Source organism: Sesamum indicum, linkage group LG7, assembly GCF_026168435.1.
Source record: "Sesamum indicum cultivar Baizhima isolate 11 linkage group LG7, ASM2616843v1, whole genome shotgun sequence".
Taxonomy (NCBI): domain Eukaryota; kingdom Viridiplantae; phylum Streptophyta; class Magnoliopsida; order Lamiales; family Pedaliaceae; genus Sesamum; species Sesamum indicum.
Window position 1 is genome coordinate 9472938 of NC_142663.1, and position 71172 is coordinate 9544109.

Below are 71172 nucleotides of genomic sequence, written 5' to 3' on the forward strand. Positions count from 1 at the left end.
ATTGAAATATCACGAGCAGGATCATGGTGTTTCTGCCCCTGCCTGCCATTTTGCTGAAAATTACTGGAGCTTTTATCTGATTCACCCCTCTCTTGACCAGCAATAGAGGGAGATCCAACAGCTGCAGTAGAAGGAACATTTGCAACAGAAACAGCCATAGGTAGCTCCAACGAAGAAAGGGTCCGCTGTACCAAGTAAAGAATAAGAGTTACTGAAGGTAGATTACCTGTTCATAGCAATCGTTAACGGGCAGAAAGTCAAAAGAAACAGTTTCATAATCCAACTTAAGTCACACTGAATTATTAATTTTCATTATATGCCAAGCGACTAGATCTTCTACGCACCTGGAGAGGATTTTCAAAATCATTCACAAGAAATACATTGGCATCTTCCACTGACCTGAAATATGAAAATCAGTAAAAACTATAAAGAAAATTATATCAACTGAAATAAAGTCTGAAATTTGCAAGAAAATTACTTCTCTTAAGAAAAGCTTGTCCACTTTTTGTATATACAATTTCAAGGTGGAAATAGCATTAAACTCTAATTGTCCATGCAAGATACCATGGAGTCCTTTAAACACCAAAATCCCAAAAGAAGATAGTTTTATGTTCAACACTAGTTCCCTCCTCATTTGTTCCTAAGTGACCCCAAAGAAATTAATATTAAACTTAATCATATGATTCAACAACACAATTTGTGGGCATCATTTCTAAATCACATGGAATTTTGGAAACAGTACATAGAAGAAAAATATGCAGGTTAATTGTGCTGATTTCTCAGGCGAGTACCAAAAAAACAAATTACATTTTTTACATAATACTTCCTAATTCATGCTTTCTTCCATTTCAGATAATAAACTACTTCACTAATAAATATACTTGATACAACTATCTGTATTTCATATTATTTTTCTTCATCTTGCAAAGAAATTCGTAACTTAACATATTTCATATAACAAAATATCATTGACACCATCAGCTAAGAATTGAAGATCTTAGATCATCATGCTGTTAAACTACAAATTTATATACAAAATGTGTTAAGATAGTGCATATTTCATTTTTGCTTCAATAATAATTATCTAGAGCGCATTACATAGATCAGTATTCAACACTATCAACTTTGTTATTCTGAATGTCCAGTTAACCAAAATCATCTGGGACTACAAGGAAAAACTTCCTGTAATAGCTCAATGCAAGAATGAAGGCATGCAGCAACGTGGGCATTACAAGACATGCAATTGCAAGAAATGAAAGGAGCATAGAAAAAGTTAATTTCGTTGAAACACTTGCTAGAAGAAGCAGCTGTTGTTCACATGATGTGCACAGTCGGCACATCCTTAAAAATGCAAACCAAGACTCTTGAAATTATTTCTTAAACAAGAGGGAGCACAATAACTAACATATTTAATTTCAATCCAACACTTAAAATTGTTCAATAACATAAAGGTCGTTCATTCTTTCATTATGTATCAATGTAGGGTGCCAGATAGCTCTTTCAAAGATGAAGAATGTACAAAAGAGAACAGATTAATAAACAAACAGCCCTGTGGTTTAGGGCCCCATTAAGTCGAATTTATATATTTTGGAAAGGCTACTCAACACTGACAAAAAGATTTGTAGCAATAAAACCTGAACCAATTCTCATCACCCCCATTTCAAGGGAGTATCGGTAACACTGTGTGTCTTTGGCATGTAGGTCAGCTGATAGCAGCTTTATTGCTTTATTATAGAAAAAGAAGCAATTCTTCCAGTTTATTATGTAACAGAAGTTATACAAGTAAGGAAGACTTGCACTTGGCAAATACATACCTGACAAGAAGAACGTGCTGCTTAACGGTAGCAAGAAATTCTCGGACTCCTCCATTGTAGAAATAAAGTGGAGGAAAAGCTAGTCCTGGAAATGGTACAGGGTGTGAATAAAAGTTGGTGAAATATTTCACCGACATGGGAAAAGAAATTAAATGCACAGAGAACCATGAGAGACACCTGCACCAGACACTTTTAGCTCATTGACAATATAACTTCTAGTTCAAAATTTATTGATTCACTCATGAAATATGGCGTGGAACTCTCCATGCCAGAGTCTACATTGAATTATACGGAAATATAGGTTAGCTGCTTTAGGATATCATTTAGAAATTCAGACTGTTCCCAATCACTTGCAACAATCAATCCTTTTATTCAGTAGATCTGTTTAACAATTAGTATTTTTTTGTTTCTATACTATATGCGTCTCAGTTTCAATGTAGCCAAGAAGATAATCGCTATTGTTAGGCCATGTGCAGTGACCTACAAAATTCATTTGATCTGCTTTACAGTAGATTTTTAAGGCCCATTCGAAGCTGCTCAAGTTTCCATAGACCAAATTCTATTGCTTCAGAACTGAGTGAGATCCGAATTAGGACCATTTATAACAACAGAATTGGAATATAAAATAGAAAGAATCTGCTCCTTACAACGTCTGTTATAACACCTGATGATACTTATAATTCTTCCTCTTTAATTACAAGTCGTAAAATCTCACCTACTTTTTCAGTTAGAAGTATTCAGTGTCCACAGAAACCAACAACTTACCTTCAAGTGAATGAGGTGTATATGGTTAACAATCAACATGGAATAGATAAGTCAATGATATTTAGTTCCAGGAGGTTATTAAAATTAAGAATTAGATAAATCACTAGCTCACCTGAAGACATAACTACAATTATATATTGCCAACCGAGTGTTGGGGTGTGTCTACGTATTGACCGAATATCTGAAAATGGCACAGCCCTAATCGTATAAAGATTCTTATCTGCACCAAATAGTGGAAAAATAGGCAATCAATTTACGCATTTAGGAAATTAATTTTTCATCAAATAAGAGAAAATCATAATAATTGCAACCTAACCTTTTTCAGATAACCTCGCATTCGAGCTTTGCCCTTTGTAAGGAATCCATGTCTACATTGAAGAAATACATGCAACTTAAAGTCATAATTTAGAATACAGGAGTTATCAATAAAAGCCTGTTTCACTTTGTCTGTAACTCGATTAGAATATACTAGTTATTTTCACTTTGTCTTATAGTAGCTTCCCATGTAACTCTGTCTTTTTCTAGTAGCTTCCCGTATTACACTGTTGTAGGATCTCCTATAGCTACCTTTTACCACATAAGTAACAACATCTTATAAGATCCATAACTCTTATTTATTCCAACACTTCATCAAAAACATTTTATGAATATCGGAACTTAGCCAATCTTTTAAATAAAATTAACCAAACGCTAGAAAATGAATTTTCCATCACTGGCTGATGGTGTCCATCAAACTTCTTTCAGCACTCTTTTGCTTTCAATCTCACACCGAAATTAAGCAGTAAAGACAGTGAACTTATGACATTTATACTACATTAAGCCAGCAACTCTTCCATAAGAATGTGGAAACAAGATGTCTATATTTCTAAACCAACAAAGCAAGTTTATCATACAATGGTGACACCAGAGGTTCAAGAACTTAAGATCAAGAACCGGAACATTTTCTTGTTTTCTCCACATAAATAAAGATATAAAACAGTACCATGAAGAGAGAATTCCCTTGCTTAATCAACTTCAATCGACCGCTAATTCTCTCAGATGCATACTGAGTTGGATGAATTGCCACGTTTTCCTTGGAGTACACGACCTCCGCTCCCTCCGGCTCGCTCGTTGAGCTCAGCCTACGGCTGTCACTCCGAGTCATACTTGCGGAGCCCTAACAATAACCCACACATTTGAACTGAATATAAGGGAATAAAGGCTAGTGCGATTCCAACATAAATTACATAAATCCACATACTGTAAAACAATATTTCAATCCAACTCCTGCATTAATGGTCAAATGACCGACTATTTAGGCAAGAACGCTTGAATTAAGCAAAGATCAAGTGAGCAACATGTGATCCTGAAATATATTACCTGCTGAATCGACGCTGCATAATCAGCATCATCCGATAGATCATGGAGCTCGGGTTCGTGCATCGGTACGGCCTGCGTGCGCTTGTGTGCGTTAGAGAGAGACACAGATAGTGGTTGTCTATTGTTTCCTTAGAGACGAAGCTGAAGGAAAAAGGGATTTATTTCATTCTATTCTATTTAACCCCCCAAATTAAAACAATCCAGAAAAAGAAAAGAAAATAGAAAATGAGAGAAGAAAATTCTGTCTGGTGATGATGTGAGGGGTTTTGTGTTGGACGAGTCGTTCTCCTTATTATATTATGGAGGTTGTTGTCTTTGTTATTTTATTAAATAATGTATTAGTGCAAGTCAAATTAATCCCACAATCTATATTTGATGAGGGTAATTTTCAAAAAATTAAACTATCCCTGTTATTTAAAGGAATTTGCAATAAAGTATAAGATCCGCGCATGAAGGCACGGGTCGGTCGCCCGACCCGACCTGCCTAATCCAGTCCAATGGACCCGCCCGTTTTGATAGCCGTGGGATCACTTGCCACCCGGACGCCCAGATGATGTCACGTGACATCTTATTATGCGGTACCGTACACTATAAATACATGCATTTATGAATATTACGCAAGTGCATTTATCACATTTCTTGATCTCGTTAGCTCTCCACTGATCGCTTTCAACCTCACTTTTCAAACTTAAGCATTAGAGGCTCTTAGTTGAGGGCTACCCAACAAGTTTAATGTATGTTTTGTTCTCATAATCCACTTGTAGGAAACTCGAAAAGGGATTCAGCTGCCCGATTTCAGGGTACCAAATTCAATGATCCGACTTAAATTATGCGACTTGCATCAATACTTTTTATTATTATTATTATTAGTAGTAGTAGTAGTTAAATTACCTAAACAATATTAATCGAAAACTTCAAGGCCCAAAGAATTTGGGTTCCTTATACTTGTGCAGTATTATACTTTCTTGTTTTAATAGCATTTTCCATTTATAGCTACCACTTTCTATTAGTGCAAAATTTAGTCTTTCGATTCATTACTTTTTGAAAGATCATTTGTATTATAAAGATGAACAAGAAGGAATTTATTAAATTTATATGTGAATGATCAAATAAGTGGAGTTAAGGTAAAAGTGACAACTAACTATTGATAAGAATGGGCTAAGCAAAATAACGCCATTCCCCGGCAATATCCCCTCTCTTGTCTTCTCCACTATACAGGTTTCACAAGGTGCATTAAAGATAGGGCACAAGTACTCTCCCTGTTGCCCATAATTTACCTTTCTTGAGTGGTTGGTATTCGTCAAAGATGAATGAATTGGTAATTTGAGGTGTTGACTTTAACATGTGGACATCCTTTACTTTGTTTTCGAGCAGAAATTCCCCTTTGCCTAGTCTATTGTTTAATTGCGAAATACTTCATGGAAAAATTGGGAGTTTAATTGAGTTTTTATGCTCATAACCTTCATCGAAACGGTATACTTTTAGCCAGTTAGCATTCCTTCAATTGTTTTCATAGAAATGGTAAGTCATTCCACCATGACTAGTAGAGGTATGTTCAACACATGATCATTTTTTATTTTCCCCTACTCTTAGATTTTTTCCTTCGTCAAAATTCTAATTAGCATCGTGCATGAATGATCGTGGCCCTAAGTCTAGCGAGAACAAGGCAGTATGGGTGGATAAATATTCAATATCCCCATTGAGTGAATTGAAAAGAGGAAAATAAATATAGCAAGAGTTTTGTTTCAGAAGGAAGTAATTACAACAAAGGAGACGAGCATGAGCTCGAGCCCCGTGGTTGAGTTGGGAGGCGAGGTAGGGGAATTGAGTTGCACACCTCGCCCTCATATGGAGGGACCATGACTTACTCAAGGTACTGCATCTTAACTAGGCAGGCCTAAGCTAGTAAGTCATTGTTTAAGGGTTTGAGAGAAAAGAGAAACTCGGAGGAGGAGGGAAATGAAAGAGGAAGGGAGAACGGACAGAATAATAGTTTTTTTTTTTTAAGTTGTTTGGTATAATTGAGAAAAAAATTATATTTTTTAAAAGTTTACTAATTTGTCATTTCTCTTCATTTTGTACTAAAAAATAAACAAGTTAATATTATATTAAAATAACTTTAACTTTGTAGCACCCCCTTCGCTACAAGGGCTATATCTACCCTAAACATCATACTTATAGCAATCCCTGTGTTTATAAATATAAATGCACATAATAATTTAATCCATATGAATACGTAACCCCAACGTCATAACAACATAATCAACCCACAACATCATATATACAAATCAAACACCTCGAGTAGTCCACCACAGTTAATCTCCATTCCTACGTTCTCTTTATACAAACAAAATAAGATTCATACTCTAGCTGACAAAAAGGAGAAACAGCATACTGGCCCGACCTGACTGAGTATAGTGCGTAGACCTATTCTTCAACAGTCAGATACCTCAAAGTCTACTCCTGAAAGAAAATGTCAACAGAGGGATGAGCCTGCCACTCAGTAAGTAAATAATCAGCCCTATCTATATATGTACATCAAACACAGCCCAAACATGACAAGTAGGCAACATGCATGGATTACAGTCAATTTAACTCCAACATAATCAACTGTAGTACACCACATAGCTATCTCACAATAAAATAATCAATTAAACTTCTTTTTTCCTAGTTTGCTTACCAGAAGGTGATATCGTGTTTTTCCCGTCAACTCAATCTCACCGTCATATAAATTTAAGTGAATCCCCTTGACAGCCGGCTCATCAATCTCATTTCGCATCATAGCTCTTTTCAATTCGCATCATAGCTCTTTCAATTCGCATCATAGCTCTTTTATTTCGCATCATAGCTCTTTTCACATCACATCTTTTTTTTTCATATCGCATCAAAGCTCTTTTCATTTCATTTCTTTCTCATATCGCATCAAAGCTCTTTTCAACACGTCAAGGGGTATTCACGCCACAATTATATTCAATTTCCACCACTCCCTCATTTCCACATATCACCATTCTTGTAAGCAACTAGTAACGTAAAACAATATATCATTACATTCTCATTTTCAGACACCCACAACACATCAAACAACAAACATAATATTTCAACGTATTTCCTCATTCCACGTACACAATATCGACAATCAAATCAAATCATTCATCACTTATATACTTTCAGACAAATCAATGTCAGCATGAACCACAAAGTCATATAATAGTAATACCACAAATAAAAAGAACATATATAGATAATACTAATTATTTACTTACCTCAACCTCACAACGTTTCTTTCTACTCAATCGCTAATTGTCAGTCCTTTCACCTCACCCCCGTATCCTATAATGAGTTATACCATACACAATTAATATATCGAGAACATCGTAATTTCTGTTAAATATAATACTAAATATTATTCGTATAATTTCTTATAATTCTTTAATATTCCACTTCTATCGAAGTACACATCTTCGTTTTTCCTCTTTATTAACATACCATTTATTAAATATAATTTTCAGAATATTTCTACGGATTTCTTATCACTTTCTCGCTATTATATAATTTAATTAAATAACAATACGTAAAATTGCGTATTTGGTAAACAATTCCGATGGAATTATATAAATTGGCTATAGCAACATTCAAATCTAATAAATTTAATAATCTAATTAACCAACGATATCATTTTTTATATCCAATTTAATAGTTAATTCGACACTATTTTAAATAGCCAAACTCATAAAATACTCTGATTAAATAGTGCATCACTTAGTATAAACAACATTTAATAAATGGACTAATTAGATAATATAATTATATAAATTAATCAAAATTAAAATTATAATTATCGTACCTCGGTTTCTTTTCCTTTCTCGGCTGAGAGGAAATTGCAATTTCTCAATTCTCAATTGTGTGTGTTATGCTTGTGTGTATATATAAAACAAAACAAAGAGAAAGAGTAAAAAAATGAAAAAGAGAGAGTGAGGCGGTGGAGGGGTGATGGCCCCACCTCCCACTCTCAATTCTCTCTCTCTCCAATTACATGTATATGTATATATTATTCATTAATATATATTATTCATTAATATATATATACTAATATATATGTATTATTTACTAATACATATATATAAATAATAATAGTAATACTATTATTATTTATTTAATTAGACTTTTCTTAAAATACCCATCACGTCCCTCCTAAATTTCTTTAATTAATATAAATTGTCTCAAAATATTATAACGAACTCCAATTTAATTCATTCAAGTGTTATTATATTTCAATTATAACCCATAATTTATTTACTAATTAACTAAATTTTATAAAAAAAATTATCAATTAATCCCCCAATTATATATTATTATTTTTGGAGCGTCACAAACTTACTAGAAACTTAAGAAATAAATTGAAAAACTTATTAATAAAAAAATTCATCAATACGAACAAGAATATTTTTTATAAGGTCAACTTTTCTCAAAGATTATGTACAAGCGGAAAAGAAAAAAAGAAACGGGGAGAAATTATATGTATTTAATAGAGCAAATAAAAATAAAATATGTACTTTTTTTATCTTTTCAGCCTTAGCTTTCATTTTTTCATCCAAGTTTTCTACGAAAATAAAATTAGACTCCGGCGGGTATTCATATACATCCAGCTTTACTTCGCCTCCATCTATTCTCCCTAACCAAACAATTTTCTTTTATACATTCCTTTTTATTTTCACAAACTCCAAAATTCTACTTTGGTATGGACCCATCGTCGCATCGATCAATGGGTAGTCCTCTTTCTAGAACCTATTAGCCCTGATTTATATTAGGTCATAGGCAGTAGCTTTCAGTTCACACTTATGCCCTAATGCAATAGCCATCTTGTCCTTAGAGGGAGTTATTGTAGTTTCTTTTCTTTAAGGATAAACTACTTTAACCCACACAATATCTTCTACAACCTCCCTCTAAGGTCTCTCTGGTTACATATAGAAAAACGAAAATGGGAGTTAGGCAGGGGACCTAAGGCTGTCATTTGAGGATCCCATTGAAGGTCAACCAAACAGTGAATATCTAGGTCCTATAAGAGGACTCTGAGTGTTAGGACTAACTATGGTGTGGTTTTGCTTGAATCTGTTGCTAACAATATTTGCTCATTTGCTATATAATTAATTAGCTAAAGTAAGCCTACTTGATTGTTTGGTGGTTCTATTCTATGATACTTGTTAATTCAATTTTCTTGTTTGTAGATCACAATCATACCAGAGCTGATTGATCAGCATAATAAGGACATATGGTGTTTGAATGCTACTCTTGAGGACTCGAACAAAGGTTCAACTTATTGCTAGGATGATTTGAAGAGTGTGACAACTAGTCAGAACAAGTGGAAAGAAAGCTATAATCGAGAGATCTCTTCGGGTCTGGTGTTTCTGATGCTACTATAAAATTTATTTGGAATGTGTGTAATGACTTGAAGGAGAAGTATGAAGGTCCATACACATTTGACCTAGTATGCTTAGTAAGATGAATGACATCAATGAGCATACCATCAGGGGTTGTCATACCAAGCTAAGGGATTGCAATTGTTTTAAGGGGGATGACTCATTCTTAAACCTAGAGTTCTAGAAATTATTGGAAAAAAAGTGGTAGCTAGTCGGCCATGAGGGCTGACCAACTCACTAGTTTGAATATATTTATGAGGGAGTTAATAAAGAAAATCACCCTCCAACTCCCTCTAACTTCTCCGTACATACATGCACATTTCTCCTGCAAAACAAAAAAGAAAAACATACCAAAAAAGTATGAGAAATGAGGTTGGGAAAGTACAATGGATCTCAAGTATTGAAAATTGACACCATTATTTGGAGCAACGGCGTAATCATAGAATAATTCCAACCCTAATCGCCCCCACCCCTTTAGACCCAATCGTTGCCCCTGCCCTTCCTCCAATGTCGTCCCCACCACCATCTCCACCATTGATCTATTAGTTAAATATGGACCTTAGATTCAAGTCAAATCTAACGATTTTTAAATAAGGATATAAACAAAATTTTAGACTTAAAATTTTTTAAAAAAAATAAAAAAATAGTGTGTGAAATACACGAAATTGTTGGGGGGGGGAGTGGGTTGCTTCATTTCGAGAAATACAGGGGCCTAAATTGCTATTTTTTTCATAGGGGCTAAATTGCTCTTTTGCAATATCACAAGGAGGATAAATAGCATTTAAATATAGATATTCTTGAAGATGCTAGTATTTTCAGTCAATCGATTTCAGTACCTACTGTGTTTTTCCACTTATACTTGGTTTTCTTGTCTCAAGTCCACAATAACTAAGGTTAGAGATATATTATATTCTACAAATATTTGTCGATACTCAACATCTGCCCTTTCCTAACTACTGTCTCCTAAGATTGACAAATGGCAGGTTTGGATGTCCGCTTTGCTTAATTTTAGTTGGACTTGATTCCTGCATTTTCGATTGATTTTTACTTTTAGAAATACTAAGATTTTGTTTATAAATATTTAACTTATCATTATATTAAAAATATTTTATATTTTATGTATAAATAAAAATAATTATGTTTAAATAAATTAATATATTTATAGATATTATTGGCATTAATGGGTGCACAAAGCGCACGGGTAGAATAGTTCGTGGACTTAAGCTTCTTTGTGCATCAAATCCTTTGCGAGTCTAAAGATGGAACCTGCAAAAAAAAGATTAGCACCCCGACGCCCAAGTGAATATGTAAGTTTGAAATGATAGCATTAAAAAGAAAAGATATGAAAACAAAATAGTAAGCTATGTCAAAAAAGAATGAGCGAAATAAGTGTATATGACAGAGATTGGTCATGTATGCTTCATAAAAAAACCGTCTTCCTCACTTGACGGGGCCAAACCTATTTTTATACTAGCAGTCCCCCAGCTAGGTGTGTGTGTGTGCTCCTAGGGAGTCAGGGAGGTAGTGCCAATGGATAGGTCTTCTCAAAGTCCTAGTGTTGGTTGGAGAGGTTCAAGGGAGTCCACCTTGGCGAAGGGATCCCAGCTAAATAGAAGTCCCGCTCTTTCAAGGGTCTGGCTACATGGACATCCATATCACTCCATGATCGAAGTATTTAGCCATCTAAACAAGTGTCTCCTGGCGGACAAGGTGGCGTTAGGCCCCTTGAACTCTCGGGTTAAGAGTTTTCCTCTTGGGCCCTACCTGGGGAAAAGTTCCTAAGGATCCTCCTAAGGCTTCTTGCTCAATTGGGTTTCCTTAGCCTGGTGTTGGGCTAGTATGTGGACAACAAATTGGGTTGCTTATTTATAGTAGTTCCCCCACCCCCATTCTGAAGAGGATGGGCCCTACCCTCTTATAATAGAGATTTTTTGGGGAAAGAGAGGCCTCCTCCTCCCCTAGGGAAAATCTTTCTCTTAGGAACATCCTTACTCTTGAAGGAGTTAAAGGACATCCTTCTCAGATTTTGGGATCTATCTTGAGAGACACAATTTGATGGTTAGGGCTTAGCCTGCCTTGGGAAGTGCGTGCATGTCTGCCGGTGCGTGAAGCTAATGGGGGATGGTAACCGTCCCCGTGCATGACCACATCCTGGGTATGGGGCGGTTACTTGGCCTGAACGTGGTTAATCGCCCCGCATACTCTTCACTCCTTCCTTTAGCATCATCCATCCCATTCCTACCCCATAACTTGGAGAGAGATTTTTGGCTCTGGAGGTCCTGCATTTGCCTACTTCTTCTTATTTCTTAAGTTCATTCTCTTGCTTAGCTCTTTCATCTTTTTTCTTGGTTTTCTTCTTCTTTTCACATTTTGTGTATATTTATGATTTCCTTGGATAATTGTGTGATTGTGGGCAAAAGAGCAATCCATGATGATCTCTCTAAGGCCACTTCTGGGAGGATCGGCCCTAATCCATCCACCTTCTGTAGGGCTCGGAGACGGGGTCTGAGGCGGGCGGCCACTACTCAGCGCCATCTATTGGATGAGTTCTCAGATGAGGGGTGGAGGAAGAAGATATTGGGGAGAACAAGGAGAATGAAGGTTTCTCCTCAGGAGAGAAGGAAAATTAGGAGCCTGGCACGACAAATGACGAGGGAGAAAGGGCGACTGACCTTATTGTGGGGGGTTAGGCTCCCTCTTCTCTCAAGCTTGCTGACGTCCGTCGTTTAGTGAAGGAATATGGATCCCTTCGGACTACACTATTATGTCCCTTCCCCTGATATTCAGTTGGATTCCTCTCCCCCAACCATTCGTGTTTTTTTCACCACCTAACTACAGGCGGCCCTTAGTTTCCCTACCGTCGCTTTTACGAAGGGGTTGCTCATCTTTTTCAAGTCCTTTTCGACCAGCTTGACCCCAACTCTTTTCTTCTGTTAGCTAATTGCGTCGTGGTGCTTTGGTTTACTAGTTCCCTTGTGTTGGAAAAAGTTTTTTTCAATGTTTTCAATTATAAAGATCTAAGCATGGTGTAACTTCACCTCCTGCGTTTGTTTTTTGACTAATTCATTCAAGCCATACTAAAAAAAATCACCGATTGAGGAAAGATCAAGCACGCGTTCGCACTGTGATTGATGACATACCCTAAATTATGAATGTTGTTTTTGGCTAACATGTAGCCCAAGGCCACTTCCTCGCTAGTAACCCGGTTATTTCCTTCTATCCACTCCTCTATATTGTTTCAAATCTTGAATAAATTGAGGACAATGTATATCTCAAAGTTTTGGAGCAAAACAAAAAATTTCAGTGGCTGAAAACTAGGTTGTCTATTCGCTCAATTGATTAGGTTAATTTCATGTTGTTAGTTGGAGACTAGGATTCTTTTTGTCTTGATTGATTTATTTTTGTTGGACTTTTGTGACAATGATCTAAAGCTATAGGAATATGACTCTGATGCGTTCAGAAAATGCACGAGTCCAATTAATATGGATTATGCTCAAAATTTGGGCCGAAACAACTGCAAATCTTGAAGGAGAAGCCTGCAAAAAAGGTATTAGCACTCCGACGCCCAAGTTGGTATTGGATTTAAGATGGATAAAGCTAAAAAGTAAATAAATGTAATGGAAATTGAGATATGGTGAATAAAGTCGGTAAGAAGTACAAGAACACATGATGATATACTTGTAGAGTGCTTAGAGAATGTTTAAAGAGTGAAAGAGATTATTTAGAGAGTAAGACAAGTGTGAGGGATGTGAGTGAGACGTCCAAAGAGTGAGAAAGGAGTTAGGAAGGTCTCAAGAAGTGCCTTGAGTATGGAAGAGTAAACCTATATTTATAGGGGGATGAAAGCCATTTAGATAAGACATAATTTGATCTTATCATCTGTTAGAAGTGCTTTTGAATCCTTGTCTCCGAGTTTGGGGTGACTCTTCATCAGCAAGGACTCCCAACCGCTAGGGAGTCCAAGCTGCTAAGGAGTTTAGGGCTTTGTGGGTCTTCTCTCGTCTGTGATGAGTCCTAGCCGTCAGGGAGTCTTTTCTTACTTTGTCTTGAAAGACCCCTCACCTGTGAGGGTCTCAATCGCCAAGAGGGGTCCTCCTACGGTTGATGTGGCTCAATGTGACTGTTGACGAGATTCCACGTAGGAGAGTGAGCCGCCACGTTTGTGGGCCTTTTGGGCCAAATATTTATCGAAGGCTTTGATTATGTTTGAGTAGGGAGATGCCTTCAACCTCCTTCTTTTTTCAATATGTTTTCTAGGGGACAATCCCCAAGACTGCCTATCAAGTGTTCTTTTGGTCCTCTAAAAATGTTAAGGACATTTCATTTTTTCTTCTTTTTGGATTGCATAGCCTCTTTTGGCCAGCCTATTTTTTATGCACATCAGTCTCTATTTTCTTTATTAACTATCTACATCCTTATTCCCCATTTTTGGATTTTTGACTCTATTTTTGTGTTGGGTATCCTCGTTCCTTGAGAAATTTAGGTGGTAGGGTTACATGCATACTAGTAAAGGAATTAATGTTGTTGACATTTTAGACGAAATAGTGATATTTGTATAGACTCCTCAGGATTTGGAGGGAATAGATCGCAACATTATCACACACCACTTCAACATAGATCCTACTATGAAGTGAGTAAAACAAAAAAAAGATGCATTTCGGGCCTGAGAAAGAAAAATCATTAGGCTGAAGTCGACAAACTTTGCTAGCTAGAAAACCAAAGAAATCCAATTTTTGTAGTGGCTTTCCAACATGGTGTTAGTCCCTAAACTCGGGGGCAAATGCAGGATGTGCGTAAACTTCTGAGATCTTAACAAAGCTTGCCCAAAGAATATTTACCCACTCCCGAGGATCGATTAGCTAGTGGATTCCACTTCCAGAAGTGAAATATTAAGCATGATGAATGTCTCCAGAAGGTACCATCAGATTATGATAGGGTTTGAGGACAATAAGAGAATTAGTTTCATTACTTTCGTAGGCATCTTCCATTATGTAATTATGCCGTTCAAACTTAAAGATATAGGTATTATATAGCAATGCTTGGTGGACAAAAGATTTCACCCCCAATTGGGAAGGAACGTAGAGGTTTACGTAGATGACATGCTAGTAAAAAGTAAAAAAGCGAACGCTCATGTGATGGACATGGAAAAGACATTCGAGGTCCTTCGGAAATACATATTAAAGCTTAATCCGACTAAATGCACATTTAGAGTCCAAGGGGGATGGTTCTCAAGTTTCATGGTGACCGAGAGAAGCATCGAGGCAAACTCCCTTAAAATCAAGGCAGTGTTGGACATGAAGGCTCCTACGAACATCCATGAAGTACAACGGTTGACAGGAAGAATGACATCTCTTAACCACTTTATCTCCAGATTCACCAAAAAAAAAAAGTTACCCTTCTTTAAGATATTAAGGAAACCAAAACTTTAAGCGGGGTCCAGACCGTCAAGAAGCATTTTGAAGAACGAAAAAAGTACCTGGCAGGTCTTTCGTTACTGGTCAAACCTTCTCCAGAAGACCCAATGTACCTCTACATATCAACGACCCCCCAGGCAATTAGTTATGTCTTTCTTAGGGAAGAGGTAGGGAAATAAATCTCTATATACTTGTGAGTAAAGTACTCAACGGATCGAAGGGGACTGTTGGGGTCAAGTATGTATTTAGTGAAGATAAGGATATTGTCTTCTCGAATTTTAAGGAAGGTGGTTGAGGAGACATTTCCATCTCGAGTGCAATCTTTTTAGGGTTTATAAGTACTTCTCTCTAGAGTGCCATGTGTCTCTAAGGGGGGCTGATGATCCTTATCTAATTTTATGAGGATGACTTCCAAAGGTCCTGCATAGCAGCCACTTAAGTCCCTTGTGGGCACCATGTGGAGGACCTTTGAGTTTGGCTGAGGGACTTCAAGTCCCCAAGCCTCTCTGTAGGTTTGTGAAGCCTTCTTAGATTAGGATCCTCATGGACTTTAGTCAACTAGACTTCTATATTTTAGGGACGCCTGTCCCCTTAGGTTTCCTAGGTCTTCTCCCGAACTGAGCCCCTGGGGGTACCATGAATCTTGCATTTTTTCTTTTTCTTTGAGTTGTTTGGGCCTCTTTGGGCCAATTTATTTTTATGCACATCACATCAAATTAAATTATTATACATATAAAAATATTTTAGAATTATTTTAATATTATTATATTTTTATTAAAATCAAAATACATAATTTTATTTCTAAATATTATTAGTTAATTAGTAATTATAATTTTATTTAGAATAAATTGTATTATTTTATATAAATTATATTAAATAAATTTAAATTTCTAATATAATTATATTTAAATATAAAAATAAATAATTAAACCAATTCCTCGTCCTCCCCAACCAATCCAAGCCCCCACCTTCCCCCCGTCTGCCTTCTCCCTTTCCCCTGCATTTGCCGCTGATTCCCATTCAGGTAACCCCCTGCTCCACCTCCTGCACGTCACTCTCCTGCCCATCACCTTCTCCAACGTTGTTTACCTTCGCCCTTGACACTGAAAAGGGGAAGTGCCATCAAAATTTTCACGGGCAACAATGTCTGGACGACAAAGGTTGCCCATTCTTTTTCTCTGAGCAACAATGATCCAGGGCAATTGCCTCACCTTGAATTTGGACAACAACGAGGTTGCCCCAATCGGGGTGTGATGGCAACAACGAGTTCACCGTCACCCACCACTGTTCGCATACATATATAATGTGATACTAATTATGTGTATAATATTTTATGTATATTATAATATTTTCTATTTTATATATATAAATAAAAAATATATTTTTAAAATTAATAAAGATCTAGATCGTTCATTTTTAATTAGTTAAAATCAATGGCTACTAAATTAAGAGCATAATGATAAAATCATCAAAAAAATTTCTTAAGATAGACTAACAACAAGAGAGCGTGTGCACTATTTTGATTAGAGAATTTTTTGCATATACTTTTAATATGGGGTTTTTCAATCGACTTTTTAAAATATAGGGGTATTTATGCAATTTTCCCTTTTTTTTCTTTTAGGTTGACATTAAAAAACGCTACAAATGCCTCATTTCTCTCTCTAGATTTTCTCACTCGATCCCCTCTCTTATCCCCCAATTTGCAAAATCTCTCTCTACTCTCTACTGTCTACTCTCTACTCTCTAGACATTCGTCTGAATCGACTCATCCCCAATTGATAGACACTCACATATACACACATATACATGCAATATATATGTGTATTTACTTGTATACATATCTCCGCTCTCTGTCATAACCTCCTGAGCCTGCATTCATACCGCTAGGGTTTAGGGCATTCAAGTCTTAACGCACTCCCGGATTAAAATCGGATTCGCATGTGAATTTTGTAGGGGCTGTCACTGAAGGTTTTTGCTAGGCTAGGGTTTTACTTCATCGATCTGTGCGTCAATGGATTCAGCGTCGTCGTCATTGCCATTTGTTACTAGAGATGGGCCGCCGTCGGTCGTGGCGGGGGAGGACGACAGTGCTCTTTTGGTTGCTGCGGGGCTTGCTAAGGAGGCTGCTTTGCTCTTTCAGGCTGGGAAGTTCGTGGACTGTTTGAGAATTTTGAATCAGTTATTGGAGAAGAAAGAGGGTGATCCAAAGGTTAATTACGCATTTATGATTTTTTAAATATTCTAGTTTTATGGTTGTTCTTGTTTAACTGCTTGTGTTTGAGTTAAATTTCTAATTTCATTAGTTTTGTATGCTTTTCATTAGGATTGGAGTGACTAAGTGTTACTTGATTGGATAATGCAAACGCTTGGGTAAATTGAACTGGATTTAAGGATAAAAAGGAACTTTTTTCTTTAATTTTATTTCGTTGTTGCTTCTGAATTTTCAAGAAGTTCCAAAGGACTGTCCTCATAATTCCTTTTTGTTCACTTTTTAAGTTCTGGAGGTCTGTAGTTGTCTTCTTGATATATGGATCTGTAAACTTTGTGGGAGTTCCCAAAATCTGGTGATTCATGTCATCTTGACTGTGGATATGATTTATATTTGCAGGGAATCATCTGATTAGTTCTCCTGCTGTTACTGCCCTTTCTTTTGTTGGAAATAGTCACACTTCAATGGATGGAAATATTTTTAGAAAATACAAAAGGCTTTTACTTATATCAGTCATCCGTTTAAATAAGTTGGATGCAATCAGGTCCTTCATTTTGATAAATCATACATTTGCAAGTTGTTGCATGATGGTCATTCGTAACTTGTTTTATACATTATCACTTATACTGGGGCTGGAAGTAGGTAGGAGTATACCAGGGAGAGAAAGATATGAAATATAAGTTAAAGACTAAGAGGATGGTAACTTATTCTTTCAAAATCAGGGTGATTTTGTGCCATGCTATTTTATGAAGGAACTCTCATTATATGATCTGTGGATTATTTTTTAGTAATTTTTTGTGGTAAGAATACTGACTTTGGTCTCTATACAATTGTTATGTCCTTCCACAGCCAGGATATTAACACGCTTCCTTTTTTTGTTCTATCTTTTCCCGAGTTGGATTCCTATTTTGTGTTTTTTGGTTATCATTTAAAATACTCTTCCCTTGTTTCTGTTGCTAGACATTGTTAAATAGCTATAGAGTGATCATGAAGTTTCTTAGAGAGTTTCCTTGCTTGATTGTTATTAGGTTGCTCTCCTTAAGGATTATTTTTACCTTATGATCTTTTTTGTGCTTTCTTCACCTGATATTTCCTTGTGTCATGTCATTACTATTTATTCTTTCCCTTATAACTTCTTACTTCTAATATGATTGTGACTGCTGGCTTGGCTGTTTCTCCATTTGAATTTAACACAAGCCTCTAGGACAAGGCATAGTCCCTACTTAACTTGACTAGATAAACCCTTCAATTACTAAGGAAAAAGAAGTAAAAAATGGATGTGCATGAAATTGATGTGAACTAGTATCCATGTTCTTAATCCAACATGTAAAAGTGATTGAACAAGCTGAGTGAATTTAGTTTCTTAACATGTGTGGCCAAAAATGGAATTCCATGAAATGGATGCTAGGTTTAAGGGTCATATTTTTCAGTTTGGTCCTTACTTATATACATCATTTTTTTTTGTTTTTTCTTTACATTTTAGATTCGCCATAATATAGCCATTGTGGAGAGCTGCCAAGATGGATGCTCAGATCCTAGGAGGCTTATTGAAGCACTGGAAAACATCAAGGTTTGTATCTAGATGGTACTTTTCCTTCTCTCTGTCTGTCTGTCATTGGGCATGATTTCACTTGTAATTCATCTAGTTATGCTCACTTGTGCTTACCTCAACCTGAGTGCTGTCCATTTTCTGCAATGGTGTGTATCTGAGATGTATAATATCTTCTTTTACATTCTAGGATGAAGATGGATAGAAGTGGATGCTTAGTAGCTTAAAACCAGGACTTATCTCTTCTCTGTATCAATTTTGTTAATAGTCATAGAAAACAATAGGCGGAATTTTCTCCAGTATAAAATGGCAACCATCCCAGTTTTGAAATCATTGTGAGGACAGAAGCGACCTTTTCTTGTTCCTGATGATTATGTCACATAATTCTTAATTATGGTCCAGGCAAGTGAATTGGTCGGTAATGCTTGTAATAGTCATAAATCGCTTTAAAGGAAGCCACTGGGCATGGGCTTCAAAGATGCATGTTTTTCTGAATTTTGCCCCCTGGAGTTTCTTGAAGGATTTAGAGCAAGTTGGAAGACTGGGTTGTATGTTGTATACAATTTAAGCTTCTTAGTTTCAACTGCATAACATGTAGTGCTTTTACTTGATATCCATGTGATGCACTTCGTTTATTTCTTATGCCTGCATTAGTTTCCATTGGTTGTTTTGAAGTGCAAAAAGCGACTTTGTTTTCAGAAGCTGACTCTCTTTACTCAAGTTTCTTTTTTATTTGACTTTTATGATGTGGATTGTGATGTTGGATAATAAGTTAAAATTTTGGTTCACTGCACAGGAAATCTGAGCAGGTTATTTGTGAAACTTATGATGGAAAATTATGGGTTGTCGTCGCTGTGATATGTTAACTTTTTGAGTTTCAGTTGTAGCTGGACATTTGAAATCAGTTTGCATATATAGTCCAACCTCTGATAGGATTTGCAACTATGCTAAGGGCTGCGCACACGTTGTGCTTAACTTGGATAGCCGCAATTAATCCTAATAAAGATAACTAGAGCTGCTTGTGTGCGTGTGGATCCATCAATTGGTCTAACCTTTAACCCATTCGTTTATCTATACACATATGGTAGTTTACATCAATTGGTAGTTTATCACGTCACATGATCCCGCCTCATGTAGTTTCAAAACTCACATGTGTTTCTTTCCATTCACAGACATTAAGATTGTAGAAAGATAGGAAATTGTGGTGTGTATTATTGATTCTTCCACCTCTAATCTAGAGAGATAATATTAACTATTAAGTGATAAATACTGAAAAGTGACACTGATAACGTACCAAAGATAACTATCCAAATAATTGAGGAAAGATATATACAAATTCAAACAAGCATTCTAATACTCCCCCAAGTTGAGCAAATATATTAATCGTGCCCACCATATTACACAAAATCTTAAATTGCTTTGCTCCGGAAGCTGTGGTGAAAGTATCCTCTCTTCATTCTGAAGGAGTAAAAGGAGTGTAAATTTTCTTCTGCTTGGCAATGTAAATTTGCTTACTCGTGACAGCCGACAAAAACGAAATGACAATTCATCTCAATATGCTTTGTCCTCTCATGAAAATAGATTACTAGCAATATGAATAGCTTACTAATTGTCACAGTACATAGGTACAAGGTCATTGTATGCGAAACCAAGTTCTCTTCGCAAATTCTTTAACCACAAAACTTCACTAGCAGTGTGAGCCATAGCCCGGTATGGAACCACTGCATCAAGCAGCTGTTGTCTGTTTCTTGTTTCGCCAAGTCGCAAGATTCCCTGTAACATGGGTGCAATAGCTAGAAGTTTGACTTATTGTCTTTGCATCCAACATAGTCTGCACTAGAAGTTTCTATCTTGACATGTCCATGTTTGAATAGTAACCTTTTACCAGGGATGACTTGAGGTATTTCAAAATCCTAAGAGCAACATCTAAAAGGATAGATCGTGATTTGTCCATAAACTAATTGATTGGGTCAACGACAAAAGTTATATCCGCCTAGTCACAGCGAAATAGATCAGCTTGCCAACAACTCCTGTATTTTGTCAAGTCTTTTAGATAAGTACCATCGTCATTCCAGAAATCAGGATCAGAACCCATAGGTTTTGCGCAAAGCAAACCTTTTTCCTGAAGGAGATCAGTGATCACTGGCATATTTTCCTTGAGATAGAGTATTCCATGCTTGTTATGAGCAATTTCAATGCCTAGGAAATACCTTGGCCTTCCCAAACCCTTGGTGACAATGTGCCTTCGTAAGTATACCTTGGTGTTTTCCATGCCAGAAATGTCACTACTAGACATCAAGATATTATCAGCATACACTGTCAGGATAACCTTTACCTGCCTAATTCCTCATTTTGTACAGAAATTGAATGATCTGCTTGGCCCCAAAAAAAGCCTAAGTCACTGATAAGGCGAGTGATTTTATGAAACCATGGTCTAGGATATTGATTGAGACCGCAAATTGCTTTCTTCACTCTGTGCGATCTACTGATTCTCCTTCTGAGATATCCTGGAGGTTGCTCTATGATAGCAGTTTCATGCATATCACCATATAAGAAAGCATTTTTTAATGTCCATTTGATACATAGGTAAGTTCTGATGAATTGCCAAGGAGAACAATGCTCTAAAAGAGTTAAGGTGGGCAACTGGAGAATGTTTCAACGTAATCCACATTATGTTTGAGTAAAGCCCAGACGGGCTTGGTATAGATTAATTGTCCCATTAGTTGGATATTTAAGAGTAAACACCTTTTCGACAGGCAACCACATCTACATTAGGGGGATTTCTGACAAGCTCCGAAACATAGTTATTAATGGCGTGCACCGTATGGTGCAATAGGCGAGAGTCCAACGCCATTTTCCGACAATGCCACTGGGCGCCAGGATCAAGCCAACCTTTTAAGACTGGGTTGAACTTTTTATTTCTATGCACTACTCTCGCTCCCCTTGATTGATTGGGTGTCTTGTTGTAGATATAAAAGCTCTCAATGTGTTTTTGAATTTTCATTTCTCTATTCTTATTTTTCCTTGATCTTATTTTTTCCCCCAATTTAGAAACAAAGTGAAGAGCTTGCTCATACATCTGGGGAACAGTTAGAGGTTGCAAGCAACAATGGAAGCAAACATACAGCCAGCATGAGGGGAAGCAATGCTGTGGGACATCCTAGTTCTTCTGTTGTTTACACTGACGAGTTTGACACTTCGGTGGCAATGTTCAACATAGTACGTTTGACTTCACGCTTTGTTAAGGTTGAGAAGCTTTTGTCTTTGTTCTTATGCATATAAGCATGGATCTCACCTGCAGGCTGTCATCTGGTATCATCTTCATGAATATGCAAAATCATTCTCATATTTGGACATGTTGTATCAGAGCATTGAACCTATTGGCGAGGTAACACTATTGACTTAATCACATATCACATTTGATGCATGATGGAGCTTAATTTTGATACTGTTATATGCAGGGAACAGCCCTTCGTATATGCCTTTTGTTGCTGGATGTTGCTTTACTTTCCGATAACGCATCAAGATTTTCTGTAAGTGTATCTGTGTTTAATTGAGTCTGTACTCCTTCCAGATTTTTATCTCATCTAGTTGGGATTTGTGGTTCCAAGTTTCACAAAGAATGAACAGTTGTTGTGTTCTATGCCTCGTGAATATTTGGCATAGGAAAAGGTAAAAACCAAAGAAGAATGCCAACTAGAGAATAGTGTCTTTTAATTCATTTTGTTTGGTCTAGATTTGATTGTTTTATTAGTAATCATACTAAGCAATCTCTTGGATTACAAAGAAAATTTGGTCTTTTTTCCTTCCGGCCGGGGGACCCTTTTTTAGTTTTGGAATTATTAAGTATGAAAATTTCTGTTTCTCTTTAGAAGTTGTCCAGGAAGTTTTTATTTGTTAGTTGTCTGATTACAAAGTTCTGTCAAATTGTATCAACCTATGTTGCATCATGCATGTATAAATATCGTGCAAGTAGGGGCATGGTACAATATGGATAGGCAATATGGTAAATATGGAAAAACGTAGGATCACCATGTTTGACACCTTAAGTAAAACTATGTTATGTTCTTTACTTTAAGAAAAAGTTCTTTTAAATATATATTTAGTAATTTGGGTAAAATAAAAGTATGTTGTAGTAAGAAGAAAATTAAATTACAGACTGTACGTGCAACAAATTTGTTGAAGAAAATCTATTTTTGAGCTTAACAATTGATTTTTCAGCAATTACTACTGCAAGCTTTTTGTTCTTTTCTACATGCTTGACAGGATTTTTGTGGTCTGTTAATAGAAAGTTTATGTTACCTTCCCTGGTTGGTTGCTTTGCAGAAAGTTCATTATCTTCATGACAAGCTTCAGTTATGTTCGAATTTTTGAGGACTAATAACTCATTTGAAGTTGTCATATGCATCTGGCTGTGATATACTTAACTGATCCGGAAAATTTCCTAGCCAATTTTGTTTTCTTGTATGCTTTTTAGTTTCATGGGTCGTGAGGAGATCCTTGCGAATGTCTACTGCATGGTGATTAAAACCAGAAATCAATATCTTCAATCATTTTGTCTGATGTGTGGTCTTTTAACTGTATAAAATCTTTCTGACATGGAAAGAGGCTTTCTTCAATAACTATTCTTACAAAACCTGGCACCTTGCAAAGAGCCCTCTTTAATTTGTATTCTTATATCCCTAAAAGTTATCTTCGTTAATCCTGTATATCTCCCACTAGTATATCATATTTTTAAATGGATTAGATGGTCCTACTAATGCTTCAATGGTGTTGACACTTTTAAATGAATCTTGAAGTGGAAGGATGGAACTTACATGGGAACAAAGAAACATATTTCCAGACTTATCAACTATCTTGGAGCAGCATTTTGAATACTAGTTTGCTATTAGTGGTAGATATAGGGGGCAACTCCAAACAATTCACACTTTCTCATGACTAGTTTCTTTTCTCTATCTGTTTTTAAGGATCAGAACATTATGATCAAATAGTGCTTTATGTAATAGGTACCATATGTGAACCAAGTTTTGCTAGTTGGAGAATCTTGTTCTGCAATATATGTAATGTTGAAGTAATATCTACGCCCTTTTTTTGAGGCAAAGATGTGTACTTAATCATCGCACTACCGTTTGACTGCTGAGTCACTTGGAATTTATTGTTTCAGGATGTAATAAGCTACATGGAGAAGGTTTTTTGTGTCAATAGCTTGACCAATCAAGTAGATAATGGAACCTCAACACAGCAGCAATCTTTATTAGCTTCAAAATCTGCGTCATTTCCTAGCAATTCAACCGTCCCTGATTCTTCTTACTCTGATTCAGTTGTTACTGGAAATTCTTCTGATAATTCTTTAACCAGATCTTTGTCGGAGGAAGCACTTGAAGATGAATCAATGCAGTTACTTTCGTCTCTTGATATCAGTGGACAGAACCTTCAAAGACCTGTCATTGCACCTAATGATCTTCCCAGGACCCAAGCAGAGGAGTCCCTGTCAGCTGCTGATTTGAGGCTTAAGCTACATCTTTACAAGGTTCGTTTTCTGCTCCTCACCAGGAACCTTAAAGCAGCCAAGCGCGAAGTTAAGATGGCTATGAACATAGCTCGTGGAAAAGATTATCCCATGGCTCTTTATTTGAAGTCACAGCTTGAATATGCTCGTGGGAACCATCGCAAAGCAATCAAGCTTTTGATGGCATCAAGTATTAGCACAGAGTTGGGGATCTCTAGCATGTACTATAACAATCTTGGGTGCATCTACTACCAACTTGGGAAGCATCACACTTCAGGTGTATTTTTCTCTAAAGCCCTAAGAAATAGCTCGTTTGTGCGGAAGGAGAAACCTCGGAAACTCCTAAATTTGTCGCAGGATAAATCCCTTCTAATATCATATAACTGTGGTATACATTCATTGGCCTGTGGGAGACCTTTTCATGCTGCTCGCTGTTTTCAGACGGCAAGCCTTATCTTTTACAACCAACCTATTCTGTGGCTGCGAATTGCTGAGTGCTGTCTAATGGCCTTGGAAAAAGGGCTGATAAAGTCTATTTCATCTACATCTGACAAGCTTGATATCAAAGTCAATGTTATTGGAAAAGGAAAGTGGAGGCAGCTTGGTCTGAGATATGGGGGTTCACCCACTGGTCAGGGGGAATATGTTGGAAAAGACAGTTCATTTACAGCTGATGACAAACAGCCTGATCTCTCAATGTCTCTAGCCCGGCAGTGTCTTGTCAATGCTCTGTATTTGTTGGACTCTGTGGAGGCAAATTATATGAGATCTGGCTTACATCCTAGTTCTGAAGAAAGAGAGTCACGAGAAACACCACCATCTCAGAGTACAAACCACAAGAATATGGCTGTTGGGGATCCCAAGGCATCTAATGTAGTTTCTTCTGTTCCCAGTCAAGTTAATTCAAACGGTGAAGTGAAAGAACAGAAGGGTGGAAACAATCAGAGTGGGTCGTTACAAAACTCTATCACTGAGTACGAACATATTCGTATGAAGGAGAACCAGATGATGAAGCAAACCGCACTTGCTGATTTGGCGTATGTTGAGTTGGCACTTGGAAATCCCTTGAAAGCCCTATCAGCAGCAAAGTCTTTAATCAAACTTCCGGATTGCTCTAAGATATATATATTTTTGGGAACAATGTATGCGGCAGAAGCCTTATGCCTGCTGAATAAGCCAAACGAAGCTGGTGAATATTTGATGATGTACGTTTCTGGTGGTAACAATATTGAGCTTCCGTATAGCCAAGAGGACTGTGAAAAGTGGAGAGTCGAAAAAGTGGTAGATGGTGATGAGTTAAATGGTGGGACAACAGTTCCCAGTGCTGTCTCATTGGCCGATGAATCCCAAGGATCTATGTTTCTGAGTCCTGTAGAGGCTCGTGGAATGTTTTGTGCGAACTATGCTGCTAACTTTGCATTGCTAGGAGACCTTGAGCGGGCTCACCACTTTGTGATCAAAGCATTATCCGATATACCTAATAGCTCCCAAGCCATTCTTACTGCAATTTATGTGGATCTAAAGCGTGGTAAGACACAAGATGCTCTTTCTAAGCTGAAACAACATACTGGCATTAGATTTCTCCCTGGCAGTTTAACAGTGAATGGATCTTCTTGATGGCTGTATTTGTTGTTTTTGTTGGTCGTTCGAGCCCACACCTCACTCTGAGTTAGCAGGTAGGTTGACAATCCTTTGAAAAGGGATTTGTAACATATATATAGTTTAATTCAGGGAATAAGTATTTGTTTTCTATTTTTTTAGCTTTCCCCCCGTTCCCCCCCCCCCCCCCCATTTTTACTTGTAGCTTTTAGTGTTTGGTGGTGTGGCTTCATTTTGGTTATTACAGATTCCCACCTCTAGAATTTGAGATGTAGTTTTGATTCATACTGGTTTTTGGAGGTAGGTTTTGGTTCATCCAATGCCCGTATAGCGGACTTGAGATCTTGGTCTTGAGATGCAAAAAAACAAATATAGATTTTCTTGATGCTGCTGCTATTTTCAGTCAGTTTCTTTAGTACCTACCTTGTTTTTCCATTTATAGATGATTCTATCATCTAAACGATTGATGAAGGCGGAGAACTGAAAATATTTGTAGATTAATTCAATTGGAGGAAAATTGTGTTTTTGGTACTACAGTGTAGGGGTCTTACAACTTTTGTACAATGCTATTTCAGTTGACTAAAAGTTACTCATTGCATCCTGGAAATCACTCATAGGCACTTTCTACTCTGAAAAAAAAATTACAAGAGATTCTACCATGGAAACATATTTTACTTCGCATATTGCATTTAAAGCACTTTATTTGCCAGAGTACTTGTTGGAGGTAGGGCAAAATGGCCCAAAACAGTTTCCAGCAATGCACATGAATGGCGTTTAGTTTTAGGGCAAAATTTGTAATTAGACATCAAGCCATGTAGAATAGGGCTAGAGGCAACAAAAAGTTTGCTAATCCGCATGATACAAAATCAGTGTTTCTTCGCCTGCAGAATTTTTGCCCTTTAGCTCTATCCCCACCATCAAATATGCTCTTTACAACAACTTTAGCCGGAAATATCAAGGATATGAGTTACACTCTAAAATCGTGTAAAATTTGGGATGGAATAAATAGCTAAATATATATGTATATATATATATATACATGTTGATATTTGAACCTGTTGCGTGTAGAACAGATATCTTGATGTTTGGCTTGGATCCTAAAATATGTTGTTTGTTCAATTTGTTGTTTTATTCCGTGGTGCTTTTATGATTTTTCTGAATTTGGGTTTTTCAATTTTTAAAAAGACTTATTGTAGAAATTGTAGCATTTCTTTTTAGAATTTTCTTTTTCTTTTTCTTTAACAAACTTGTAAAAAGGTTTCTTGCTCCTTTGCAACCTCTCGTTTATGTATTTTTCATCTTTTGTAGAATAAGGTTTTGCCTTATTTTTGTCCAACCGTATTGTTCTTTTCTTCTACTTTATGTCTGTTTTTTTTGCTGTAGTGCATATTTCTAGTTGTTTAGTAGCTAAAGCAATAGCATGCACACTTAACCTTGCGGCAAAATATTATTTTCGACGCTTTTGCCCTCCCTTAGATGAGTACTTTGGTCTGAAAAGTGCCTTTTCGTGTTGCATGCCAAGTTAAATATATTTTCAGAATGATACTGCATTTTTTCCCTGAGGGTGGATGTGCCCATTTGAATTATTAGGGTGCAATGCTTCTTTATGAAGCTTCACCAACGTTCATGGATGTGTTGGCTCTTGCTCAGTTTTAGGATCTCCCCAGGTAAAATTTAAAGGAATCGAATTAGAATATTATTTAAGATTAAATACAAAAGAATCTCAAAAAATTAACTTACATCTTCATTGCAATATTGGGCAATAGATTTTGTTACACAAGTATGAGACATCTTCAACTTCTTGCGATTCTCTTTTATTTCGATCACTAATTTTCTGCATTTAGATATTATTTGTAGTAAGATTCAATATGATAATAAGAAAATAAAATATTAGAATGCACTTCAAAGCAGAAGTTGAAAATGTCGGATGACATATAGAAAGACTTGGGATGCAATTTAGCGAATTAAAGAGACGAGGATAGATAGTGGCTCAAAATAGGAACTCACCTTTTTCGAACAAAATATTGACTAAAATAGTGGACACAAACTTCAAGATGCTGGATCTACCTAGTACAATAGAATAAAGGATCCCCAGGAGCACGTTGCGGCTTTTGATCTGGTATTAAATTTGTATGGATAATCCGATTCCATTAATGCAAGTTTTTTTGTCACCACCTCGCCAGAAAATTCCAGTCTGATCAAAGAAGGTGACCCCAGATCACACTCACATGGAGGTTTTTCGATAATAATTTTTTTTACAGGTAGGATTTTACGCATTTCCAAATCATAGGGAGGGCTGTTGAAAAATTGGCCTATGACCAAATTTGGTAGGCCCAAGCTCACAGTCCCAACCCACCACCTGGAAGGCCTGACCCGTTCGATCCACCCATTACTCGACCCGATCCTCATTTTTAAATGACTGAAACCCTTCGCGTTCTTATTTTTTTCCCTTGGCCGAATTTATTAACCCTCTTCATATTCTTCCCTCTTTCTCGATTTTTTACGCTATCATCAATGACTTCTCCCTATTTATATTCTACCTTCGAAAAGAAAAACAAGTGAGGAAAAAATAAAAGAGATAGGTGAACCTGAATGGTTCAATGGTGCCTTGGTAGCCGTGTGTGTGCCTTGGTGGTTGTTCTCTCTTGGCGGGTTTGAGCAATCGGTGGTTGGGTTGCCGGCCTTAGTGGTTGTGGGTCCCCATCGGATCCGGCTTCCTTAGTCGAAATTATTTACTATTGCTATTTTTTCTCACTGTTCCTATTAATCTGTAATCGTTGTTATATTGTTTTGTATTCCACTGTAATAATTATTGTATTTTTTTGTGAGCTCACTGTGGGGATGAACTCCCAACAAGGGCACTTGTAATACGAATTACCTGAAAATTGTAAAAATACTTAAACACCTACTCTTTCTTGACAAAAAACAGAAAAAAATATTAAATAAAATTAGACAAAAGAATCACAATGCCCAATAGATAATAACAATTGGAACTTATTTTGTTTCTCTCTCGTTCAGTTCGAAAATGATCAAATTAGGACAAAATTTTATAAGTATAAAGCTGTATTTTTAAAGTATTATACGTAAAATTAGCTTGAACTTTCTCGAATGAAGTTTCAGGTAAAAACATAACAATTTTTTTAATGATAGATTTGTAATTCTTCAAATATATTTATAATATGTTTAATGCAATTTACTTTTTATAATATTGTAAATACTCCTCTATAAAAGAAATAATGATTTATCTCTATATTTTTTAAAATGAGCAGTTTAGCACCTGTTTAAAGTGATAAATTGCTTTATTTGAAAACATAGAAAGATAAATTGCTGCATTTTAAAAATCAACAGAAAATAAATTGCTAATTTTTACATCAGAATAATTTATACCTTTACAACATGAGAAAATTGCATTTTTGCCTATTTATAATTAGACTAAGTTTTCGGGATATGCATATATATGTATGTATATATATATATTCATATTTAAAATAAAACTAATTAATTAACACATATCGATCCTATCAGTCAGAGAACAATAGGTACCTTTCCACTTGACACGTTGAAGCTTCAAACAAGGCCAGATGGCTTGACAATAACAGAAACCCTCCACCGATAGCCACCTCTCTTCTTCCTCAAGTTCTTGCCTGCCTCTCCTATAACATTCTAAACACCCTCAACAAAGAAAGTAGGTACCTATACAGAGCCAGAAACTTGTATTAATCGTCACAAAGGAAAGAAGTAATCGAGGAAAAGCACAAGTGAAAATCATGTCGGGATCAATAGTGGAGCCTCATGACAAGATGAGGGGTCGAGATGTAAGCAAAGTAGCTAGAGGAGAGCAAGCCCCTCGTCCTCCTCAGCAATCGCCGCAGGTCTCCCGCGCCCCACCTCCCTCCTCCACCACTCCTAAGGTACCTTAAATGTTAGCTACTCATTTTTCATATATATATAGTTGTGTGTATGAATGTTCATTGTAAGAATTTAGGTTGTGTAGTAAACTTTTAATTCGTAGTATGTTTTCAGTTCAAATAGTAGCTGTGTTTAGCTCATTTTCCTATCTTCATGTGAGTTTCTAATTTTCCTTCTTGATTCAGTAGCTAGATTACTGCAGTTTTTTGCATGAAGATTACTGCAGTTTTTCATATATATTGTTGAAAATTATATGTAAGTTGGGTGCAAGAACTCTGTCCCCTCATCTGTGCAATTCTTGACATTTGTGACTTGTGATCCAACCTAGTGAGAGGCTCGGGCACTAGCTGTCAAATGTGCAATGCAGAGATAGCCACTGCCATTTACGGGTTAAGGTTTAGCCTGGTGTTAGAGACAATGTTTACTTAGTTTGATCGAGCTTTGGACGAGGGTTTGTTTAGGATTCGGTGAAGGGGGTCGTTTTGAACCTCATGGAATGAATTAAAGTGTTTGAGTTTATGATAAGTAATAGAAATTTGAATATATAATAACTAAACAACAAAAGAAAAGAAAAATAATACTAACTTTCGAATTTGGTATTTCACTTCCATCATCTTCTTATTACTTTTTAGACATTTAAGGTTTGAGAGAAAGAAGAGAGTTTTATTGTGGGGGTTGGGAGTCTTGGGACTTAGTAGGTGGGAGGGAAGAAGAAGAATTGAAGATTGAAAAGAGAATACTGCAATATATGTAACCTTAGGCTTTTGGGTTTCTTTTTTCTTTTTTTAAAGATTCGGGAACCCAATTGGGTAGTTTGGCTAGGGTAATTCTACCCGGACACTGACCTGTCTTTTTAATTTTACTTGATACTTGACTTTTTAGAGGAAAAAAAAAATCCGAATCTGATCGGGTTGGGTCGGGATTCGAACTACCCGACCCCTGAACGCTCACCCCTAGTTACATGAAAGGAAGCATTCATAGTGGCTACAACGCTTCGCAATATTTTGTTGTTTCTCATAAGATTGGAGCTTCTGGATGTAATAAAAAAGTTATGGATGAAATACAACTAGACTGATAAATAATAATAGAATCATATTTTACTAAGTTGTCCTAATTATATTTGAAGGAATTATTAATTTATAATATTGAAGGGATCATAACTTTAAATGAGGAGTCTTCCGAAAAATTATTATCTTATAAATTTATCGAAATTATTAGCTTAGCCCAAGGACCAAGTTGGTCCAAGAATATTATTACTTTAGAGAAGTTATCAATTTGTCGAGCATTTATAGAGGTTTTGCTATAGTTCTTTAAGTTTGATGAGTAGAGATTCCTGTCTTCACTTTTAAAAAGCATGTGAGCGTTAGGCAAAATGGCAGATCCCCAATTTCTAGTTACATGAGCTTCATGTGATCGATGCCCGACGAAATTAAAATTTTTTGGTCGCATAAAATTGAAAACACAAAGGAATAGAAATATGTCACTTTGATGTCTGGATGTTGAGAACGCCTTGGTAAGAATTTAATGTGCTGGGAAATCTTAGCATCTTAGCTCGGATCAAGTTCGGTCGAACCTGACTCAACTATATGGCAAGTGCATTATACTTGTCCTGATGTTGTTATATAATTCAGAGAAACTGATCATTCACATACCAAAAGTTGTACACTTACTCTGTGATTAGTTTAGTTCGGTCAAACCTTATTCGCGTAAGAATTTAATGTGCGCTCATTGAGATGTCTAATGCCACAATACCACAAAACTTTGCCTGGGGCAAACGTTAATGTTAATGGCTTAGACATGCATGCTGGAGTCAGCCGTGAGACTCGATTTGGATTTATGCAACAATGATTAATTAATAGGAAAGTAGACAATTATGATGTTTGTGAACGCATTATAATGCCTTATCAGAGGTTTAAGGTCTTGTAGTTAAATTGATTTGTCTTCTATCATTCGCTTTCTTTTTTTTGCCTGTGATGGTCACTGGTGAAATACGTAGGTCGCCTCGTTAATAACTTATATGCTTAATGTAGGTGGAGACTGAAACAACCAGATCGTTGCAACTCAAGAAAGAGAATTTGTCTAATCAGATGCGTCGTTGTTACGACAGCTACTATGACTACCACAAGTGCGTACAACATTTTGCACCAAATATGTTGTGCTCTTGTTTGTGTTCTTTCGGCATAACTCCATTCTAAAAATCATATAAAAATCAAGCATATAATTACAACGTCTTTTCCTGAGATTTTATATAATTATAGATAGATTCCTTGTGGTCTAGAAAGTTACATTTAATGTCCCTGATGTTTGTTTTATAGGTCATTCTATTAGTAAAAATTCATAGAATTCGCTAATATTAAGAAAAAAATGGAATGAAAATTTTTATTTATTCGTATTTAATTTATTACTGATTTATGTAAGTTAAACAATCTTTTACGGATAAAAAATTCCATGTAAGGGTGAACATATATCTCATCACAGCATTAGGTATGAAGATGTATAAGGCATGTAAAGGCAATTTGATCATTAAAAATTTATTAGAGCTGCAATAGATCAATAATAAGTTAATTGGGTGATAAATATAGATTCTCATTCAATTTTTTTACTGATATCGGCAAATTAAAAAATTTATATTTATTAGATAAAACAAATCTCGGGGATATTAGATGTAATTTTCAAACTACAGAAGGATCTGCATATAATTACACTAAATTTTAGGAGAGAGAAGGGTAATTATTCCTAAAAGTTGCATGACGTCGCTATCAAAACCTACTGAAATCTGTAATACCAATGAAACTATGTGTGTAGAAATTTTCCTTAGGCGTCCATAAATGGATGGATTCCGCATCTTCATTTTATCGTGTAGTTTGTTTGACAAGTTAGATGCTAAACTAGAAATGAAATTCATAGACGTGTGATGTTTTGGATTACATTCATGGTCGTGTTGCTGATTAGGTGCATCCAGGAAAAGGGAACAGAGGCACAAGAATGCAAGAAGGTCGCCGAGTACTACAAATCAATGTGTCCAGAATGGGTAAATTAACAATGAACTTCTCTTAGAACTATGGTTTTATTTTCGGAGCTCTGTGGTTTCCAATTTCTATTGGGTTGTGGTTCCGGTAACTTGTACTCCGCTACGTCATTATGTTTATTCACTTTTGGTGCCGTCCATCATCTTAAGCGTATTTTGGAACTTAATTAAATTTAGTTTTTTCTTTAGGGAAATTGTGTTTTTCATCTCATAATTTGGACATAATACACTTCTAGTATCACTGCGTATGGGGTTTTTGAAATTAGTCCTACAGTTTACAATACGGCAAATTACTTTTTTAATTCTATAAAATAAGGGCTGATGTTTTTTGGTAGTACAACTATGGTAGGTGCACTTCTAGTCCTATAAAGCTCATAATCACATTTTTTTAGTTCAAAAATGTGATTTAAGGTTATTTTAATCTCAAAATTATAACACTTTTTTAGTCTCAAAATCACAACGCACGTGACTTTCTTTTGGACTAAAAATACATGATTATGAGATTAAAAACGACACTTATCATAGTTGTGGTATCAAAACGAATTCTGCTTTGTTCTGTGGGATTGAAAAAGCATTTTGCCCGTTGCTTCAATTATTGTTTAATTGTTTGCATGTTAGGATTATAATGGTTAATATGGTGCAGATTGAAAAGTGGAGAATTGAGTAAGAGGAGGACTCCGCAAGACAAGGCATGAGACAGCACAGTATCCAAGTTCCGTTTCGTGCTGCTAGCTTACTACTTTTATTTATTTACTTGTTTTTCCCTTCATATACTTTGAAATTCACATTAAATTTGATTTAGGGATAATTATTATTATTATTATTTTGAATGGAATCATGCATATCAATTAGATAACTCACCAAAAAAACATTACCCAGACCAGGTTGGTTCGAGGCACACTTAACTAAGAAGTGTACATGTGAATTACTTTTTCTCAGCACCAAAGAGAAAACAACAGAATCGAACGAGGAACAGAAATAGCAAATACCCACAACCACAGGGCTGGATACTAAAGAATTTGGAAGAGCAGAAGAGAGCTCTTGCAAGAGCGTGGTGCAATCTCCCTCAAGAACCACTCGACGCCAAGCCAATGTTAGCATCGAGCAAGACGAATTGCTTCCCTTGTTGCAAACGCTTCAATCACATCAGCAGTCCCACCTCTATTCAATCGAACAGATAGCAAGTTAAACATGAACCCACAGTGTCCGAGCAATGACACCAGACCCAACTCCCTTTCTCGGTCAAGAACACCGCCATCAATTAACTTTAATCCAACTTAGCCAAGAAGACTAAGCACTGCTTTGGTGTTCAAAACCTTTGGACTTTGTGATCCAAGTGCTAGGAGATAATTGCGAACCTGTAAGGGAAGGAGGAAATCCTTGTGCGTTAGTTTAAGATTCTTAGACCACCAAATTGTCCACAGATCATCACCACGAAATGGAGGACAGGAAGGGCGAGTTTAGAAAACAAGCTAGAAAACTACTATTCCATGGACATAGTATGAATCAATGTAATACCAGAGAGGTCCGGATAGCGCCCAAAACTGATGAGCGAACGAACAACAAAGGAGGGAATGGATGGGGTTTTCATGAACTAGAGCACAGAACGGACAACAATGCTGCAATCTTTTAACCAAATTACTAGCCGTCAAGAAAGTATTGTGACATAAAAACTTTGGCTTTGTTTGGTATATATATGCCTGCCATACCACACGCCACAGTCTAGAAATCCCAAAGACCCACTCTAAAACCCACGTGAGCGCCCAAGGACAACGCTAAATAATAACCACTGCGTAGCAAGAAGATACCATTGGACGAGTAATGCCAGATTAACAAGTCCGACACCCCCCCTAGACTGAGCAGAATTTGCACAATGAGGTCCCTATCCTCTGGCCAGAATAGAGAAGAGATCACTCCTTCATTCCACTCCCTTGTAAACTCCAGAGTAAGATCACTAGCTTGCAGCATGGGACAATAAGGAGGTTTTGGGGTGATCACCCAAAACGAGGGAGTACGGGGAATCCAGGGGTCCTGCCAAATGCTCACTGAATGATCTGTACTAATGCGCCATAGATAAAAGAGTTGTATTGCTGTTATGGTACTCCTTCAAGTACAAAAATGGGCGAACACCGACAAGAAGTTCAAAGCAAGGGAAATATCTCGCCCTTCAATACCGTACTAACCAGACTATCCGGTTGGGACAATAGATGCCACAACTATCTAGCAAGAAAGGCTAGGTTAAAAGCCTCAAGATCATGAAGCCAAGACCACCATCAAGTTTGCTTTTGCACATGTGAGTCCAAGCTAGCCAGTGAATAAGTCATCGATCACCATCATGCCAGAAGAAGCTAGTTGCCAAAGATGGCCATTCGCCAAGTAACTGAAAACACGACATAGCATACAAAGGGATCTTGGATTAGGAGTGGCTTCCCCGCCTTGGATGGATCCTCTTCTTCATAGTCATTTAAAGTAGAAGTTTTCAGTATCTTTGTATTGGTGTCTCACCCTTCCGTTTAGAAGTGGGAATCTCCCTAAAATGCAATGTACACTCTATATATTCTGTATTCTAATTGCTCTTAATTATATTTAGATTATCTTTAAATATATATAATTATTCTTTTTCCCAAAAAGAAAAAGTTTAAAATTGTACTAATTACGCCACATTTGAGAAGCTTCCGTTTACAACTTTACTCCTCTTGTTAGAATTTTGAAAGAAAATTGCTGACTACAATACAAAAGAATACATAGGTTTTTAATATTATGCCTCATTCTCCATTTTATATAAGTTACTAGCAAAACTGGTAGAAATTTTGTAAAAAATTATTCACTTAATTCATGAAAAAATAGGTAAAATTATAACCCATAATTCATAAAGGTATTTTGGTCAATTAACTTTAAAAAATGGAAGGAAGCCTAATAGAAATTAATAGATTGGGTTATTTTAGACGATCATTAAAATCAGGGGGATTGACAATTTTTCAAATAATAAAGAGGTATTTGTAATTATATCAAACAACTCTTTAAAATTTACTCTATAATATTTGGACAAAATATATCCAATTTAATATTCTGAAATAATATTTCCCAATTAGTACTTTAATTTTTTACATCGACAAAACCCTTAAGTTGGGTCTAATTACACAAATACCCTACAACTTCACAAAGGGCAGGAGGTGTTTGTGTAATTAGGCATAACCTTATTGAATGTCGTAAATATAACGTGCTCATCTAAGATTTATCATAATTATTTTTTTTATTATTTAAAAAATATAAATACCCCATAAAATTAACAATCCTTAAACAAATACCCCTACAATATACTATCACGATAAGATATTTATTAAATCAATGTTAATACCAGAGAGTTATTTATAATTTTTAAAATAAAAAAAAATTAAATAGTTATGAAAAAAAAGAAATATGTTGTAATTTACCCTTAGTATCATTTTTCTTTATAAAATACGTATAAAAAAGAATTAAAGAATGGATTTGTTTCTTATTTTGGTATATGTATTTAACGCCATTCCTTTCTTATCTTCACTATGTTTCTAAATTTACACACTTGAAATTCATTTATGCATTTGTCAACTTCCAACTAATTTCTTTCATGTAAAAGCAATGAGATGGGAAAACGTGCGTCGCACGTGCTTGTGCTGTTCCTGAAAAAGGTTCCGGGTTTTCTTCATTATTTGGAAAAGGCGCTGCTTTGATTTTCTCATCCCACATTCCCCTCATCAATTTCATTGCAAGGATCTCGAAGCACAGCTGCGCAATTCAAAACCCACATCTCAGTTCGGTTTCTGTACCACCTCACCGACGCGGACCTGTTATTAATCCGTTCCCCTTTACAGGTCGCGAATACTGTGAAGGTAAAGAGTTTGCAACGGTTTGCCATATTTAGGGTTTGCCCTTTTTCGTGTATCGGTGGCCGATCGCAGATTTGTGTTTGTGTTCTTTGGATCGGTTGGAGTATATGATGATGTAATTTTGGCTTGTTTCGGTCTGTGGGAACTTGGTAATGTTTTCAGAATGTATTCAATTTATATGTGTAGTGATCTGGGTTTATGCGTGTTTGTATGTGTCTATCTGGGAGATGTCTAGGGCTGTCTGATTTGTAGGAATGGCGGATGAATTCGATTGTCTGTTGGATGCTTTTGGTATTTGTTTCAATAGGTTTGCATTTTGTGCTTGTAGGTTTGGGAATTGGGGTTTTCCTTTTTACATTTGTTGGTTTTTCTAATTGCATCTTTTAGCGATGATTTCTTTCCCAAGGATCTTCAGCAACTGTTTCCTATCAATTTTTGTTGTTTCTCACTTTGTTGGTGTTTGCTGAGTACCACATGGCAAGTATTTCTGTTAGTAATGTCCGTAAGTTAGCTGATATTTTAATTATAGACAATTGTTTTTGACTGTGTTGCAAGAGTTGGCTCGTTCATTTGTTTCCTCCTATTACATTTTATTTCAGCAACTTAAGTTGGTGCTCTTGTTCGCAGGATAATATTTTTGGTTAAATTTAAATAGGTTTAGTTTAAAATTTTTTGAACTAATCACTACATTCAAACTTTCAAAGATCTCCTGCTGGAATTGTGGATTTTGCTCTGTTTTCTGTATTCTATCTGATCTCCAATTTTCAGAAGCCATTTGAGTAGTGTTCTGTAAATATCCATTCAGTAATTTGTGACTTTTTTTGTCTAGTGTGCTAAGATTAGGACCCACAATCGAGAATTAATAGATCACCGCTGCTTGATCTTTTGTTCTTACTTGGTCTAGAAAACCTTATACTGAAGTCGTTAACAATTGATGTTTTGATCTATTGTACGCTACTGGTATAACAACTTCCTGCTAAATTCGAGTTGAATAACTTATTTTAGAACACTGTTTTGGATAGCCATAAAAGAAGGCTAGCCAAAAGTTCTCCTTGATTCAGCTTCTGGAAGAATTTTTTCCTGATATTCGTGCAAGGCTCTAGTTAACTTTTCTTTTTCTCATTTTCTCTTAACTGAAAAAATCATCTTATTCGAGGGAGGTGGAATTTTTTTCTGATATTCTGTGATTACCAAATGTTTGTTCCATTTCTGCGTTCTTCCCTATAGCAATTGAGTGAATTCTTGAAACAACATGTTTAATTTGTGTGCTATGATCACCTTCCAGTACAAGCTTGTTTCTGTGTTTCTGTTATTATACGTGAAATACTCTTTTAGCTATATTTGAGATGTTTTATGTGTTCCAAAATATTTTAAACATTGTTTCAGTATTTTAGCTTGATAGTTATTCCATATTTCTTGTCAGGAAGTCACCGTTGAGTTATGAGCTGCTAAAATCTCTGTTTCTAGTTGGTGCTTTGTGCATGGTTACCAGAATTGTGAGAAGAGAGGCATGAACTGAGAAATAACAGATATTTCTGAAAAGGTACTAAGTTCTTTCTATTCTCTGTCTCTCTTGCTCCAAGTAATTCTGATTAGATAATGCATCTGCTAAATTACATATAATTTGGATGTGATATTTTGCAGATATCTATAGGATGGAGGTGACATAGGAATGTATGTTCTTAGGTCTTGAATTGCTCTATTACATTTTTATACTCAATGAATTATTCACCTAATTAGTTACGTCTTTTTTCCCAATTTTGTGCTATATATTTTATTGTGCAATGTTATGTGAGAAAGTATGAATAAATGTCAAATCATACACTATGGGCAGGCTTTTGAAACAAAATGTCCAGAAGAATTTTGTTAATGTTAACATAACAAATTGCTATTCAAGATACCTTCACCTAAAATGTTAAAATTCACTTGTTATAGTGTCATTTGATCATTACTTTTGAGATTAAGATATGCATAAATCATCGCCTTCTCATTTTACGAGCAGAAACCTACTAGAAAACATATCTTTCTGTCCTGAAGCTAAACAAAAAGGTTTTGTTTATATTTTACTATTATTGACAGGAACTATTCTTATAATTAAAGAAGTGTTATTGTAGCTCGGTTGTTGGATGGTTAACTTGCCTTCTGTTATTTGACCTCTTAACGAACTGGTTTAGCTTTAGAGAGTCAAAAACTGATATGTTTGCTTGTTTCATGTCCAGAGGCATGTGAAAGTGTTGAAAAGCTTCTAAAGAATCATGTTGACAGAACTTGAAGCAATTCACATTGCTATCTTGACATGTAATAAGCACGTCATAAGTGGAGTTGAAATGTAGAGAATGTGCTAACTGGTGAATATTTCGTAGGAAATGGCTGAAGAAACTAAGAATGATGTGAAAGAGACTGCTACATCTACAGATACTGAGATTAAGAAGACAAAGAAGAAGAAAGGAGTGCTATCAAGATTGTGGGGTGCAATATTTGGTGTGCGTGGAGATGATTTTGAAAAGAGACTGCAACACATATCCAAGGAAGAGGCTCTTGTTCTTTCCAGAATATCAAGACGTTCCCATAGTTGGCGGAGAATAAATCGGCAGCTGATTATCTTTTCAGTACTTCTTGAGGTAAAATGCCTTTAATTTATTCTTATGAGATAAAGATGTGAGTTGCTTCGGGTGTGAAGTCCGACCATCAGTATGTTGGAAAACTATCTTGGAATATGATCCTTGCTATGTTGTTGGAGAAAATTTATTTGCCTCAATCTTACTTTTCCTGATGTGTTACCTCAATTGTAGTTGGTAGCTTTCAGCAAATCTCGTGTTAGCTGTTTCCTTTTCTTTGTTGAAGTTTGACTGTTGTAGTCATGCTTTTTAAGCATCGCTGTCAGCCACCTGTACAAAATTATGTTTTTTAGACCAAATGTAAATGTCCATTTGTTTAAACAGACAATAGTGCACTTGACCTAGTTTTTGTCATTACTTAATATACGTGAGGGAGCCGGCAATGACAATGATCCATAACTGAAAAACTGTGCTTGCGCCAAAGGTGTACAAAAACTCAGGCTTCTGCACGTAATACCAAGGGAGTGCCATAAGAGGATTGGTTATGCTGATTCAAGGAATTAGGAGTACCAGAGTATGGGAGATTATATCTTTCTTGTAAATCTGGATATAAATTAAACACATATCATATGATTGGAATTTTAGTTTCATAGTACTTGGATTGTCACCTGTCTGGTCTCTTATTGCAGATCAGTAGTGGGAACAATCACCACTAGGGGAAGATTCGGTCCACAAAACTACCTTCAGAGAGCAATAAAATCATTAACCATGGGTTAACTAAATATAGAAAATGAAATATTCTGTTTAGAGCTTTTATCCTCACCCTTTATTTGCTCTTTCATATTTGTGGGCATTATCAGAATTTGTATCTGAAACTACCCAAAATTGCCACATGCTTGAAGGCAAAAATAGGGGTTTTATATTTCTGGGGTGTTCTTCTAGTTACTGGTACTCCCAAGTGTGGCTTCTTGATATGGTCTTGGCTGCTGCAGCCTCCTAAACTCTCATTTTGTTCTTAACCTTCTAGGGTCTACAGTCTTCCACTATAATAGTTCGATGTGCCTCCATTTAGAGTTAATTTTAGAGAGATTTTAATTTATGTGTCAAATTGTAACCTTTAAAATCAAAGTGGACACCAATATCTTTCCATCACAATTTCAATACGTCTTTAATCTCAGTAGGTTTTGCTGCCCCTATCCCTCTGAGCAAGCTTGGGCTTGTAATTTGCATGCCCTGAAGTTTATTTTAATACCTTATGCACCAGTCCCTCAGAGGGTTCAGTTTGAAGCTTGAACCACAGATAAAAACCTTCTTTAACTTTGGACATTAAGGGATGAGATGATTGTACTTTTTCCAGTTCTTATTTGATGAATGAGAGTTTGGCATGAAGACCACATGTACCCTCTTCAGTCTTCTAAAAATGACTTTTGTTTCTTGGAAGTCTTATCTTGCTTAAATTAAGTAATGATATGATCCACTTCCAACTAATATTTTTGGTGAAAGATTATGAAGATGCCTAAGATAATTTCTTTAGTCTCATGAAAGACATCTTGCCAGTTAGCATAACGTACTATTTGTATGCTTCTTTGCATAGACTGCACTAACTCTGGTGCTGTACATGGAACATAAACACAATATTGCAAAAGGAAAGCAAGCAATACCTTTTTCATCCTTAAAATGGCCTCTATTCTTGACGTTAACAGCAGTTTGATTGTCATTGAATAGAAAGTTAATTAGAAGGGGCAATTAGTTGGGATTTAGGTAGTATTAAATTTCCATGTTCTTTTATTTTCTGATTTGAAAGACATCATCATGATGTGATTCTGCTTTTAGATCACTTGTTTTATTGCATGTGCATCAGATTTTGGGTATGAAGATGTGTATTCTTCTTGATCAAACAGAACAATTAAAAGGAAAAAATAGACTAATTATGATGTATTTCTTTGTTTCGTGGTTAAAAGGCATGCATGACTGGATACATTGGTAAGAAAGAGACATGTTAATTGATACTTTATATTGATGTGATTATTTCTTCTCCCTTTATATAAGTACCTAATCCTCATTGGGTAATTGGAACAGCAGTGACTTTGCTATTATTTTCTCTGCGCTCTCTCATTCACTCATATTGGCTTTCCTAAGAGTTGTCTTAGATTGGGGGTTTTCGGAAATTTCAGGCAATTGCTGTAGGTTATGCTATCATGACTACGAGATCTTTAGAATTGAACTGGAAAATGAGGGCATTGCGCATCTTACCAATGTTTCTGCTGCCAGCATTGTCTTCTATTCTGTACTTCACACTTGCAAGCTTCACAAGGATGTGTAAGCAATACTGCTCCTTGTTCTCCTTCATTTCTTTCTACTCTTTTATGTTTTGGAGACTAATAGCAAATCTTGTAACTTTTTAAAGCTTTTCTCCTTTTATGAAGGAGGATGCTGATTCTGAAGGATATCTGTAAATACATTCTATCCACAGTTTTAACATTCTTATTGTTATGTGGTAATGCATGTGTTATGGTCTAATATCCAACACGTACACCTTGTTTGGTTTAAGAAATTACGTCTAGTACTCGTGACTATATGTTTCCCTATAACAAATACACCCCTCCATTAGTAAAACATTTTGCTGATATTAGCCAAAAAATTAAATGAAAATTTATATTTACCCTTGATTAATGCTCTACTGATTCATTGTCCAAATATTTTTTTTTTTTGACCAAACTACTTTATAATGGTGGAAATATACCTCTTTACATGCATTAGCGTGTGCGATGTATGAGGGTATTTTGGTTAGAAAATTATTTGTTTGACCTACAATAAGTCCATAGTAAGTCTACTGGAGTAAATATGAATTTTCATTCAATTTTTTTGGCAGAAACCAAACGTCAATGTAATTTTCCAAACCACACGGGATCTACGTGTAAGAGGGCAGTGTAATTATCCCTTACATATATGTTAGTGGTGTAAGTTACTTTCGATGTAGAGGTCTTGAGTTTGAGGTTTGGAGATAACAGCTCTTGTTGTACTGGACTTGTAGCTTCGCAGGCGATATAGTATATATTTAACCTCCTAGGGATAACCCCATATGTATTTGCTCTTTGCCAAAGCTGAAACACATACCGCATCAAAGAAGTAACTGTCATGTTGTATTAAATTCTCTTTGTGCAAACTAAGAGAAAAGTCGCTTGGATTATGGCAATTCTCATTTGTGAACAGAAAATTGAGGTCCAGTTCTTGATCGTGAGCTTCCTGCATGTCATTGTAGCTACGTAGGTTCATTTGTTTTCCTTGTATATGTTATAATTGTAATGCTGTGGAGGCTTATAAAATTAAATTCAATACCTTATCTCATATTTGTGGATTACATGGATTGTGTTTCTGATCCATGTATTGGCTTATGGCACCGGAACAAAATATTTGTCGCGTTATTGAGGTCAAAGGAGATTGAGGATAGAGCTTCTTTCTTTACTTCTTTGTGATTTCTTTTTCTTGCCAAGTGCATCTTAGTAGGTAGCTTCTTAGTGTTTTTGTTTTCTTTTCTACATGTGATGCTTGTTCTTTTTTGGTCCATGTAGTGTTGAAATTGTTATGCCCCAACTTGACTAAATCTGACCTTTCCTGGAATCACCTAAAACTGAATCAGGCATGATTACGTGCACAGAATTTAACACCTTCTGTTCAATTGCTTCTTTTCTGTATTTTGGATGAGCATGAATTGTTCTTGGGAATATTTTGAAAGCAATATTGCGCGCATGTACCTCTATTTACTCTTTTACATCTCAACACGTATGATTTTACAGTTGACAGGAAAGACCACAAAACTCTGGAGAAGCTTCGAGCTGAAAGACAAGCAAAAATAGATGAACTGAAAGAGAAAACAAATTACTACCTTACTCAACAACTAATACAGGTAATGATTGAAATATACTATGCTTTCTACTTATGTTGTTGTATCTAAACTTTGTTTGTATAGAAAAACATTATCTATGGGTTGTCTGTGAAGATCGGTTTACGTGATCTATTCCTATCTTATTACACATGTTTTAGAACCTTATATGAAGCCTTTAGTGCAGAGGTATGACCCCGATCCAGCAGCCAAGGCCGCTGCTGCAACTGTGCTGGCTTCCAAGTTGGGTGCAGATTCTGGTCTAAAGGTATTTGTTGGAGAGGAGTCTAAGAGCAGTGCCCCTACTGGGAAGAGCAATGATGTGGAAGTTGCAAGGACTGGTGCACTACGAAATAGGAAGGCTTCCGTTTCAAAAACTAGCGGTACCCAGTCTGCACCCACTCATCATCCTGAAGAAGGTATGCTCGACCATGTCCAATCTGAGGCTGCGGAAATGCCCCAGCAACATCAGTTGGTTGTGGAACATTACCCCCAAGGGGGTTTGGGTACACAAGATGGAGGATGGATCGCTAGACTGGCTGCATTACTTGTGGGAGAGGATCCAACGCAATCATATGCGCTTATATGTGGAAACTGCCATATGCATAATGGTAAGTAGAGTCTGCAGCACAAGTAGCATTTTGATTAAAATAGATGTTGGATCCAGTGATGAATATTGTTTTTCGTTTATGTTTGCAGGCCTTGCAAGGAGAGAAGATTTTCCATATGTGACTTACTATTGCCCACATTGCCATGCTTTGAACAGACCGAAGCAATCTGGGGAGCATGTTTCTGGTTCCAATTCGCCAACTATGACCTCGTCAACTGTGGAGGATGGAGATGCTGTACCAAGTGTGGGTGGATCAGTAGGATCTGCCAGCAATAGTCCTGTAGCTGCTGCCGCCGCTGCTACTGCTGCTACTGCTGAGGGGGTTTCTGAAAGTTGAAGTTTACTGTCTTGTGGTGTCGATTGATAAAATCAGTTGCCGACTGGAAATGACTTTAAAAACAGTGAGAGGGTCCTGTTATTTTATACGACAAAAAAGTGTTGTAAGCATAACTTTGACGCAATATCATGAGAGTGTTTGCAGGGGTCTGTGTTTTTTGAAACTGATGAGTTTAAATGATTTTTGATGGAAGTGATTAAAGATAAAAACAGGAGTGCTTCTGAATTGTTTGGATAAGTAGTTAAAAGATGAGACAGAGTGATGGTACAAGAATAACTTAATTCATGAAATAATTGGAATATAAAAAAATCGTCACTTTTTTATGAAGTTTTCTCTTTCCTTGTGTATTCCTCTTTCTTTCCCCAACACCACACACACACACACGCGCACCAGTTATATCTTTCCCCCCACCTTCCTGCAGTTAAATCTATTTTTAGCCCATAAACTTGGTAAATCGCCCTCCTGCGTAACAGTTTAACGCGCTGATGTGCTCCCTTTCCCAAGCACGGCCCATTTTGTAGTAACTCACTGTTGTGCTCCCTTCCTCCTTAAGCTGCAACTAAGTGGTTTTGAGCTTTTGTCATCCTGTTGAAAGTTTTGGTTTCGAATTTTTTTGTGTGCATGAGTGGGGGATGGGTGTGCAATAAGATAAAGCTCTTGAAGAGCCGACACCCACATAACATGCAACAAAAACTATTGTTCAAATTTACTCATAATATTAATCCTCCTGAAAGAAACATGGTCTTCTCGAAGAGAATTGGATATTGAAAAATAATGAGATGTCATATATTCCTTACAATTTAGGGAGATTATTGGACAGGGATTAATCTTATTGATAATGCATTTGCATGAAAAACTGCTTTCGAAATTACAATCAATTATAATGAAATTGAACCACAAACCCTGGAGGTAGACAGAGAATGATTGACCAATGTTGAAAGAAGAAACTCAAGAAGAGATGGCCTCACTTGCAAACTGGAAAGTATTTGGACCTATAGTTTAAACACCTGAAGGTGTTACGCTCGTTGAGTGACTATTTCTTAGAAAAGAAAATGAGAAAAATGATATTGTGAGATATAAAACATAATTAGTTGCACAAAGTTTTTCGTAGAAAGGGTAAATTACATTTTTGCTTCCATAAGTGGACCTGTTTTCAATTTTAGTCCTACATTCAGGCCAATTCGCATATTTAGTCCCATATATGAATTTTTTTTTTCAATTTCAGGATAAAAGGGAGGATTCCGTTAAAAACTTAATGCCGGCCTCAATTTTTTAACGGAATCCTTCATTTGGTCTTGAAATTGAAAAAAAAAATCACATATGGGACTAAATGTGTTAATTGGCCTGAGTGTGTGACTAAAATTGAAAACAGGTCTACTTATGGGACAAAAAATGTAATTTACCCTCGTAGAACTAGAACTGATTACAAGGATTCATATGCTCCCGTTATGAATACAACTACTTTTAGATTCTTGATCAATTTAGTTGCAACAGAAAGATTGAAAATGCGACTAATGGATGTAGTTACTATATATTTATACGAATCACTACATAAATGTATTTACACAAAATTTGAGAAGGGTCCGGACCAATCTGCACACATGTGGTATAATTATTTGAGTGAATACCTCCCTAAGAGGCATATGAAAACAATGAGATTCTCCCATGTAAATTTTATTACAAATCACTGAATTAGTTTGTTATGGCTGCAGTATATGTTGATAATTTAAATCTTCTTAAATTCTAATAGAGCTTACAAAAAGTGCAAGAGATCTTAAAGAACAATTTGAATTGAAAGACTTCAGAAAAATCTTTTATCTTAGATTATAAGTCGAACACATTACACAAGGTATTTTCATTCACCAATTTCCTTATACACAAAAGAACCACTTTCATATGGATTATGCTCATCCTTTAAGTACTCCTAGGACTGTTCATTCATTTGAGTGACAAATGATCCATTTCTTCCTCCTGAAAATGGAGACATTCTTGGTCTTGAAGTACCATATTTAAGTGCTATGGAGACACTTATCAATTTTGCAAATTCTACAAGACCTAACATAACTTTTGCAGTTAAAATACTAGTAAGGTGTGGCCCTAGTCATACTTAGAGACATCGAACAAGATCAAGCATATTGTTCGTTATCTCCGTGGAACAATGTATATGGGATATAGATCAAGTTTTCAGTTAAATTGGTATGTAAATTGAGGATATATCCCGGAACCGCATAAAGGGAGGTCATACACTGCTTATTTGTTTATATATATAGAGATCAGTCAAACAAAACACTGGTGGCTACATATCCAAATTATTTAGAAATAATTGCAATTCATGAAGCAAGTAGAGAATATATTTGGTTGAGATTAGTTATCAGATATATCAAAGAAAAATATGAATCGTCAATTGAAGATGATCCAACACTCTGTAAAAATAATTTTGGATGCATCACTCAAATACGAGAAGGTTATATTAAAAGAGACAGGATCAAGCACATTTCACCACAGTCCTTTTATAGGTACGAGCTCTAGAAGAAAGGTGAAATAAATGTCAAACAAATAAGTCAAAATTGGCAGGTTTATTTACAAGGAACAATATTTTCAACAAAATTTTGGGATTTCTAATTTTTTGGCCGGTTTTACAGATGTGACATTTTTGGCATTTGAACTATTTGTTACATTTTATTGTACCAGTAGTTATGGTACGCCATTCTTATGTGTATATAATAAATAATTATTTATATTTTAAAATATATTATAAATAAAAATAAGATATATAAATCGACACATTACAATTTAAAAATAAATAAATAAATAAATACAATAAAGCTAATTTAGGGATATTATCAACACAAAGAAAAAATTGGTGTGGGTGAAGTTTTCATATTAATATAGATAGATAGTATAGATAATATAGACGAGAAGAAGAATTTGAATAGGGGTGGTTGAAAATACATAAGACATTTTTGGTAAATTCAAAAAGTTGGTGCCGTGGTGTAAGTAACCGCTATTTGAAAATGAAGTAAGATTTTTTTTTTTATATAGTATAGATAATATAGATTAGTATAGATGTATAGATATATAGATGAGAAGAAGAATGCAAGTAGTTAGGAGTAGTTAAAAAATACATAAGGGATATTTTTAGTAGTTTAAAAAATTGATGTCACGGTGTAAGTAACTGCTATTTGTAAATAAAAAATATATATATTTTTAATTAGTATAGATTATAGTCATCAATTACAAATTCAAAATTGGAGAGGGCCAAAAGCACCACCCTATAGACCAAAATCACATTTTCCTAGTACGTTCTTCACAGCAATATTAGGACAAAAGTGCTACATCAACAAAATTGGTCGAAAAAAATTAATAATCTAAAAATTGAAAAGTCATATGTAAAGCATGTGCCAATTTTCAATTAAATGTATGCTATTCTTTTTAATTATAATTCTCAAATTATAAATTTTAAATCGAAAAGAATCAAAAGTGCCACTTTTTATAACTAGAAGACTAATTGCTTTTGCACTATTTAAGTGAAATGTTTTAGTGTGCCTATGATTTCTTATAGATGATAAAAAAATGTCAACGTCACCAGCATATAAAATGAAGAAATTCTTCATAAAAATGAATAATAAAATAAAATGAAGACATTAAAACTAAAAGAAAACTGAGGAAAAGATATCTTGTCTAAATTTAGGCACCACATATTTGAAGCGAGTGGCCTTGTCCCCCACAAGACATGCCATCCAATCTAGTTTAGAACACAATCTGTCGTGTCCTATCTTCATTGGTTACTTCTCTCAATTCAAGATAGAGCACAGTTGGCCTTTGAAAAAGTTGATATTTTGTCGATACATGGTCATTTCAGATGAGATATTAATATTCTACTTATCATAAAAATATATTCACCTCCCAATAATTAGAAAGTATTAACTAACTCCCCTTACACTGAAATAAAATATAATATTAGTTTTACAATTACTGTTCAAATGTTGCTGATGTAGTTTACAGTTCGATCGATGTACCATAATGTGATTATTTATTTTATTTTTATATTAGTATTATGATTTTATTTTGAAAAGACGTCTAATTAGGGAGAGAATCTTTTGTACTTATAAACCGCTAAAACTCTTTATTTGGAATCAATGTGGAACGCTTGTATGAATCAATTCCATACAATAATTTGACTTTCATCTACATTTATCAGCAACAAAGATTATGTATAAAATTTTTCTTATAGACGGTGACATTATGTCGACAGATTTGATGATAACATAAAATATTATTACTAGATCTTTACTATATACGCGCCACTGGTTGTTTTTACTGATAAATTTACGAACATTTTTTTTCTCCTGAATCCTTGTTAGTGATAAATTTTATAAAATAATTTTCACTATTGTGATCATTATGAAATTCATTATTTGTGGGGAAAAAAAAAGTTTTAGCATTTAGTAAATATAATTAATAAAAATTAATAATCTAATTGTCACTTGGCTGATTTCCTCTTTTCACTCTTTAGTGAGGTATATTTGAGGACAACTGAGTATTAGTTTTGGGTGGCAATTTTAATTCTATACAGATCTATTTCGACAATTTCATTCTACAATTTTAAAATTTTAACATATTGAGGATAAAAATAGTAGAATTTATTAAAGTGGTGGAAAAAAAGAGTAAATTAAGTTCTTCACGTATACTTTTCTGGCTATTTTAGCAAATTTCTGTTATTTTTATCTCCAATATATGAAAATTTTAGAATTATAGAATAAAATTATCAAAATAAATTTATATAAAAATAAAATTAACAATCTCATACTTGGAGGAGTAAAATTACAAATTTTATGGTATATATGCATGCATATATCCGGGAATAATTAAATAACTAAGAAAATAAACATCAAATTCTGATTGCGTCGCCGTCTGAAACAAACAGTAATTAACGCAAGACTATAAAAACAAATTTACACAATCAAATGGTGTTGAATTACAATGGCAAACGTCCACTAATCCAATGAAGAAAGCAATTAAAGGTGAGAAATTAACGACAAGCTGATTAATCATGAAACGGAACTGAGAACTCGACATCCTCTCATGCCCACTTTTGAGTTCTTGAAACATTAATCTAGCTACAAACCTGCACAAAAAAGGTACGCATAATTAGCGTTATAATCACCCAAAAAGATAAAAAAATATAGTTTTTGACTGTAACTAATATTTTCGACTCGTTTGAACAAACAACGGCTAATTATAACCGTTATGTGAACGTTGTGAATTAATATTTACCGTGGATTTTAACTTTTAATAGTGTTAAAGAATATGCTCATAACTTGGTTCCCTATACATTGAGAAAGAGCGAACAAAAGGTAGTACTCAACTGGAGTCTAGAGAGAGCATGTGAAGCCAGGAGGTGGGGTTTTCCCACAGGTCACAAGGAGCTGAAGAGCAATAGGCACATAGATTTTGAGATTGAGAGCTTTGATCTTAAGAGTAGTGCACAAGCAAACTGCAGCTTCAACCTCCGCAAGCCCTGAAATTACTGGGCAGCACTTATTAACAGCAGGGTCTCCCAACCCAATGTGCACTAGCCCACCAAGAAGATCCACACATGCACCAAGCTTGAGTGTGTCAATGGGGCAGGTTTCTTTACCCGGCGGCGGTGGGCAGGCTTTTCCCTTGGGTGGGTTAAGCACTGGAGGGACAGTCACCGGTGGCAAAGGCAAATTAGGCACTGTAACTGGTGGCACAGGCAACTTAGGAACCGTTACTGGTGGCACCGGCAATTTAGGGACCGTAACTGGTGGCACCGGCAGCTTAGGCACTGTTACTGGTGGCACTGGCAGCTTAGGCACTGTTACTGGTGGCACTGGGAGCTTAGGCACTGTTACTGGTGGCACTGGCAGCTTAGGCACTGTTACTGGTGGCACTGGCAGTTTAGGCACAGTCACTGGCGGCACAGGCAATTTAGGGTCTACTACTACTGGTGGGACAGGCAATTTAGGCACCGTTACCGGTGGCACGGGCAATTTAGGCACTGTTACTGGTGGGACGGGCAACTTAGGCACGGTTACTGGTGGGACGGGCAATTTAGGGACTGTGACTGGTGGCACAGGCAATTTAGGCACCGTAACTGGGGGGAGAGGCAGTTTAGGGACTGTGACAGGAGGGACAGTGGTGGGGGGCTTAACGGCGGGGGTTTTGGGAGGCTTGGAGCAGTAGCCACAATCAGGGTCGACAGTGGGAGTGGCGGAGGCAATGGAGAGCATGGAAATGAGGAAGAGGGCTAAAATCTTGGAGGACTCCATATTGGTATAATTCCCTCCTGGAACACAATGTGATGGGTACAGTATACTTAGGAGGAGAGTGAGTTGTGTTATATAGGGAGAGTGTGTTTGCAAGAATACAAAAGAACCCTAGAACCGATGCATGTGAACAGAGAGGCAACTGCCAAAATATGCTAGTTGTCAACTACCATGCAAATTCCATCCTCTTATCATCTTTTTCCTTTTTTACCCTCAATTTATATATATTTACTGTTGCTAACTTCTTTCTTTTTATTAAAACACAAAAAAATCGTTTGCATGTAATTAAACATATATGGTATAGGAACTTAATTAAGTATATTGATTTGATTTTATAGTTATGAATTTTTTGAGACGAAGAATTTTGCTTCAGAGCTATAAGTACTGGAAAATTAAACTAAATAAATATCATCCCACGTTAAATGTATATTTCAAGATTTTGGCTGAACGCGTTCATGCAATGTAACTTATGTATGTAAGGAAAATTCTTAATTAAATTTGATCTAATTGAATTTAAATAATTAATCATACAGTAAGTGCAATGCACTTGTCTTGTCACTTTCCTATAACATCTAAACACCAATCATATATATGATAACTGTATTATTTCTTGTGTAATTGATTTAAATCTGGTCATATTCGATTTGAGTTAGAATTTTCTTGTATCGAAAGTATATATGTCTATATTGTAAATTAAGCTTGGGTGCATTCGATAAACTGCTTTATATAGATCCACAAAATATTAATGGACTAAAATGCCTTTTACTTATACTTATTTTTTCAACAAATAATTATTTTTTAATTAATAATCATATTAATATTTTTCTATTCACGTTCAAAGTTAGCTTATTTTAGCATATTTGTGATCAATTATTTATATTTTTTTTCTTATATCTCAATTAATTAAATAAATACAATAAAATTAAATTATGCACACAAATTGATTGCTGTATAATTAATCTCTTTGGTCGTGACTTAACTTCCCATCGTAGATGGAAGAAAAAATTGCACTTTTGGTTCTATAAGACATGGGGTGTTGCGCGCACTTTGGTCCCATACTTTGCATGTTAATATTTTTTTCAATAAAATTTAAAAAATATTACAAATATGATCCTAAAGCCTAATAAATTCAATCTCATAGGATTACAACATGGAATCACATCCACAACGTTTTTTAAACTTATAAGATCAGAAATATTAATATCATAAAGTACGAGATTAAAAGTGCAATACGGTCGATGCTATGAAACTACAAGTGCAATTTCTGGGGGATGGAAATAGTGATTGAGTTCTTAACCATGGTTAGCGGATGAGTGAAATATAACCCTGGATTGGTGAGATCCAAACTATTAGGCACTGGTGAATCATCTTGAACCATTACGTACGTCATGAGCATCCCCACCTCTCCTGCTTCCTCATGAGGGTGTGATTGGAAAATACCGAAATACCCCTGACCTCGTTTTAATGTCTAATTTGATCATCACGGCCACGGGGTTTCCATATCCCTGTTTGGTGACTATTCTGTGTATATATATTTTTTTGTTAATAATTCAGATAATAATAATGTCTACAAAATAATAGAAATTATTAAAATAATGAAATTTATTATTTTGATAAAATAAATATTCTTCTCACTAAGCATATAAAATTAGTGAAAATATTAAATTTGTCACTCAATTTTTTATATCACTAATCTTGTATTTTTTTTGGTGTGGGGTGATACTTAATTTTTTTTTAATAATTTTATTTTTTTGTAACACGTGTTCGCATTTCATATTGGCATGAAACTAATCCTGATCAGCGAACGAGTTAAACCTCACCTATAATATAAGTATAATTCTAAAGTTTCGAACCCTACTCATGAATAAAAATTCATTTTATAATCTAATTTGCTTATCACCAAATCAACAATTTGCCTTAATTGTTCTCTACTGTGGGTTCTGTGCATTTTCTGATTAGTAATAAGGGTAATCGTATAGATCCTCCAATCGTATAGAAAGCCTTGGTCTTGACTTTCAAGTTATCTATATTATATATTAAGGGAAATCGCTTTTTGTTGTCTTTTTTTTTTCTTTTCCCATTTCTTCAATACTTAATTTACTTTTTGTTTATTTATAAATTTAATTTTCCACTATCATGTATTTAGTTTTTAATATTTTTTCATGCACTTTTTTGTCACCATGCTTTTTATAATTCTAATATAACTTGCTATGTATACTTTATTAAATAAAAAATATTTTATTTTAAATAATATTAAAGAATTATGCACACACGTCGAGTATGCCACAAGTTACTAGTTATTTGCTAATAATTGGCAATTTTATTATTTTAAAGATTTCATATCTTGAGGACAAAAATGACGGGAATTGTGACCATCTAAATCAGGTGTACTCTTCCAGCTATATTAGTACATTTCTACTATTTTTGTCCATAATATACAAAATTTTTAAAATTATCGAACAAATTTTTTATCAGTACTATTATTCGAATTTCAGGAAACAATAATTATGCTCTAGCATATAAATAAAAGGGTAAATTACATCAATATTTTCTAAGATTTGATATAATTACAAATACTCTCTCGTTGTTATAAAAATTATCAATACCCCCTTGATTTTTAACGATCGTTTAACAATTAGCCTATTCAATTAGTTTCAGTTAGGTTTTCATCCATTTTTTTGGTGAACTGACCAAAATACCCTTGTGGACTAAGGATTATAATTTTATTTTTTTAATTTTCTTATTCACTGAGTGGATAATTTTTTTTTAATAATTTTTCAATTTTTTTCATCCGCTCAGCGTCCGATTTTTTTTACCAAATTTTATTTCTTTGAAAAAGTAAAAAATACAATAAGGGTATAATTGACAGTTTCATACTTCTATCCAAGTATTATATAATTTTATCAAATATCAGGGAGCATTTGTAATTTTTCAAACAATAAAGGATATTCATAATTATGCAAAAGTTCAGAAAAGTTCAATGTAATTTATCCTAAATAAAATCCGATCAACAGTAAGCATTCAATTTACAAAGATATAATAGTGTAAATATAGTTAAATATATATTTTGCCCACTCCACGGACGCACCCCTAGCTATCAGAATGTACGTACTGATCAAATTTAATTAATATTTTCAACAACTTATATTGAAAAAGAGTTATATCAAATGTTTATAATATCTGTTAATTACATCAAATTAACAATATGGCATACATGTTTGGTTTGTGTTTATAGGTACATGTAAAGTGACACAATTTTCTTTTTATTTTTCTTAACATATTCAACCGATACATGAAGTACAATAACTCTCGATTCAATCAATATATCAATATATTTATAAATAAATTACGATAATTCACACAATGTAAACGAAATACCCACACTTTAATTTGATGAGACCCAAATTCATTATTTCAAAATTGTTCATGAAACCTTAATTAATTCAACCACTAAACTAATACATTGTCGTTTAAAGTGAGACAAATTGAGGGTAGCATATTATCATCTTATGTAAAAATCAAACTGTAAGAAGAAATCGTCATTCATGCATCCCTTAGTTGCTATAATTGTCTATAACATACTGATATTAAAAGAAACCCTTCTTCAATCTTATATGTTTTAAGATAAAAAGAGTGTCATTTTGGAGAATTTTGTATTGATTAAAGGAATTACGACTTGAATGTATCACAGGAGTCTCCCTTTTGTCCCGACACCCCAAATTACCTATCTTTTGCACAAACATATTAAATCAAGTACATATAGGTACCATGTGATGTTCGAACTTTCTTCTGACTGGACTGTGTCAATGGGTCGCAGGATAGAGTAATGACGCGTAGCTATGCTCTTTTGCAGTCCAGCTCTCCCCCATGTTTATGATGAATGCACTGATATGGAATGCACGAGGTATTGGAATTAAAGTTAAACTTTTTCGAGGTTTGTGTAGAGAACATAACTTTAATTTGACCCCCGGGTGCAGTGGATGATAGGTTGATATGTCTTCGCATTGGTTTTTCTGAGGTCATTAAGAATTGTAATAAAAAAAATTTGGCTTTTGATTAAGGATTCAGTTCAGGTGGAGGTACTGCAAGATGAGATGATGAGCAATTTTTATTTACTCGGGTGGAAGTCTCTGGTATACCAGACCCTTTGTAGAATTGTATATGGTAAATGTGATAAAGTTGCACCATATGGGCACATATGTGAGAGGCGGCTCAACAAGGGGTACCCTGGATGATGGGGGGGATTTTAATTTGATCATCTCCGTTTCTGAGTGGTCAAGTGGTGTGTATCTGACACATCACTCCATTGAAGAGTTCATTGAGGTTATCTTTGACAACGGCTTGGTTGACGTTGGATTCCAAGGTAGCCCTTTCACGTGGACGGATCACCGCATCTGGCACCGTCTTGATAGGATTTTGTTATCAACTGAATGGATTGACCTTTGGCCTAAGACATCCGTGAAGCATCTCCCGAGAGCTCTGTCAGACCACTGCCCTTTGTTGGTTCATGTTCAATCTAGTGTGTCCACCTCTCCCTCTTCTTTTAGATTTCGGAATATGTGGTGTAGGCACCCTAAATTATGAGAATTGTGGAGGAATGCGGCATTGCTGTTGCAGCAAATGGTATGCTCAATTGAAGAAGTTATTCCGTCTTAAGCAGCGTCTGTACCACTGGAATAAGGAGGTCTTCGGTGATATATTCTAGCATCTCAAGGAGACAGAGGCTAAGTAGCACAAGCGGAAAGATGTTACTACTTTGACCCTACTGAGGACAACTTGATAGAGATGAGTCGGGTCACGGCCCTTCTACAGCATGCTCTGTCGGTGGAGGAGGATTTTTGGAAGCAAAAATTGGCATGCAAGTGGGCCACAGATGGGGAACGAAATATGCAGTACTTCCATTCTTTAGTCAAGAAGAAGCGTGCTCGTATAGTGATCTCGTCTATATGGCATGACGGCAAATGATCTTGGATGCCATTATTAAGGAGTTTGCGGTGGCCTTTTTTCAAAACCTGTTGACGGTTGAATCGCGAGATATGCATGTGTTGAAGCTTGATGATGTGCCTCAGTTAATACTGCCAGGGCTAACAATGGAAGAGGTTCAGAGTGTAGTCTTTGAGATGGATAGGAGCAGTGTGGCGGGGCCAGATGGCTTCAATGCTGTGTTCTATCAGCGATGCTTGAGAAAATCAAGCATGATGTCTTTGGAGCTGTCAAGGATTTTTTTTGCGACATTGCAAAGAGTTTTACAACTACGTCTATTGTGCTTATTCAAAAGGTCAAATCTCCCTCCTGGAGCGTATTTCGCCCCATTAGCCTTAGTAATGTGACAAATAAAATTTTGACAAAGTTGCTTAACAATCGTCTTAAGCTGTGGTTGCCCTCATTGGTGTCATTGAATCAAAGTAGGTTTGTCCCAACTTGGCTCATTGGCGATAATATTTTGTTGGCACAGGAGATTATGCACTCAATTAGCTCTGGTAAGAATGAATGGAATGCCGCCTTTAAGCTTAACATGGCTAAGGCTGCAAGCGATACTTGGCCGCCTTGGTTTTTCACCTATGTGGCTTCAGTTAGTAGCCAATTGTACCCAGAACTGTTGGTTTTCTGTCATGGTGAATGGCGCTTTAAGTGGTTTTTTCAAGTTCTCGTGGGGTCTTCTTCAAGGTGACCTGCTTTCTCCAACACTATTTGTTTCGACATCTGAATTCATGTCACATAGGTTGAATAACCTCTTTACCAGGGATTGATCTTGGGTGTTTTCTGGAAGTTATGGCATTTCACACTTAGCTTTATGCTGATGGCGTCTTAATTTTTAATAATGCTGAGAAACGCAGCCGTACCATGCTTGTGGAGTTTCTTCATGATTTTGCTGCTAGGTCGGGTTAAAGTATTAATGTGTCTAAAAGTTCTTTGTTGATAGCTCCTAAGGCCTGGACCTTTGTCGCTCGTAATGTGAAGTAAGTCACTGGTTTTCTATATAAACCTTTTTTATTCATATATTTGGGAGTACCAATCTATGGAGGTCGAAAGAAGCCGAAGTTTTTTGAACCTTTGATTGAGGCTATGAGCTCAAAGGTGGCAGGATGGAAAAAAATATCCTTTCATTTGGTGGTCGGCATCAACTTATCCAGTCGGTCCTTCTTTCAATGCCTATCCAATATTATATGTGCTGAAACCACCTAAGCATGTGATTAGTGCGTTTAGAACGATTACTAAATAAGTTCTTTTGAGGGTCATAAAGCTCGGAAAGACGGGTACACTGGGTAGCATGGGAGCATTTGTGTTTTCGGTGGCATAGAGCGACCTCGGTTTTCGATGTCTTTCAGATGTGATTGCAGCCTTCTCACAGAAATTGTGGTGTTTTAGGACTTCTAACCTATTCTGGGTTGACTTCCTCTGGAAAAAAATATTGTAAGCATTCTGGTCCGGCTTCCATAAATATTTTTCACGATTGGCTCAGCACAATGGCATTGGATGATATTGGTGAGAAGGGTCACTGAAGGATACACTCATTGGAGCCTCGGCGCGGGTGGATCACGTTTTTGACATGATGATTGGACAGGTGAAGGGTCGTTAGCAGAGCTCGCTTGGCCAAATTTCTCTCACCATTAGCATGTCAATTACTACTGGAGGGACGGTAACTGGGATAAGGCCAAACTATAGCGGGTGTTGCCTCTAATTGTAGTGGAGTTAGTCACTCGGATTCCGATAGAGAGATTGGGAGCGGATAGACCTTGGTGGAAGGGTGATTCCATGGGTATCTTTTCTATGAAATCAACATGGAACTTGGTTAGAGAAGCTGCCCCACAACGACATCTGTTAGCAGACCTTTGGCATCACTCTATTCGGCCTTCTATTACAATTTTCTATTGGCGCCTATTGTATAACTTCATACTAGTAGATGAGCGCATGAAAGAGAAGGGGGTTCATATTGTTTCACCCATAAGGCATGACAGTATTTTGCGACTGCTTAACGTTGTTATCCCAAATACGATGCATGTGCACCATATGTTACAATCCTAGAGGCTCTTATCCCCGTACATGGCTCAGGGCCATGCTTGGTTCATTGTCCCAGTGGTGTTATTGTGGGCAGTCTGGTTGCTCTCAAACGAGGTAAAGTACTCCAATGCTTCATTCTTCGGTACAATGATTATATAGTGGATTATGTATTATCTAGCGGTGTTATATCAAGCACATGTTTTTCAGGCTGAACATTGGCGAGGAGACCTTGATGTGGCAAGATGGTTTGGGTTCATTTCAATCAAACATGCTCCTAAGAGGCTGAAGAAATTGTTTAAGTTCTAATTTCTTAAATTTATAATTACCTAGTTGATACTTGAGCTACCTATTTCTCAAAGCCCAAAGGCAAAGTTCAGCCGAGTGGGACCCAATTCGCTCAGCACTAGCATTATGAAGCACTACTAGGCCAACCAATACTAGCAGGTTGAAACATTACTAGCACAATCAGCTTAGCTTCTGTCGACTTTCTGGAGAGGTAGCATCCAAGCTAGGCTGAAATACGACAAACCTAGGTTCCATCCACGTCATTAGACAAATAAGCCATACTATACATGTCAAATGACACCTTGCCAAAAAAGCACTCAATTGGGATGCACAAATCCAACTGCATCTTGTTGAATAAAAATGATATATAACCACTTCCTACATACGTGGGATTGTACAACATTACAATGAGGTGGATAAACATCATCTCCACAAAGCAGACATCCCAAAGAATCAAGGAATATCCTAACTTTCTCTAACAACCTGCTGATTCTCGTAAAACCTACTTCTAGTAAAAAAAATGACAACATTCATTCAACAAGTAACTCGATTTTCACTCTCCATGCACAAGTTTTAAGTAATCTGAAAATGCTTAGGGAGATTTGGTCGAGTTCACTCGATGATCGAACTCTTGATCCGCGATCCGACCTCGGCTCCCGAAACGCGATCCCTGAGAACAAAAGGAAACGGTTAAGCCGGCCGGGTGTAATCCCGGCTATGGCTCTCCGACGATCAAGTCAGTTCTCAGATCAGAGATATCCGATGATAGAAAAGTGTATACGTCTGATATTAAGTGAAAACTTACCCTCTCAAACTGGCATTTGCTGTTCTTATATGTTTCCAAAAGATAATTTTGGTGAGAGCCAATATCCGGGTCTGGGAGCTCCAGTTATGCCCAAAATCGTAGCTAACCACTGTTATGGCAGCCGCAAATCTCTCCATTTGAGCATTATGTGGGATTCTGAGATCTTTCCATAATGGTTCCCCAATTTAATGTGAAGGGTATATTCGTCCAAAGATAAAAAACCCCCTCATCATTTGCCCCCCTAGTTCTGGACGCGACGGCTGAGTCGTGTGCAGAAATCAACAGGTGCTTTTGCAGGCTATTTAATTGTCTCGATATCGCGGTCCACGTGTCGCGTGGGCAGTCCTTCCTAGCATTGGAGGGCGCGTGCCTTCTGCAGACGTCCAATCCCTTCTCAATACAAAAACCCATATAATCCGTGTGATTCAAAATATTTCAAACTGATTTCGTCTTCCCCAAGCCAACGCTTTCAGCCCTCCTGCCGTTCAAGTTCTGCCTTACTCTCCATTCCCAGGTACGACGTTCCGCCATCCCCAACTTTGCTTCTCACTACTGCTACTTTTACCCATAGTAGTGTGGTCAGTATGCACCAAGAAGGTCCGTCTAGGGCTAGGTCTCGGTCTAGATTGCGTCATGGTGGGCGAATAGAATCGGATTCCGATAGTGTTCCCGATTCTGATTTCGGCGATAGGCCATGGGAACACATAGTTAGTACTGTAAGGCTTCGGGTCGATACCATAAGGGAAAAATACTTTATCCCTCCTAGCTACGAAGTTTTAATTCCTAGTTCTGCTGATCGCATGCACCGCCCCCCTCGAGGTTTTTGTTCATTTTCCTTGAATCATTTTGACGCGGGTCTGAGATTACCCCTCGCTCCGTATGTTTCACAAATTCTCAGGCGCCTTGAATTGTGCCCTATGCAACTCTCGCCTAATTCGATCCGCCACATCATTATCTTCGTCATCCTAATGAGGGTCTACCGCTATGAGCCCAGCTTTGATAATTTCTGGTCTTTGTACTCGTTTACTACCTCTGCTAGGTCGGCGGATAATGGTTTTTATTACTTATCCGCCCGCAAGGAGTGCAGGTATCTGGCTCCTTTAACTTCGAACGTAGGTCCATGGAAGAAACGATTCATCTTTGTTCGTCCTCCCCCGGGTCGGGGATGGCCTTTTTGTTGTGAATGGGTCTTAGAAAAACCGAGACCTGTGGTTGAGGGTGGGGGGTTAGAAGGTGATCAAATTAGGAGCCTTTCCTCCTATCGGTATGACCCCAAGATGCTTCTGGTAGAAGAAGTTCTCAAGCTCGCACAACTTTCTCCTGCCCCTATCCCAGTTGAGGGCTCCTTAGGTGATTGATCGATTAAATTTTCATTTCCTTCTGTTATACTCGGATCCAATGTGTTCTCATCCCACTGTTTTTTTCTTTTCAGACGATATGGTAGGCCAATCACGCCTTGCCCAGCGGATCCGATCCAATCGGGCGCGACCGTCAGCTGGGGAGACCGCACCCGTGCCTTCATCAGCGACCTCGCCTCATCTTGGTGACAGTTCGGCAGTTCCTCAAGGGAACCAACCCCGTAGCCCCCCCATCGACATTGGGAGTGAGGATACCCGCTCCCATATTCGTCCGCTGAATCAACCAGCCCCTGCTTCGCCTGATCGATCCCATACTGGAGAGTCTGGTTCGGGCGGCCTGTTGCCCCGGAGGCGGAGGAGAGGTAAGAGCCTGGTGGGTCCCAATACGAGGAGCCGATCTCAGTCCCTGGCTCTGGGTCACTCCGTGTCTACAACCCTTGATGATCGCAGAGGTATGGAAATGTTTAATGACGTTTCCGACTGCTGGAAGAAAGCTCGCGAGGATCTCCGTGCTCCGAATCACCTTATGCCTCCACCGGTCGAAGAAAGATTCGTTCCAAATTGGAATGTCTCTCCCAACAGCACTGTCCTTGGTTCACATTCTGGGCAAGTATCATGGGAACTATTCAACGCTTCGTGTTTACCACGCGATCAGGCGGCCTTGCTCCAGAGCCCTTTTACTCGACTGGAAGAACATGCTGCCCACTCGCTAATTCAGGTAATTACCCCCTGAATGATGACTAGTTCATGTAAATATCATTTGCTGCCCCCCTGTTAGATTCTTTCCTAACGCGATCGTGTCCAGGCTTCCAATCTCGTTCGGGGACTCTCTTTGAAGTGTGCCGGGTTTCGAAGGAATCAATTAGTGGCTGAACGTTCCAGTAGTGAGATGCGCCTCAAGGTCGAGGAGGCTACCGCTCGAGCAGAAAATTCGGAAGCCCAACGTGCAGTCCTGGAGGCCCGTAACAAGGAGTTGGAGGAAAAGATGGCCGCCGAGGTGTCTAAGGCTACTGAGTTGGGGAGAGAGGCTGGCTTTGCAGCTGGGCACGCAGCTGGAAAGATTGATGGTCGAGCCGAGTTCTTGAGTTCCGACGAGTTCTCTGCTCGTATTCGGGAGGCTCGACTTTCCGGTGCTCGTGATTTTATCTGAGCTCCGTCTTTTGATACTGCTTTAGAGATTAGGGCTGCAGACTACCTGGTACAAGGTTTTGATAGATGCAAAGCTCAAGTTTCGACATTGAAAGGCTTTGTACCTGGTTTTGATCTCGCCAAGCTTGACCCTAGCCTTGATGGTAACCTGCGCCCATTCCCCGAGGACCCTGCTGCTTCGCCCAAAGAAGATGAATTTGCTTCACTGTTAGATGTCATTGAAAATATGTAGCTTTATGTCTTGAACAATTTGATCGTAGTTCTTTTTGTATAATCCCTGGTTTTAAGCACCATATCTATTAAAACACTAGACTTTAGTGCTTTCATCACTGCAAGTGCTTTTGCTGATATGATCGTTTTAGAAAACCTTTTTCAGGTTTGAGTTAATATTATCGCATTGATTGGTAGCGCCTTTCTCAGGTCTATATAAGAAAAATGCGATCATATTATTTAATATGGTTTAATGAGCCTTTTCCAGGCTAATGGGGGTACAGTAACTAAACTTCATACATTATTTGGCCTTTCCCAGGCATCTATGATCGCACTACTGACAGCCTTTCTCAGGCTGGATTATGCATAGAATTTTCTCAAGTTTCGTATGTTCCATGGTCGCTTGAGAAGACGTCCTTGAGAATCTTGCAGTAGGTAAGCACCCTTCCTCCGTATTTCGACCACCTTAAAGGGGCCCTCCCATTCAGGGTCCAGCTTCCCGACGTGTTTAGAGACTTCAGCTTTTTTAAGGACCAGATCCCCCACTTGGAGCTCCCTGGGTCGAAGTTTTTTGTTGTACCTTCTCATCATTAGGCCTTTGTGGTGGAGTATTTTAGCTAGGGCGTCATCCCTATTTTCTTCGATCACCGTTAGGTCGAACGCACGTGCTTGGTTGTTCGCCGCAGGGTCGTAACTTGCGATCCAATGGGTTTCCTCGCCGATTTCTGCAGGAAGAATAGCTTCAGAACCATAAACAAGACAAAAGGGACTTTCACCTGTAGACGACCTCGGGGTCGTCCTGTAAGCCCATAATACCCCCGGTAGTTCTTCTTCCCACGATCCTTTTGAATTAATACGAGTCTTTAAGTGTTGGAGTATAGTCCTGTTGGTCACCTCTGTCTGCCCGTTCGATTGAGGATGGCCCACCGATGTGAAGTTTTGTTGGATTTTTAACTCTTTCAACCAGCTCGCAATTTCTTTCCCCTGGAATTGTGTGCCGTTATCTGATACGATAGCTCTGGGCATCCCGAATCGACATATGATATTCTTCCAAATAAAATCGATCATCCCTTTTTCCGTTATTCTTGCCACTGCTTCGGCCTCTACCCACTTAGAAAAGTACTCGACCGCGAGTATGATAAATTTCTTTTGTGCCCTCGCAGGGGGGAAAGGCCCCATTATATCGATCCCCCACTGATCGAACGGGCAAGCGACCTGTAATGGTTCCATTGGTGTAGCCGGGGAATGCATCCGGGCGGAGAACCTCTGACAGCTTTCGCATCTTTGTACTAGCCTTTTCGCATCCTTCATCAGTGTAGGCCAGAAATACCCTTGACGTGCGACCTTCTGAGCTAACGACCTGGCGCCCGAATGGTTGCCGCAACTTCCTTCGTGTATCTCTTTCAGTACGTATCCCGCTTGTTCGTCATTCAAGCATTTTAGTAGGGGTCCGTCCGCCGTTCTCTTGTATAGTTCAGATTCGACCATTGTGAATCTGGTGGCCTTTAACCTCAAATTTTTTGCATGCGAGGGATTTTTGGGAAGAATCCCCTCCTTGAGATAGAGCGTTAGCTCGTCCTTCCACGTACAAGGTTGGTCTACCGTATATATATCGACCTCAGCGATCGCTGGTCTGTCTTTCACCATCACTGTTATACTGCGGTTCTTTATGCCCGACAATGAGGCTCCAAATTTAGAAAGTGAATCAGCTCTATCGTTTTCTCCTCTTGGTATTTGTTGGACCGTGCATTTATCGAAACGCTCGATCAGAGATTTTGACTTCTTCAGGTACATCGACATTGTCTGCTCCTTTGCTTCGTAATTCCCCTCGATCTGCATTGCTACTAACTGCGAGTCAGTGTATACTTCTAAAGTTCTTGCTCCTGCTGCATGAGCCAGCTCTAATCCTAAGATTAGGGCTTCGTACTCGGCTTCGTTGTTGGTGGCATGAAACGAGAGTCTGGCTGCGACCTCGATTTCAACCTCTCCTGGCCCTTGTATCAGGATCCCAGCTCCCCCGTTGCTAGTATTCGACGATCCGTCTACATGCAACATCCACGGCTTGACATCCAGAGCAGGCATGTTTGTCAGTTCCATTACAAAGTCAGCAAGTACCTGAGCCCTCTCCGAGTTTCTGGCATGATATTCTATATCGTGTTCACCCAGTTCTACAGCCCATTTCACTAATCTCCCTGAGACCTCCGGTCGCGACAAAATGCTCTTGAGCGGTTGATTTGTTAATACGACGATCTTATGTGATTGAAAATACGGTCGTAACCTGCGAGCCGACGTTACTAGTGCAAGAACGAATTTTTCGACTAAGCTGTACCTCATTTCCGCTCCCTGCAGCATTTTGCTGACATAGTATACTGGGTTCTGGACTTTATTCTCTTCCCTCACCAGTACCGAACTCACAGCATGTTCCGACACTGCTAAGTATAGATACAAAATGTCTCCAGGTCGGGGATTTGCTAATAGTGGTGGCGTCCTCAAGTAACCCTTGAGTTGGTTAAAAGCATCCTCGCATTCTTTTGACCATTGGAAATCCTTGGGTTTTCTTAATACTTTAAAGAAAGGTAAATTTCTATCTGCTGACTTTGAAATAAATCGGTTAAGGGATGCGATCTTACCCGTTAACTTCTGTACGTCTTTTATCGAAGTTGGTGACTTTAGCTCGAGGATTGCTTTGATTTTCTCTGGATTGGCCTCTATCCCTCGGCTGCTCACCATATATCCCAAGAACTTGCCCCCTCCGACCCCGAATGTGCATTTTGTTGGATTGAGCTTCATTCCGTATGATCGCATGACGGCAAAGCTTGCTTCGAGGTCCTGCAAGTGTTTCTCCGAGTGTCGGCTTTTAACTAACATATCGTCCACGTAGACCTCCATTGTTTTTCCGATCTGTTCTCTGAACATTCTGTTAACGAGCCTTTGATATGTTGCACCTGCATTTTTCAGACCGAACGGCATTACGTTATAACAAAATATACCTTGTTCAGTTACGAACGATGTCTTTGTGCGGTCCTCCTTAGCCATGCGGATCTGATGGTAACCCTGGTAGGCATCCATCATCGAAAACAACTCGTACCCGGCGGTCGCATCTACCAACTGGTCGATCCTGGGCAATGGGAAAGGGTCTTTGGGGCACGCTCTGTTCAAGTCTGTAAAATCGGTGCACATCCTCCATTTCCCTGCGGCCTTTGGCACCACTACTACGTTCGACAACCAGTCTGTATAATGGACCTCAGAAACGTATCCTGCTTTCAACAGCTTATCCACTTCCTCCTTAATGATCGCATTTTTCTCGGATCCGAATGCTCTTTTTCTCTGTTGTATGGGCTGTGCCTTTGGGTCTAAGTTCAATCGGTGGACAATAATTTCGGGATTAATACCTTTAAAATCGGAGGCACTCCAGGCAAACATGTCCGCATTGCGACGCAAGAAGGCGACCATCATTAGCTCGAGGTTCTTTTCCATGCTAGCCCCAATCTTCGTTGTTTTGGATGGATCCCCTTGTACCAACTCGATCTCTTTGTGTTCATCCATCGATTCTATTCTCTCCTCGTTCTTGATGAAAGTTTCATCCAGCTTCCTCTTTCTATCCGTCGCATCCTTCCTTAAGGAGAGGTTGTAGCACCTTCTGGCTTCTCCTTGATCGCATGCGACCTCCCCAACTCCGGCATGTGTAGGGAATTTCATTTTTAAATGGTATGTGGATACAATGGCCCTGAAAATGTTCAAGCCAGGTCTTCCCAAAATGACATTATAAGCAAAGGGGGTGTTGACCACCAGAAATTTTACCTTGAGAGTCCTTCTTCTGGGTTCGTCTCCAAGGGAAACAGGTAGTTCAATTGTCCCCAACGAATCCACTTCACTGCCTCCGAAGCCTACCAATGGCGAGCTCACAGCCTCCAACCTGGCGTCTGCCAACCCCATTTTGATTAAGACTTCCTTCAAAATTATATCAGCAGAACTTCCGTTGTCAACCAAGACTTTATGGACAGTGAAGTTGGCTATGTCCATCTTAATCACCATGGGGTCATTACCGTCACCGGTCTTTCCTTTTATATCCTGAGCGCCAAAGCTAATTTCTAATTCTGGGGATATATTCATTACCTGTCGGCTCATCAGAGTACTCGTTCTCCGTTCTGCCTTCTTCTTTGCTCTGCTCGAGTGTCCCATCTCAGATCCTCCTGCTATCATATGTATGATGCCTTTCACAGGCGCGTTCTCCCGGGCAGTTTGCCCTGCAACGACTCCTCCTTCATGTCTTAATGGGCTTCGGGATTTGCTGTGTCGTCCTCTGCTTTGATAGTCTTTGGATATCAAATCTTTGAAATATCCTTGGCGGATTAGCCGCTCGATCTCGTCCTTAAGCTGGTAACATTCCTCCGTGTCATGCCCTCTTTCACGGTGGAATCTACAGTACTTGCTCGAATTTTTCTTTGCCGGGGTAGCTCTCGTGGGTTTCGGCCATCTGAGTACATCCTTCCTTTCTACCATGAGCAGCGCCTTAGCCCTAGTTGTGTTGAGTGGGGTGTATTTATTATACTTCTGTGAGTAGTGGGGCTCTTTGTTTCGATCATGCCTTGATCGCTTATCATTCTTAATGTCATATCCCCGATCTCTTCCATACTCGCCCCTCCACTCGCCATCCTTCATGGCGTTCATTTCTTCCTCGTCTATATATTTCTGCGCCAGATTCATGAGTTGTTCCACATCAGATGGGGGGTCCCGTGCTAACGCAGAAGCAAATGCTCCCTTCTTCAACCCGTGGATCAGTATGCTGATCATCATATCTATCCGTAGATCTGGTACCTCCAGCGTTTCGTTATTGAAACGTCCCATGAAGTTCTTTAAAGGCTCGTCATTTCGCTGTCTTATGGTGAACAGATGTGTCGCCGATCGTTTCTGCTTCCTTTTACTGGCAAAATGGAAAGAGAATTTCTGTATGAGCTGCTCGAGGGATTCCACGCTTCCCGGTGGCAAGTTTGTGAACCACTCCTGGGCTTTTCCTGTCAGAGTCGTGATAAATAATTTAGCGTTTATTGGACCTGACTGCCCATAGAGGTTCATCACCATATCGAATGCTGCGAGGTGCTCTGTGGGGTCTTTCATTCCATCATATCTCGACAGGTCCGGCATTCTGAAGTTCGGAGCTACAGTCTCTGTCAAGATGTGATTACAGAATGGCGAATTTCGGTGCTGGGATACTATTTCCCCCCTCTTCTTCAGTTCGTCAATCTGCTTTCCTAATTTCTCTATCTGTTTCGATACGTTGTCAACCTCCGCGCGCGAGATTACCGGTCCCCGGGCATGGCTCCTGTCTCGGCTACTAGATCCAACTTCCGAGGGCTGGTGCTTGCTTCTGTCCCTTCTATGGGCACCTGACGTTCTATCTTGTTCCTTTTCTCCAAATAGCCTTCTCCTTACCCCTTCTCCTTCAGCCGGAGCAGCGATCCTTCGCTCATACGCGACAATGGCCTTTCTCCCCGCTTCTTCCATTAATTGTTGTAATTCAGTTTTCGTAAGTTGAACTACGGGTTCGGCGGTTCCTATCGTGGTATCCAAGCCTAGGATGTTCCTCCCTGACTCTCCTTCCATGTTCTCAGAATATGTCGTTCCCACAGACGGCGCCAGATGAAAATGCTTAGGGAGATTTGGTCGAGTTCACTCGATGATCGAACTCTTGATCCGCGATCCGACCTCGGCTCCCGAAACGCGATCCCTGAGAACAAAAGGAAACGGTTAAGCCGGCCGGGTGTAATCCCGGCTATGGCTCTCCGACGATCAAGTCAGTTCCTAGATCAGAGATATCCGATGATAGAAAAGTGTATACGTCTGATATTAAGTGAAAACTTACCCTCTCAAACTGGCATTTGCTGTTCTTATATGTTTCCAAAAGATAATTTTGGTGAGAGCCAATATCCGGGTCTGGGAGCTCCAGTTATGCCCAAAATCGTAGCTAACCACTGTTATGGCAGCCGCAAATCTCTCCATTTGAGCATTATGTGGGATTCTGAGATCTTTCCATAATGGTTCCCCAATTTAATGTGAAGGGTATATTCGTCCAAAGATAAAAAACCCCCTCATCATAATCTTTTAATATTTTTATCATCCTCCACAAGAATTTCACAGAATAAGTTCAATAAATTTTATGTTTACTTGGATTTTTCTATTTTGCTCTTTCCAAAACTTTTACTAACTTATATACATCATAGTGCCAACTCCTGTTTTGTATGTTGCCTTTCAATTATCTTAAATTTTCAAAAGATCCTTCAATTAGTTTGATGCTATTGAAGTTTGGTATGCATCTTTGACTCAATCAGTGAAAAATTTGGCTAAAGATGTGGAAATGGCTAGCTTAGATGACAGAGGGGATAATGGATATATCCTTTGAGGGAACATCGTTCCCCCTGCTGGAGGCGTAGTTGTGGGGCCACAGGAGGAACAACATTTGGTGCTCTGACACTACACCCAGTATTTTTGGCCTATCAACTCCACTCATTGAAGCCAACTCATCCTCTGACGAGTGCATAAATAGGATCATTGTTGCTGCCCTTAGCACAACCTTTCGCAAGTCACCCGTTCCTACTTCACCAATGTTTCTGTTACTAGTCTTAGACGAAGGAGTATGTAAATTGCACAACTCCAGCATGCCTGGTTTTCATCAAAAGGACAAGGCCGTGAAGGATTGATTCCAGCACCACTTTCGGCATTCCAATAGGACGAGCAAGACCTAGCTGTCGATATAAGCATATTAGAAACCAACTACGTGTTTCTAGATACATGGCAAGTCGTCAATTAGGAGATGATGGAGCTAAGACAAGAAGTGAATGGGCCCCTTTCCTGAGGAAGGAAATCCCTTTTAGCGAGAAAGTGATGACCAATGAACTTCCAGCTCATTGCAGAATGCCGTCCCACCTACCTTTATGTGATGGTGCTAGCGATCCGCTGGAGCACCTCAGTAAGTTTGAAAATGCAGCATTGTTATACAAGTATATGAATGGTATTAAATGTTGTATTTTTCTCCCTATGTTAATCAAATTTTCCCAACATATATTTTTCTTTTTTGGCATTTTCACTATAACATAGGGGCAAAAAAAGATAATTTAGCCATAAAATTAAGAATATCTTTTGACCAAATATTTCGGTGCATGAGTCAATTTATCCCATCAATAATAAATATTAAATGTCTCTCTTTAATTAATTTAATGTAAAGTCCCCATTCAAGGATGGTAAATATTTCTTTGCTGAAAACCTAAATTTAATGCAAAAAAGAAAACTTTGGAATCTATTAATATACCAAAATATCTGCTGAAAATCAGAGATATTAATTTAGAACGCATACCTAATTATTTGAAAATAAAACGAAATGGTATTATTGGACGGAAGTATAAAAAAGAGAAACATGGATCATTCGTTGATGTGGTTCTGCATGTGAGACTTTGTTTCTTATATGCTTTATGGAAGGGTCTTCTGAAAGCTACAAATTCACACATGCTCTGCCAGTTTGCTGATGGTTACATCCCATCACAAAATAATTGCAATTATTGCATTTTCCATTTCACCTTACTGATTTAAGTATTAAAAAGTTATAATCGCAATTTTTTTAGTATCCATTTTTTACGGCGTGCAATCAGATACTCTTAAATATTTTTTTAATTTCCAACACGTAACGCTGTTAATTAATATTGTCTCTTTTTTCATTTGAATTTATTTATTTTTTAAATATTTTATCACAAACAACAGGAAATACTAAAAAATGTTTCTTTAAAATAATAAATAGTACGATTAACAACACATGATTTCTGCAAACTGGAGATACAGTGAGTACTGGGTTCTCTAAGCATGGAATCATTATAATTCCATATGCACATGTTAGATAGCTCAGTGAAAGAATTATGAAATGAATATTCATTTTGTCATGAGTTTTCTGACATTAATTTACTCACTATTTTTAGATTCTTGTCGTGTGCTTAAGTGAGAAGAAGATCTTGAAATCACATTGTTTTCTTTATCTTCCTCTTGAAGGTCATTCCCTATGAGTAGTTTATTAATATTTAATTACGGTTAATTATTATAATTAAAAATAAATAATCATAGTAAATAATTATTGATCGCAGACACATAACAATCATTTAGCGTAATTTTTACGATTGTGGCTAAAATATTTTTTTATCATGGCTGAAAACCAAGACAAAAATATTGTATAGAGAATAAATTAAATTTTTATATAATTATGATAAATAATAATTATTTATTACGATATGGTAATAGTAATTATTTTTTAGGGTTTGCTGCTCAATTGGTTAGTAGAAGAGACAAATATCAGAGGTAATTGACGACGTATATTAAATGGATCCGTTTATATTGTCACTCAATAAAAATATTAATGTGACGTTTCTCTCTCTCTCTCTAACGGTAAATGCATTTCTCTAAATAAATGATAAATACATTCTGTATTACGTCGTATTAATCAGTATCAACATACCTAAGCATAAGGGCATAATAAATATGTAAAATTGAGATAATATCCACATATGGAGAAAATTCCATTATAGGTCCCACTAATATGTTAGTTTGTAATTTTAATTCTATTATTTTTTAATATAAATATCACGTGCATGAAATGAGCTCCATTAAGTCTTTACAGATGTTGTTGATGTTCCCATAAGAAATTTTACAAAATTAAGGGTTGAGACTAAAATTGTAATTTATTTTAAATAATAGAATGCAATGTGATGAATTGAAAAATAGTATGATCAAAATCATAAAAGACTAACTCATAGAACATAAAATATAATTTTCTCTGTATATTTAATGAAACTCAATCCGATAACCTCAAATTTAATAATGGGTCTTCACCTTTCACAATTTATTAAGATAAGACATCATTAAGTGACATTTCTAATTTTCAACCACCATTTTTAAGGATAACAATGTAAAACTATATAAGTTTAATCTAAAACTCCAATATTGAACCAAATGGGGATTTATGTTGATGTGAACAAAAAACGCTTGGTGCTTAGTTCGTGTATAAATAAGAGGTTGATATTTTAACAATTTTAAGTACGAAAGTACAAAGTTTCTTTCAATTAAAGTAGTATTAGTAGGAAAGTGTAAGTTATGGTATGCAGGCTCAAAGCGTAGAAATATGTCTTCTCTCATTGGGGGAGCTCTCTATTTATAGGCAACTCTAAGGTAGTTGGAGAAGATCATGAATGTGAGGGAACATACTCTCAACATTGTTAGATGATGTTGATTCGCCCTCAAATTTGGTGGAGAGTCCTAGCTATTCGAGGATTTTGGTGGAGGGTTATCTCTTAGCAGTTGAAGATCCATGATTTTTAGGGAGCGGTTGGAGTCCGCAGTAGATGAAGGTATCTTTTGGAGATAAAGATGCGTTTTCAAATTTTTTGGGAAGTGTTTAAGGAGATGCCTTTTCCCAGCTCGGGTTAAAGCTTTCAAGGTTTATGATTACTTGTCTCTGAATACACCATGTGTCCCCAAGGGGCCTGCTATTCTTTATCCTATTCTGCGAGATGTAACTTTAGAGATCCTACGTGAATGCCACCTAAGTAACCCGTGAACGCCATTTGAGATGAGTTTTGACTTTGGCTAGGGGATTTCAAACCTAAACTTTCTTGTGGACCTGTCAGGCCTTATTGGATTAGAGTCAGATTTAGACCGATTGAATTTCTTTTGGCTAATATATGTTCTAGGAGTGCTTGCCGAACTTCATAGGGGCTCTCTACGGATTGGGCTTCCTGGGGCTTTGGGGGCATTTCTCCGAACTAGGTCTCCGAAATTCCAATCATATTGACTAAGCTTCCAAGGCTTTCATATTATGATTCTCCATGAGTCAATTCAATGAACTGATTACCTTGACAACTGACCTATTGAAATTGCATAAACGTCCAATATCTGTCACTAATGAAAACGACACTTATATGGCGGCTATAAAACTAACTTTTGAGGTTTGATCTAACACGTTTCAAATCGAGAACCTCAAGACAGGGCATCGAGAGTCTTACATTCAGGACAATATTATTTTATTAAAGACTGTTGAACAGTTCCCAAAACCACCAACTCAATTGGTATTTTGATCACCTATTTCAACAAATATCCCCACTAGAAATAATCAGCCATTTATTCATGCAAATTTCTAAAGGGTAAATTATGAGCTCCCTTGAGGTTAATATACTTATAAAATACCCCTTGTTATTTGAAAATTTACCAAT

The 71172-nt window shown here is 37.2% G+C and overlaps 6 protein-coding genes and 1 long non-coding RNA gene across 10 annotated transcripts in view; 3 read left to right on the forward strand and 4 right to left on the reverse strand.

The window, feature by feature from the left end:
- The window catches only part of LOC105166456 (RabGAP/TBC domain-containing protein), a 17428-nt gene extending 13270 nt beyond the window's left edge, over positions 1 to 4158 (reverse strand). The window contains exons 1-7 of the mRNA XM_088882533.1: positions 3939 to 4158; positions 3562 to 3735; positions 2896 to 2947; positions 2692 to 2799; positions 1815 to 1899; positions 345 to 399; positions 1 to 185 (exon numbers count right to left, since the gene is read on the reverse strand). The exon at positions 1 to 185 is cut by the window's left edge and continues 205 nt beyond it. Coding sequence (XP_088738659.1) covers positions 1 to 185; positions 345 to 399; positions 1815 to 1899; positions 2692 to 2799; positions 2896 to 2947; positions 3562 to 3735; positions 3939 to 4001 — 722 coding nt within the window. The 5' untranslated portion in view covers positions 4002 to 4158. The remainder of the gene's footprint in view (positions 186 to 344; positions 400 to 1814; positions 1900 to 2691; positions 2800 to 2895; positions 2948 to 3561; positions 3736 to 3938) is intronic.
- A 1970-nt stretch (positions 4159 to 6128) lies between these two features.
- LOC148787562 (uncharacterized) lies at positions 6129 to 7875 on the reverse strand. The gene is made up of 3 exons (XR_016066457.1): positions 7783 to 7875; positions 7202 to 7268; positions 6129 to 6401 (listed from the first exon to the last, which is right to left on the reverse strand). It is a non-coding gene; the product is annotated as an uncharacterized LOC148787562 (long non-coding RNA).
- Positions 7876 to 16423: 8548 nt separating this feature from the next.
- Positions 16424 to 26041, forward strand: LOC105166457 (Tetratricopeptide repeat (TPR)-like superfamily protein). Its single transcript, XM_011085819.3, has 6 exons — positions 16424 to 16978; positions 18462 to 18548; positions 21579 to 21746; positions 21829 to 21915; positions 21989 to 22060; positions 23692 to 26041. The coding sequence occupies exons 1-6, from the start codon at positions 16781 to 16783 to the stop codon at positions 25651 to 25653; spliced, it is 2574 nt and encodes an 857-aa protein (XP_011084121.1). The 5' UTR covers positions 16424 to 16780; the 3' UTR covers positions 25654 to 26041.
- Positions 26042 to 29212: 3171 nt separating this feature from the next.
- Positions 29213 to 33395, forward strand: LOC105166458 (Cytochrome c oxidase, subunit Vib family protein). 2 transcript variants are annotated; one of them, XM_011085820.3, is made up of 4 exons: positions 29213 to 29546; positions 31575 to 31669; positions 32507 to 32575; positions 33216 to 33395. In XM_011085820.3, exons 1-4 carry the CDS (start codon positions 29403 to 29405, stop codon positions 33265 to 33267), a joined length of 360 nt encoding a protein of 119 aa, XP_011084122.1. In that variant the 5' UTR covers positions 29213 to 29402; the 3' UTR covers positions 33268 to 33395. The 2 variants fall into 2 exon arrangements, with proteins under 2 accessions (XP_011084122.1, XP_011084123.1); XM_011085821.3 differs by having other exon boundaries at positions 29223 to 29546; positions 32497 to 32575.
- Positions 33396 to 36184: 2789 nt separating this feature from the next.
- LOC105166459 (integral membrane metal-binding family protein (DUF2296)) lies at positions 36185 to 44035 on the forward strand. 3 transcript variants are annotated; one of them, XM_088882600.1, is made up of 8 exons: positions 36185 to 36441; positions 37862 to 37981; positions 38083 to 38112; positions 38802 to 39059; positions 41171 to 41315; positions 42794 to 42903; positions 43067 to 43490; positions 43579 to 44035. In XM_088882600.1, exons 4-8 carry the CDS (start codon positions 38805 to 38807, stop codon positions 43824 to 43826), a joined length of 1182 nt encoding a protein of 393 aa, XP_088738726.1. In that variant the 5' UTR covers positions 36185 to 36441; positions 37862 to 37981; positions 38083 to 38112; positions 38802 to 38804; the 3' UTR covers positions 43827 to 44035. The 3 variants fall into 3 exon arrangements, with proteins under 3 accessions (XP_088738726.1, XP_011084124.1, XP_020551110.1); XM_011085822.3 differs by lacking the exon at positions 38083 to 38112 and having other exon boundaries at positions 36186 to 36441; XM_020695451.2 differs by lacking the exon at positions 38083 to 38112 and having other exon boundaries at positions 36186 to 36441; positions 37866 to 37981.
- Positions 44036 to 48741: 4706 nt separating this feature from the next.
- LOC105166507 (Bifunctional inhibitor/lipid-transfer protein/seed storage 2S albumin superfamily protein) lies at positions 48742 to 50173 on the reverse strand. Its single transcript, XM_011085885.2, has 2 exons — positions 49196 to 50173; positions 48742 to 48954 (listed from the first exon to the last, which is right to left on the reverse strand). Exon 1 carries the CDS (start codon positions 50120 to 50122, stop codon positions 49202 to 49204), a length of 921 nt encoding a protein of 306 aa, XP_011084187.2. The 5' UTR covers positions 50123 to 50173; the 3' UTR covers positions 48742 to 48954; positions 49196 to 49201.
- An 11115-nt stretch (positions 50174 to 61288) lies between these two features.
- Positions 61289 to 66532, reverse strand: LOC105167749 (uncharacterized). Its single transcript, XM_011087567.2, has one exon. The coding sequence runs from the start codon at positions 66530 to 66532 to the stop codon at positions 61289 to 61291; it is 5244 nt and encodes a 1747-aa protein (XP_011085869.2).
- Positions 66533 to 71172: the final 4640 nt, after the last annotated feature.

Coding starts and splice junctions, on each gene's coding strand:
- LOC105166457 (XM_011085819.3), top strand. CDS start 16,781: ATGGATTCAGCGTCGTCGTCATTGCCATTTGTTACTAGAGATGGGCCG. Junction 18,549..21,578: donor AAGCACTGGAAAACATCAAG/GTTTGTATCTAG, acceptor CCCCCAATTTAG/AAACAAAGTGAAGAGCTTGC. Junction 21,916..21,988: donor GCATTGAACCTATTGGCGAG/GTAACACTATTG, acceptor TGTTATATGCAG/GGAACAGCCCTTCGTATATG.
- LOC105166458 (XM_011085820.3), top strand. CDS start 29,403: ATGTCGGGATCAATAGTGGAGCCTCATGACAAGATGAGGGGTCGAGAT. Junction 31,670..32,506: donor AGCTACTATGACTACCACAA/GTGCGTACAACA, acceptor AGGTGCATCCAG/GAAAAGGGAACAGAGGCACA. Junction 32,576..33,215: donor AATCAATGTGTCCAGAATGG/GTAAATTAACAA, acceptor AATATGGTGCAG/ATTGAAAAGTGGAGAATTGA.
- LOC105166459 (XM_088882600.1), top strand. CDS start 38,805: ATGGCTGAAGAAACTAAGAATGATGTGAAAGAGACTGCTACATCTACA. Junction 39,060..41,170: donor TCTTTTCAGTACTTCTTGAG/GTAAAATGCCTT, acceptor CGGAAATTTCAG/GCAATTGCTGTAGGTTATGC. Junction 43,491..43,578: donor AAACTGCCATATGCATAATG/GTAAGTAGAGTC, acceptor TTATGTTTGCAG/GCCTTGCAAGGAGAGAAGAT.
- LOC105166507 (XM_011085885.2), bottom strand. CDS start 50,122: ATGGAGTCCTCCAAGATTTTAGCCCTCTTCCTCATTTCCATGCTCTCC.
- LOC105167749 (XM_011087567.2), bottom strand. CDS start 66,532: ATGGAAGGAGAGTCAGGGAGGAACATCCTAGGCTTGGATACCACGATA.